Source organism: Theropithecus gelada, chromosome 9, assembly GCF_003255815.1.
Source record: "Theropithecus gelada isolate Dixy chromosome 9, Tgel_1.0, whole genome shotgun sequence".
In the NCBI taxonomy this organism is placed as follows: domain Eukaryota; kingdom Metazoa; phylum Chordata; class Mammalia; order Primates; family Cercopithecidae; genus Theropithecus; species Theropithecus gelada.
In genome coordinates, this window is record NC_037677.1 from 78,423,028 (window position 1) to 78,495,116 (window position 72,089).

The following is a 72,089-nucleotide window of genomic DNA, read 5'->3' on the forward strand; positions in this document are numbered from 1 at the left end:
AGCCTACAATGTTATTGATGTTATCGCTTCTCCAGCTGAGAACAAAGTTCTAGAATGGCCAATTCATTTTTCTGGTCTTTATTAACCTAGCCAGCCTACACCTGCAGTTATATTTAATCATAATAACGAGCCTCTTTTAAAAATAGTATCACAGAGGATGATCAGAGTGTTTGTTCATTAAATCTCTAATGAAACATTATATGTAGCACAACTATTACTTTGGATTGTATTACATCATATCAAAGTAGAGAATTTAACAGAATGTATCCCAAACTCCATATTAGTTTGGCCAGATACAGAAACAATTTCCTTCATCCCTACTAAGAGCAGACTGAGATGTGGAATTCCCAAATATAACTTTCATTGAAATGGATGAGACTTCTCAGATCAGTAGTAGCATTTACATGATGTTATTCTTCAGTTGTAAGCCATTAATTTGATTATTTATCTATTTGCATTTTTTGTTTGTTATACTGATTTAGCTGCAAAATGGAGAAAAAAATAAAGGAAAAACAAGCAAGTAGAGTTAGCTTTACAAATGTTTCATTTCCACTAATTTCTACTATTTTATAAAAGAAATTTAAATTGAAGCAGCATAACTTATACAAAAAGCATTGGATTCATATTTGGAGTCCTGGATTCTACTGACAACTCTGATAATAATTAGTTGTGTCTTCTTCTTCTTCTTCTTCTTCTTCTTCTTCTGCTTCTGCTTCTGCTTCTGCTTCTGCTTCTGCTTCTGCTTCTGCTTCTGCTTCTGCTTCTGCTTCTGCTTCTGCTTCTGCTTCTGCTTCTGCTTCTGCTTCTGCTTCTGCTTCTGCTTCTGCTTCTGCTTCTGCTTCTGCTTCTGCTTCTGCTTCTGCTTCTTCTTTAAACAGAGTCTCACTCTGCTGCCAGGCTGGAGTACGGTGGCATGATCTCCCCTCACTGCAGCCTCCTCCTCCTGGGTTCAAGCGATTCCCCTGCCTCAGCCTCCCGAGTAGCTTGGACAACAAGTGCGTGCCACCATGCCTGGCTAATTTATTTATTTTTTTTGTATTTAAGTAGAGATGGGGTTTCACCATGTTGGCCAGGATGGTCTCAATCTCCTGACCTCGTGATTTGCCCGTCTCAGCCTCCCAAAGAGCTAGGATTACAGGCATGAGCCACCGCGCCCTACTAATAATTAGCTTCTTAAGCTTGGGCAAGTAATGACCATTGTGTTTCACTTTAAAATTAATGATAAAATTAATCATTTTATCAGTGATAAAATTAATGTGCAAGAATGTATTATCTCTGCTTCAGAAAAATATGTGCTGTATGTTATTGTTTTCATTGGGAAATAATTGGCAAATTCCATAATTTATATGAAGTTCCTCAAATTTTATGTTCTTCATTGTGGGTTCATTCTGTACTTAACCTTGTATTATAAGACTTGCTATTGTGGATGCCAAGGCCCTTGTCCCACTGAGGTTTTACTAAAAATCTAGTTGTAAAAGGCAGATTAGGAGGAAAAAAGGCTTAGAAATACATTTAATGAATATACACGGCAGCCTTCCAAATGCAGACCCTAAGATACAGGGGAAATTAACAAAGTATGGACAGCTGTGTAGAAATACTGTTGGAAGAAAGGTACATGATCTGATAATGCTAACAGACTGGGTTGGGAAACCCAGCAAGGTCAGTCAGTCTAGATTTTTCTTGTCATTTCTAAGCATGTATTTTTTTCTTCTTCTGGGTATGGGGTATCACCATCTTTGGACTGGGGGTCTTAAGATGTTCAGTCAAACAAGGTAAGTCAGATAATTTCTTTATGGCCAGTTTTTACACAGATAAGGTGGAGGAAAAATTACAGTAACATATTTAGGTTTTACGGCTGGCTTTGAAGAAAAGGGGTTCTGTTTACTATGACCCGCCATTGTGGAAGAGCGAGTCTAGTTTCTATGGCTAGCCTTATTGGAGAACAGAACTGAGAGACAAGAGGACAGGAGAAGGTCGGAGAAAAACGTTTGTTTCTGAGTCTGCTGCTGAGGCTTTCATTTGGGGGTTTTGTTTTCTGATCCCCAGAACTATCCTACACTGTAATTGCCTATTTACTTGTCTGAGTTCCCTAGTTAGGCACTGTGCTCCTTGAAGGCAGTGAGTAGTTTTTAAATACTATTTTAGTCAATTGCAGTTGCTTAATATCTGGCACACAGCAGGCCCTCTACAAATATCTATGCATGAAGTAATATAATTTTCATCACTCAGTCCATTCTGAAACGCACACACACGTACACACACTGATGAAATAATCAATGGATAAACGGACAGGTAGGTAGATAACAGCTAATAAAAATAATGACTGCAGGTTGTGTAACACAATCAAAGTGTTTGTTGTTGTTTATTTTGTTTGAAATTAACTGGCATGCAGGATCTCATTGATACTAGCAAATAAACACCTGATATTATTACCCAAGACATGTTAACTAGTGGTTTCTATGACTGCTTCCCATCACTACTCCCCACCTCAGTGATCCTTAGTGATCTGTTTGCTCATCAAATCAAAGCTAATTTCCCCAAAGCAAGGCTATTATGAATTTGAAAAAGTTTATTATTTCCCAGCAGATAACTTTAAATGTCATGGAGCCTATTTAAAGACAGCTTTATATCACAAACCTTATGTTCAAGCCTTAATGTACAACCAAATGGACCAAATGAGGCAAACAGAATCAGGCTTCCAAATATAATCATAATTCTAGGTTAGCTCTCAAAATGAGATTGCAGTTGATATATTCTACAAAGTATGTTTTGACATTAAATGTTATATACTGACAATCATTTTTCTGATTTAGACTTGCTTTGGTTTCTACCTTTGAGTAGATGACTCTGACTATGAAAAAGTAGCTGTGCACCTGCCAGGCTACATCTCCCTCCCAGTGATGAATGCCCTATCCTCCACATTGCCTTTTCCTTCAGATTCTTATTTGCATATGAATGTTTTGCAATGATATTTTTCTCTTTCTTCTAAAACTAAGCAGAGATATTTCCTCTACCTAGTGTTATTCATTGTGAGGAGAGACTTTTTTTTTTCCTCGCCAGTGGGAGAGTATAGATAAGGGTAGTAAAGTTCCCATAGTTTTATTTTTTTTATTTTTTATTTTTTCTGGGCATGAACTAGTGGTGTTTATTTTCTTTTAAATCACAGAGTATGATTGCTGTAGCACTTCTTCTCAGTTCTATTTTCTTTTTTACAAAACAACTGCAAATTCAATTGTACAGGCAGTTTCAAGTAATCAAAACGTAATGTATTAATCTTGACATCTGTGGTTTGTGGATTCAAGTCCCTACATTCTCTAGCTTGTAATGTTTATGAGGTAGTGCATGTGAAGAGTTCATAAGTCAAATTCACACTTAATTTGTACTGGTTCCATCATTCATCATAAAATGTGCTACTAAACAACAGTGAGTACATTGTCTATATGTAAATACACAAATACACATGCACACAACATATAACAAAGCAGTTTTTATGATGTACCTCTTACATTACGATACTCTTACGTAGCTATACAACTCCTACAAGAGATAAAGTAAATATAAAAGCTATTTTCTTCAGTTGTAAGTAAGTAGATGTATCCTAGAGAAATGCTATTGTCCCTCAGAAATAGTATTTGTAAACTAATTTTTTTAAATTAGCAAACCCAAAGTACTATACTATGGAATAAGTTTGACTTATTTTGTTTTTATTCAGTGAATATAGATGACTAGTTTATTCACTGAGTCTTTCAGAAGAGTGTTAATATCAAAATTATCATGTGGTCTGATTTTTTGAAAAGCCCAGTTCCTACAAAACAATAAATGGTGAGGTTCTGACAATTATGCAGGAAATTTAGTACCAAATACATATACTATTTCTCCATTTGCACAAGAGAGCTAGTTTGTAGAAAACAGAAGACTAAAAGTTGGTAAATCAAATGAGTTTTATAATCACATCTGTGAGAGAAGAATCCTCTTATGGCTTCTGGGAATATCAAAATTTGAAATGACTAAATAACTGACAGACCAAGAAATTTGTATTCTTTTGTTCTTTTACACACTAGGGAAGAAAATGGTAAAAACTAGCATAATTGTGTGGCAAAATATCCCATTGAAATAATATTTTGGAAGTTAAAACATGGATTTAACATAAGACAAATGGATGTGTTTTTAGATGTGTATGCCTAAGAGATGAATTCCATAGATATCTACTGGCTTTCTTGATTAAGCCACAACTGGTGGAACTCACAAATGTCAAATATGTTATTCCAAAATGTCATTTGTTTAGACTCATTCCTCAGCTTGTTATTGATGAGTTTGATTGCACATTTGGAGGCATCCTGTTGGGGAAACTGAAGAACAGATGTTCAGTGTGAAGTGTCTCCCTCCATAGTTCACATCACATTGAGTTGTCGCATGTAAACAATATAGACACTAAGCCAGCTGGTCCTCTGCCTGCTGCTGACATGGCAGAAAACATCTAGGAGGTAGTCAGAGGGGCATATGTATACCTGTTAAGTGGCCTGGTTCTCCAACAGTCATGCAAATATTACTAAATTTGTTTCACTCCTGGGAATTCAACTTCTATTTCAGATTCCTAATCCACGGCAATTAATTATCTTCTTTGAATACCCAAAGCAATTTATGTAGCTTAACATATAATAAAGTTAAGTCCATTATTTTTCCTGTTTTATAATTGAGAATACTAGAGTCTGGATTATTTAAGCAACCGAAATCACACCGTCAGTCAGTGACAGAGCCCATGATTAAAATTCTGTCTGTCCTCAGATTTGTGCTCTTCAGATAATGACATTTCTGCACAGTTATTAATCTGAGTAAATAGAGTCCATAGTGAATTATTAGCTGATTTCAGGAGACTCCATGCAAATAAAAGTCTTTCTGTCATTTCATGTTTTGCCAGTCTACATTAATAAAAATCAAAGCAACAAGGCAGTTTATTTAAAAATATTAAAAGTAATAAAAGATTGAATGGAAGGATGAATGGATGGATTAAGAGATAGGTAATAGATAAATTGATGAGATAGAGAAAGATAAAATAAAATTAACCACAATAATAAAATTATAATTTGATATATAACAGAAAACGTTCTTTAGTTTGTTGGGTGTGTGTGTGTGTGTGTGTGTGTGTAGGTATTCTGTCATAAAAACACAATTCTAAAACATAAAGTCTCAATCTTTCTTAAGAAATATTTTAAATTTAGGCTGCTTACAACTGTGAATTATTATTATCATTTTTTTTTAATCAGAGCTGCACTCTATCGCCCAGGTTGCAGTGCAGTCATGCAATCTCGGCTCACTGAAACCACTGCCTCCCGCGTTCAAGAGATTCTCCTACTTCAGTCTCCCGAGTAGTAATTTTTTGTATTTTTAGCAGAGACAGGGTTTCGTCATGTTGGAAAGGCTGGTCTTGAGCTCCTGACCTCAGGTGATCCTCCCACCTCGGTCTCCCAAAGTTCTGGGATTACAGGTGTGAGCCACCATGCCCCACCAGGCTGCAAATTAAATTTATATCAAGAAAAAGGGGGAAATATTAACAAAGGCATTTCGTTTTTAAAAAATTATTATACTTAAGTTCTGGGATACATGTGTAGAATGTGCAGGTTTGTTACATAGGTATACATCAGCCATGGCGGTTTGCTGCACCCAACAACCTGTCCTCTACATTAGGTATTTCTCCTAAAGCTATCCCTCCCCTTACCCCCTACCCCCCGACAGGTCCCGGTGTGTTATGTTTCCTTCCCTGTGCCCATATGTTCTCATTGTTCAAGTCCCATTTATCAGTGAGAACATGCAGTGTTTGGTTTTCTCTTCCTGTCTTAGTTTGCTGAGAATGATGGATTCCAGCTTCATCCATGTCCCTGCAAAGGACCTGAAATCATTTGTTTTTATGGCTGCGTAGTATTCCGTGCAGTGTGTGTGTGTCACATTTTCTTTATAAGTCTATCTTTGATGGACATATTGGTTGGTTCAAAAGTCCTTGCTATTGTGAATAGTGCCACAATAAACATACGTGTGCATTTGTCTTTATAGTAGAATGATTTATAATACTTTGGGTATATACCCAGTAATGGGATTGCTGGGTCAAATGATATTTCTAGTTCTAGATCCTTGAGGAATCACCACATTTTCTTCCACAACGGTTGAACTAATTTACACTCCCACCAACAGTGTAAAAGCATTCCTATTTCTCCACATCCTCTCCAGCATCTGTTGTTTTCTGACTTTTTATTGATTGCCATTCAAATTGGCATGAGATGGCAACTCATTGTGATTTTGATTTGCATTTCTCTAATGAGCAGTGATGAGGAGCTTTTTTTCATGTTTTTTTTGGCCACATAAATGTTTTCTTTTGAAAAGTGCCTGTTCCTATCCTTTGCACAATTTTTGATGGGAATGTTTGTTTCTTGTAAATTTGTTTAAGTTCTTTATAGATTCTGGATATTAGCCCTTTGTCAGACAGATTACAAAAATTCTCTCCCATTCTGTAGACTCACTGTCACTCTGATTATAGTTTATTTTGCTGTGCAGAAGCTCTTTAGTTTAATTAGATCCCATTTATCAAGGCATTTCTAATCAGCAACAGGTCCAATATCGGAGCCTTTAAATCTTTGTCCACAAAGTGAGTATGTTCTGATGCACAGGGTAGCAGTGTTTAAGTATACATTCTCTTCACGGAGTAACATCCAACTCAAATTTTAATGATAACTCTTTAAATCTTTCCAACCTCTAAACAATTTCTTCTGCTTAATTGCTTTTTGGGGACTGTGATACATTTGGGCATTCTTACTCTAAATATTATTCTCTGCATTTATTTTCAACATTTCTTTTATGGCCATTTAAGTGACTTTTCTCTGGTTATTTATGCAATATAGGTGACAATCATATTTGGTTTTCTATTTGAATATTCTGTAAAAGCTGAGTAACAACTCCAAAACAACACAAACATGCATATACACATAACACTTAATGGCTTTTATTCAATTAGTAAATGTGTTCGCTTAAATTCACACACAACTATGCCTATAGGCATGCCCACACATATACACACACATACACTGTTTCTCATTCCTATTTCCTTTATCTATACTTGGTTTAGTTATGAATTTTATTTTATTTTTATTTTTATTTTTATTTTTTGCTTCTAACGCTTTTATTTTAAAAAGAAAATTAAAATAGGTTATTGGAATCAAAGATATAAACTTTTTGCTACTTCGAATGATTTTTATAATTCAGAATATGCACTTGTTATTTCATTTTTTTTTATAATTGTTGGAAGAGTTTGTCTAATTATCCTATAAATCCCTGGAGAAAGGTGAACACCATATACTTAATTTCTTGGATATATGTATAAAATTCTGTAGGCGATGTAAAAATGTTTCTGTGTGAATTTATGTGAGTTATAACTCTAATTCTATGTCAATATTAACCTCAGATTACCAAGTGAAAGCTTAGTCACCAAGTATGCCTCATACTGAAATACTCACTAATTGAATCAGTAGACAGGCAATTCCTATGTTACATTAAAATCATCAGCATCAGTAGAATATTTTCTTATTATCCAGATTCTCAATCCACTGCATCTACTTCACAAACTTCTCCCCCACGATAAACATACACACACACACGCACACACACATAGTTATCTCCCAGATAAATTCTTACAGTTATAACAAAGTAATCCCACTGCTTCCATTTATTAAATAATTGATAGAAAATATTTAAGTGAGAAAAATGGCTGTGTAAGTGTAATATTGTTAGCAATTGCTAAAACTGAATGTCTATATACCTTCAAAATTCATATGGTGAAAACCTAGTCCCCAAATGTGATAATATTCAGTGGTAGACCCTTGGGAGGTAATTAGTGGGTGAATGAGATGAGTACTCTTATAAGAAGAGACACCAAAGAGATCATTTATTTCTCTCAGTCTCTGCCATGTCGGTATATAATGAGAAAATGGCCATGTGCAAACAAAGAAACAGGCCCTCATCAGTCACTGGATGTGGAAGCACCTTTATCTTAAATTTCCCAGCCTCCAGAACTGTGAGAACAAGCGTTTTCTGATTAAGTCACCCTGTCTACAGTAATTCATTTTAACAGCCCAAAGTAACTAAAACAGCAGTTACTTCATGAATTTGGAAATGGTCTGTGTACACATTGTTAGTAAGTAATTTTTGAAAATTTACTTATTCTTTTGTAAATCTCAGCTCTCACTAAAGAATAGGGATGATAACAAGTCCATGAACACTAAATGGTAAAATGAATCTAAAAAGCCTGATGTGTAATGGGTATAAAGTAGTCAATACATGCTGATATACGTACTTCTTTTCCCCGTCACGAGTACATGCAATATGCTCTGATGAGGTCTTATTAAAATTGCTCACAATAATTGACATTTTACAAGTCACATCATGTAATACTTTTTGCCAAACCTGGTCCCTGACTTGATCAGTTTTATTTTACATTTGAAATTTGTATTTAGACTTACGGGACTACTTTGTTTCATGAAAGATCTAATATTCTACAACAAAACACTTCATTATTTGGAATTAAAAAGTGAAATTATTTGATTATATTTAAGTTAATTTAAGCATTTTAAGTATATAATGTTTAACTGTTAAGTAATTTACTTCAGTTATTAAAATGACTGAGTTAGAGTGACTGATTATACTTCCTAGGCACAGTAGGCCAGATGTCAAGAATCAAGAACTTTATTTTCAGAGCTGGCACTCATTAGCTCTTGGTTTGGAGAATTCATTTATTCTCTTCATTGTTTCTGAATAGTTTAGCATAGTTTTCTAGATGTGATTGAGTTTAAATACACTATTTGGAGTTTTATAGGTTCTATTCTTTTAGGGAAAATTAGTTTGAAAAAGAAAGATAATAAAAAACTAGGTCAAAAGGGATCTATGGCTGTCTCACAGCAAGAGTGAAACACTGAGATGCCTACATGGTATATAAAAATTAAAATAAAGAAGGTAAACTGACTGTGAAACAGCTAAATATGGCAATAAATGACAAATGTCAGTAGTATTTCTACTGGGGACATTATGGAATGGTGGGGACTGAGGACAATTAGAGAAGACAACCTGCCTAAATATGGCAGCATCTACTAAAACTTATGACTCCATTTATGAAGAATATGAGTAGATGTCCTGATATTTAAACACATACCAAAAATTAAGATGTTCACGTGAAATGTTCTTTTTTTTTTTGTATTTTGCTAAATTGATTATTTTCAAGTAATAATATTTTTTATTCAAACAAACATATTGTCAGCTTAAAGGCTATTAGTTTCTTACCTATTAAAATTTGCTTTTCCATTTCATGATTGAATTTTTTCTGTGACATTACAAGTAAGTTACTGGTTATACATGAACAAATGCATGAATGGAATTATTATTACTTTCTTTGACAAATGCTTTTAAGTATGTAAAATTTTCATCTAAGAAAGTTATTTTATGTGTTTTTACAGAACTACCATCTCTTCCATGATACATATTTGTTAGTTCTATTTACTTAAGTAACATTGAAGATATTTAATTATTTTTCTGTTTTCATTTATCACATTCTTATTCCACTAAAATACCTGTATTTTCTTCAGTTATATATGATTGGACTTTTTTAACCATCCCAATAGAAGTCCTGTGACATAATGGAATCTTTTTTATTCTTAGAATTAAAGAGCTACACCGTAGTACAGAAAGCTTATTAATTTACTATATCACAGCTACTATGGTATGGTATGTAAATTTTGTTTATGAAAATTTATAATTATTCAGATTAAGTCCTGCATATGTAATGTTAAGATATTTTTATTTTAGTTTTCTGTAAACCTGATTTACTAAAAAGTAAATAAATCACACTAGGATTATTATAAATGTATCATTATTATTTTAAAAGTTATGCCCCAGTCCTCTTCTCACTCTATGATAAGCTCGTTCTGAAACTACAGTTCCAGACTCTTCTCCTGAGTACAATAAACGTATTTTAAAGTAGTGATAAGTATGTATTTTGTCTGCAACTCCATCTCCAACAAGTAATTTGTTCAACAATTGTCAGTATGAACTGGATGTCCTTTACATTAGCTCCCCAGATTTTTTCAAGGCCATTGGTGCTTCACAACATTTTTTCAGAGGTTACATTCTAGTCACTTTCTTTATTGTCCTTTCAAAAACACTTGCTGAGACCTAGGGTGTCAGATTCTATTTTGCTTGTTATTTGGCATTCCATTCTCTTCCCAGGCCATTTAGCTACATATTTCCTATTGGACTATCTGCTTTGGCATTTAGTAAATAAATACCATAAGTCACCGAGGGTATGGGAAGAAATATTGAGTCATAGATATCATTTTCTCTTAGGGAATTTTCCTCTGGAAGCTTGCAAGTGTGGTACAGTTCAGTGTAGTGCTAACAGCTTCTGTTCAAAGGACACAGCTAATTGGGTTCATAATCCGAGTTAATTTAAACAGATTATTTTACCTTTTTATGTTAGTGTTTCTATTTTGTAAAGTGGTTATAATAAAACCATTTACCGTATAAGATTGAGTAAGATTTCCATAGATCTGAAGAAATATTTTACTAGAATGCTTAGTGAAATGTCTGACATGTAATAAATATTCCATACATTTTGGCCTTTCCTCTCACTCTAATTTTTACCAACAGCTCTCTATCTCACCCTTGAAACCTGGCTCAGCCCCTGTGGAACTGTAGGATATCACCCCTGTCCCAAAATGAAGACCTAGACTATTTACCCTTACATGGTTCCTATATCCAAGGTCCCAGAAAGGTATAAGGGAGAAATGTCACAATAATATTCAAAATATCTGAAAGCAAACTGCTATTATTTTAGTTTGAGAGAGCTTGATAGAATTTGACATTTTATTTCCCTAAAATATTAAACTTATATACTCTCAATAGTTATATTACAAATATTTGTTCAGTTATAGTCAACATTTTCATCCCATGTCCTATTGAAATAAAAAAACTGCTATTAATATGAATGTAATCTCATTGAATATTACTTCTTCAACTGAAAAAAAAAAGCTAAAAGAAAAAAACCAACAAGAAGAAAATGGATTACAAATGAACCTAAGGTGAGAAATTTTGAAGAAGAGAAATCACTTGTGTTCTTGGCGGGATGCTAAATGGTAGAGAACAGTTAGAACAAACACTAGTTCAACATTGAGTCATCCGTCTCCTTGCAGTTCTCTGCCTCTTTTTCTACCATGATTGTGCTTGCTCAAACATACAAATATGAGACCACATGATCTGTGGTCTTCTCTTTTATTTTTAGGGATAAATAAAAATTCTCTGGGTTTTGAGCTTTGGCATCAAATAAGCCTGCTGAAAACCATCTTTTCCCTCATCATTTTACATCAGGGAAACTTTCAGCCACATATGAGGCTTCAACAGGCTACCTTTGGGTCATCTGATGTACTGTGTTGTGGACTTACTATATTCACTTATAACAACTGTTGTTATCATGCTCCAAACAGCAAGTGTTGAATATAGAGACAGGCCTACAGTAGCCTTATGAGTCACACTCCTTGCTTGACAGTCTTTAGACAGAAATTTCCAAGGAGAAAACAGATATCTGTAGTGCAATATTCTATTTCACACCTTCAGTACCTTAAATCTTCCATGGTTGGTAGTATAAGTAATGTACAGAGCACAGGCTAATGGATTTTTAATTTCAAACTCTACATTCATGGTTTTTTTTTTTTTTTTTTTCTGCATTAAGCACTGAGCAGGTGGTATTTTCTAATTGTTCATGTCATTTTTCTTCCATCATGAGGGAAAGAGCTCAGAGACGTGTACAGTGGCGTTTGTAGTTAAATGATGATGGATGGATAAAGGAGTAATGTGTGTTCTTTGATCAGGAAAGCATTTAATTTGGGATCCATGGCAAAAGAACTGTGTGAGGTGGGGCTGAGCCCTGCCCTCAGTAGTTTAGGTGCCATTCAACATCATCTAGCAGTGCTTTATCTTGGCTCCTGATGATTGCTAAGAAATGGTGAATTGGAGCAAGCAATTAGTAAGAGAAGTGTTCATTATCTGCATTTAACAGAATTGATTTCATATGCAGCAGTCGATAAACCTCATTGGGGGGCATTATTGCAACTATGAGAAAGGTGCAAAGGACGACTGCAGCAACTGTGATACAAGTTACAGGGTCTCTGCTTGTGGCTGGGGATTTATGCACAATTACAGGTACCAGCTTTCTCATCTAATGATACCAGCTAAAGTAATCTTTTATAATTCTTCCCTTCCATTTTCATTATACATACATTAAGAAAACAAAATACATCATGCTCAATAACAAGGATTCTGAGTAGAAACTCACGGGTTCACCTTAGCTACATTTTCCTTTTTGGCTTTCTTTTACTTTCTTCTCTCTCTCTCCTTTCCCTTTAAAAATTTTGGATTGTAAACATATACATCATTTTAATTTGAGTCCTTATGTGTTGACAGTGTGCAGGGAAGAATGGGAAAGTCACTGTAAGTGGAACTCAGAAAAAGCTAACAAATTCACGAAAAAGTGAGAGATTATTTCTGGTCTTTCTAGTTTTTTTGTTTGTTTGTTTACTTTCTGTTTCTCACATTCTCCCATAATAAATTGAATTATTTGGGACTTTTTTTTTTTTGAGACTGAGTTTTGCTTTTGTTACCCAGGCTGGCCCGATCTCGGCTCACGGCAACCTCTGTCTCCTGATTTCAAGTGATTCTCCTACCTCAGCCTCTCAAGCAGCCGGGATTACAGGTATGCACCACTGTGCTCGGCTAATGTTTTGTATTTTTAGTGGGGATGGGGTTTCTCCATGGTAGTCAGGCTGATACTGAACTCCCAACCTCAAGAGATCCGCCCGCCTCGACCTCACAAAGTGCTGGGATTACAGGCGTGAGCCACCATGCCCGGCCTATTTAGAACGTTTTAGGTGGAGTTTGGCTGGAACAACCTATAAGTAGAATGGTACAGAAGTCTGTTCAAAGCAAGGAAGATATATTAAAGACAGCATAATTAATAGAAGGGTTCAATACATGGTGCTGAAAAGAGGAACTTATTCAAAGCGGAAACTTTAGCAATGACCTTATGGGATTACGGGATTAAGTTAGTCCAAAACTAGGAAGATGATAGGAGGCTAGACACAATGAAGAATAGGAACAGGTCACAACAAGTGATACATGATGAGGCCGGTAAAACATTTCTGAACTGTAGACATAAAGCACTAGGAAGACAGGGGTTTATTTATTTAATTATTTATTGAGGTGGAATTTTGCTCTTGTTGCTCAGGCTGGAGTGCAACGGCGTGATCTCGGCTCACGGCAACCTCGGTCTCCCGGGTTCAAGCGAGTCTCCTGCCTCAGCCTCCCGAGTAGCTGGGATTACAGGCATGCGCCATCACGCCAGGCTAATTTTGTGTTTTTAGTAGAGATGGGGGTTTCTCCATGTTGGTCAGGTTGGTCTTGATCTCCTGACCTCAGGTGATCCGCCCACCTCGGCCTCCCGAAGTGCTGGGATTACAGGCGTGAGCCACCCGTGCCTGGCCGACAGGGGTTTATCTTCATGAGTTACAGACTATATGATTTGAGAATGAGGCAACAGATTTACAGATGTAAGCATAATTTAAAGATATTGAAAATGATATAGGAATAAACTTTAGTCATTCATGGATTTATTCATTCTTCAGATGATTATGTGTGTGAATATTTAAGAATTCTAAAACCACATGGGGTTACTTATAACTATATAGGAGCCTAATACTATAATGGAATCAGAATATACTTTGCTGAATGGAGGAGGCTTTTAAATGAAAATCTTCTCTCTATGTCTTTATGTTTCTAATAAGAATCCACTGAAGACCTACATTTCCCCAAAGGTTAACAGCCCCCTTCTCAGTTTTCCTGGTAAAGTGTTTTTATATTGGTAGAATACCTTCTGTCTCACTCTATATTTTTCTTATCTCAAGTAGAAAAAAATTTGTCCTTTTGCTTGGGGACATTAACAGCCCTGGTAGTGGAAGAGTAAAAGGAAATGATTCTGTGAATTTTCTGTTATATAAATTTTAGCCAATTTAGGACTTTTGAATGAGGGACCATGCAGCCAAGGATTTAGGAACTTCAGCTCAGGAAAGAAAACTACATAGGTTTTTCATCTTCTCCTAGCCTTTTATTAGCTGGGTAACTTTGAGCAAGTTTTATACATATCCTTCCCACGAGGTTTTCATATATAATACTGACTTAGTACTACAGTATGTTTCATAGGCTTGCTGTAATAAATTGATGGGGTGAATCTAATAGTGTTTATTTCAGTGTAACTGGGCCACAGTTAGGAAGTACTCAGTTAAAATTAGCTGCCATTATTCCTATTATTACTATGGTGATGGGCAGCTAAAGAGCATTTAAATAGTTATTAATATTGATAAATATTAAATCATTTGAAGAGTCAGGAATTTTGTATTCTAAATGATATTTATTTATATTGGTAATACAATTCTGATCAAAGATTAATATATGTTTTATATATATTTACTCTTAAAATTTTTACATATCTAGCTATACTGATATAATATGTACATCAAAATATGCAAATATGGAATTTTTTTATACTTTAATTTCTGGGATACATTTGCAGAAAGTGCAAGTTTGTTACATATGTTTACATGAGCCATGGAGGTTTGCTGCACCCATCAACTCGTCATCTACATTAGATATTTCTCCTAATACCCTAGTCCCATAACCCCAAATAGGCTACAGTATGTGATGTTTCCCTCCCTGTGTCCGTGTGTTCTCATTGTTCAAGTCCCATTTATAAGTGAGAACATGTGGTATTTGGTGTTCTGTTCCTGCATTAGTTTGCTGAGAATGATGAATTCCAGCTTCATCCATGTCCCTGAAAAGGATATGAACTCATCCTTTTTTTATGACTGCATAATATTCCATGGTATATATGTTCCAAGTTTTCTTTATCCATTATGAGATAAAATGAGACATAGAAGTTATAATTCACCATAATAGATCATCTTGCAGGGAAATAGAGATCTACAAATTCCTCTTTGGAGGCCATAGGCAACAAGATATGAAATAAGATTCCCCAAAGGCCAAATAGTTATTCCTATATTCCTACTTCTTTTATAAGTGATTTTAGTTGAACATTGTATATTCAAATGAGAATAGAAGGATATAAAATTATAAAACATTATCGTTATGGGCAAGAGTTTGCAAATAAAATTATTATTAAAATCTTCTTATATTTTTCAAGATAATTTCCAAGATCCTACTAGCAAAGTGTCTAAGCAAAGACTAAGCAAGTGTCTAAGCAAAGTGTCTAAATCCGATTAGTTTTCATTATCTTTATATAATCTTGAAACCTTAAGAAATTTTGGCTACAGGAGGATACTGATAGCAAAAAATCTTAGAAATATATGTTGAGCAATTTTTAATACAAAGCCCTGAAATTCTTGACTTTTGTATAACCCAGAACCCCTAAGAGAGTAAGAAAGACATGTACATAGAAGTGTTTTGAGAACGTTTACATCAAAACTCTTATCAGGTATTAATTTTGAGAAGTATTCCCCGACCTCCTAGACTTGTAAACATTGTGGTAACATTTCCTCTCCTGTGTTACCATAACTAACTTTCTACTCATGCTTCTTTTAAGTGAGCTGCTAATTTCCATGAAGCCCATATAATTTCATCTTTCTTTCCCTGATACCTAGTGTAGTAGTCTGCACTTGACAGGTGTTAGGAGACAGTCTTCCAAGTGTCTTTTGCATTTCTGCACAATATTGTTCTGCACTAGGCTATCTTTTAAAGGATCTTTGCATAGAGAACAACTTTGAAAGACTAAGTATTTCCCCCTAAAGCAAGAATAGATTTTCTTACCTATTGGTAATAAAGATGTCTCCCTCCAAGGCAAATCCTGGGCATGTTTGCTTACAGCTCATGATAAAATGATTGGGCTCCTTCAGCCTAGAGTAACTCAGCTCTGATGTAAATCCAGGTTCCTCTACTTTGTCTTGTTAGACTTTTGGGTTAAAAGGAACAATAAGAATGAGGAACTCATGCCCATTGCTGTGCCTTGAGAAATAAAGGCCTTGTCTATGAACCAGGGGTCCTGTATCTTCTCCCAGCATTCATGCCACTGTGGCAGGCTAACACAGAAAGTAGTTAATGAATGTGTACACATGCATAGAATATATATAAAAACAAGTACACATGCATTCCCCATTCATATTGTATGGGAGAATTTTCAAAACTCACATATCCTTAGAATATAGTATTCCTGATCACCTCATGCCTTTACATAGAGCAGATCCATCAGTTTCCAGACAGTCTAACACAACTCTATTTTGCATATAAAAATTCAAAAGGTAGTGTGGGTGGATTTTTGTTGGTCCATTATTTGCAAGTAACATTAAACATTTTCCATCTAAACTGATAAATTAAAGAGGGATGATTTTTGCTTTGGAAGTATAGTCACTTTATCCACCAGTCCTCTTGGTAAATATTTTTGACGTAGAATTCACTATTTTACAGATAAGTGTGAAGCACTGTATATAAATCTGTTAATAATGAAAATGAGATATTAAGAAATGTATGAATAAATTGGCAAACTATAAATTTAAAAAAAATACTTCATATAACAGTATGTAAAATAAAACCATGTTTGCCAGCAGCTTGCAAAGACATTCAGCACAATAATAGGCCACTGAAGCCACATTTTATTCATTGTGATTGCTGGCAAAATGCCCAGTCATTTGCAAAGTGTGAAATAATGGGTAATAAAGAACAATAAGCTTAAGACCTAGGAAAGCAGAATTCCTCTTTTAATTCTGAGATCAATTATGATTACAATCACAGTTGAGAGATAGTCTATGGCTTCTCAACTCATCTCAGAAGTAGAATAAGCCTGTGAAACTCTCAAGGTTCAATCACATATTTTTCTCAGTTATTACTGGAAAGCACTTAGAGACATTAATGAATAACAAGACCTTTTAAAAGGCTATTGTAATATCACTAAAGAGAAAAATTTTGTTAATATCATCCACATATAAAGATACTAAGATATTTTTATTATAAATGTTTGTCTCCAGCATGTATTATGAATTTTCTATGTAGTTAACAGTTTAATAGACTTTTGAGTTTATAGGAAAATATGGAAGGAATAAATATCTTTTCTCAAGAACATTCTTATTTAGTTAAAAAAACAGAGAAAATAAATTAAAATATACCACTCATTATAAATAAATGTATATCAAATAATGGTAAGAGAGCATGAATTAAAACAGTTCTGAGTAAGATACTGATAAATTGCGAATACTTTCTTGATGAAAAAATGTTTTAAATAATCTAATAAGAATAACAGTACAGGTTAGAAGAGACAAAAAGAAAATTAAGTCAAGGGAATTTGAAAAGGTAGAAAGATAATAATAAGACAATATTGTTTGGATCTCTGAGGGTTACATAGGTTAGTAGGAGCCCTGCAAAGATTTGAACAAATACGGTTAATGAAATGAATACAATACAGCTGCTCACAATGGCTGTACAGAGAACTGTGAGTGAGCTACAGAAAAGACACTACAGGTTAATAGCAGGTGAGTGACACGAAGAAAGAACTTTTCTAATGTAATAATAATAATTATTAGCATTTATTGAAGGCATAGTATTCTGGTGACATATCTATTAGCAATTTAATTATCATGAGAAGCATACAAGTAAAACACTATTATTATTTTTATTTTATGAAAGATGAAACTCAGGTAGAGTACATTTTAATAGTTACTATATGGATCCATTGTGTGATTGTACGTATTCAAAGATAGGAGCTCTGAAATCGAAGCTATGCTTATAACCATCATACCATATTGCTTCTCTAGACAATCATTATAAATGTTGGTATAATTTTCAAAAATATTAGGTCAAGTGTCATTTCAGTGAATATAAGTGAAAGGTAAAATAAGTCATTTTCAATGGAGGACCAGATTTAGGTAAGAGAAAAAAAAAAAACCCTGCAAGATAAAGGAAAAAAGAAACAAAAAACAAACCCCAAACCTGATGTCCTTCTTTAGCCCACTGTGATAGTATCACCACCACAAAACTGCCACTGCTTATTGGCACTACAAATAATGGCTAGTATTAATCCATTCATTCACAGAGCTGAATACGGATCAAGTACAAATAAGAAAAAATGTGACAACTATGTGCCAGATAGACATTTTCTTTAAGTACCTTCCATTTCATTTTACAACCCTAGATGTATACAAGAAGATCAAGAGTTTCAAAAGAAAAAGCATTTTGGAAGGGGATTATTTTGGTTGTTCTTGTGCCCTAAGGGGTGGTCTGTTAAACATTTATTTTTTATGAAAGAGATCTCTTATGAAACTCCATTAGATAACAAAGCAACTTAAACAAAACAAAGATTGCCAGCAATACGACGCCCATTCAGTAATTGGATACATTGTTTAAAATGGGGTAAAACATCAGTTGTCCTAGTTTACTTAGTCATGATTTTTATCTCATGAATACAATTAGCTATGAGAGTTGAAGATAGTAGAACCACAGTTGCAGTTTCCTTTGCTCTGCCTTAACTCTGATTATCTAAATAATATAGTTCACTTTTATGATTAGTACATAAATATAGTCTGAGTATTTCTTGGCATTCATTGCTTTATCTTGAAAACAGAGAGTATTTACTTTTTGTATGGCAAAGGAGGCCTAATGGGGAACCTTGACCTTCATCTCAACTTGACGGTTTAAAGGTGTTCCTTCCTTCCCCTTTTGCTTGCCATGTGTCTGAAAAAAACTAGTATAAAAAAAAGTATAAACTTTCAAAACTTAAGAATGAACAAAGTCAAATTAGAAAGTGGGCAAAAGACATGAATATACTTTTCACTGAAAAGAATATATGTTTAGAAAATCAGAGCATGAAAGGATGTCAACATCATTAGCCATTAGGGAAATGAAAAATTAAAACTCCAACGAGATTTCAATATATACACAATGAAATAGTTAAAATAAAAATAATGACAACTCTGAGTGCTGGCAAGGCTGCAAAGAAACTACATAACTCCTGCATGGTTGATGGGAACGTAAAATAACAAAGCCATTCTCTATAACAATTTGATACTTTCTTTAAAAAACAAACAAACAATTTAACATGCAATGATGTTATGACTCAGTAATTTCACTCCTGAGCATTTACAGCAGAGTAATTTTTTAAAAACCATGTTAATTCAAAAACTTTACACAAATATTCAGAGCAGCTTTATTTTTAATAACCCCAAACTGGAAACAACCCAGACATTTTTGAAGGAGGGAATAAGTTTAAACAAAATGTATTACATTCATGCAATGAAGCACTACTTAGCAACTAAAATAAACGAGTTATTGATACAGGCAACAACATCCATAACTCTTCAGAGAATTATGCTGAGTAAATAAATCTAATCACAAAAGATCATGCGATGTGGAATTTCCCTTACATAACATTAGTGAAGTGACAAAATTCTGAGAATGGAGGAAAGATTAGTGGTTGTCAAGGGTTAAAGATGAGGTGAAAAATAGGAAAATGGATGTGGTTAGGAAAGAACAACATGAGGGTTTCCATGGCAATGGAAATATTCTGTATGTTGACTAAATCGATCTCCATATATTGGTTATGATATTGTACTATAGTTTTGCAAGATGTTACCATCGGGAGAACTGAGATAAGGTTACAAGACATCTCTCTATATTATTTCTTACAACTGCAAGTAAATCTACAATCACATCAAAATTTAAAGGTTATTTTAAAAAGAGAGTTCTTAAATTAATAATTCATTCTCCCAACTTTAGGAATTAGAAAAGGAAGACTAAAGTGAGCATAAAGCAAGAAAAATGAAGAAATAATACAGATTAGAGCAGAAATCAATCAAATAGAAAATGAAACAAAAAACAATGAAGAAGTTTAAGGATCCAAAGTTTGAATCTTTGAAAAGATAAGCAAAATTGAGAAATATTTACATGATAAATAATAAAAAAGGCTGGGCGTGGTGGCTCACGCCTAAAATCCCAGCATTTTGGGAGGCCGAGGTGAGTGGGTCACTCGAGGCCAGGAGTTCGTGACTAGCCTGAAAAACATGGTGAAACCCCTTCTCTACTAAAAATACAAAAATTAGCCAGGCATGGTGGTGGGCACCTGTAATCCCAGCTACTCAGAAGGCTGAGGCAGGAGAATCGCTTGGACTTGGGAGGTGGAGGTTACAGTGAACCCAGATCCTGCCATTTCATTGCAGCCTGGGTGACAACAGCAAAACTCCATCTCAAAAAAGAAAAAAAAAAAAAAAAAAAAAAAAGAGAGAGAGAGAGAAAGAAAGAAAAGAAAAAAGAGATAACATGTTGATTACCAAAATCAGGAACAAAGATTACTACTACCAACCCTCCCCCACCCCATCCAAATATAGGAATTATAAGGGAAATACTATAAAACACTTTGTGACCACAAAGTATACAACTTATATTTAAGGTACAAAGTCTTAAAATTATATAAATTACCACAGCAGAAACAAAAATGAATAGAAAATCTGAATAAATATGTTTAATTGGCAATTAAAAGTCTTCTATAAGGGAATATATAGGACCACATGACTTCACTGGTAAGTTATTTCACATATTCAATGAAAAAAATGATGCCCATACTAAGAAAATAGAAAAAGAGAGAAACTTCACAATTCATGTTATAAGGCCTATATTCAAAAGCAAAAATGAAAAAAGAAAGAAAGGAAAGAAAAAACTTTTAAAGAAAAATATAAAAATAAAATTACAGATCAATATACCTCACAAATGTACACACAAAAATCTCTGATAAAATATTACCAAACTAAATTCAACCATATATAAAAATGATTACACTCCATGACTAAGTGAAATTAATCTCAGAAATGCAAGATTGTTTTTGTATTTAAAAAGTAACTAATGTAATATGCTATCTTTTAAAATAAAGAACTAAAATGAAATGATTATCTCAATGATGCAGGAAAAGGATTTGACAGACTCTAACATGAATTAATTTAAAAAATAGAATAGAAATTCTTCAACCTGATAGAGGACAGCAACAACACAAACAACTAAAAACACTATATTTTACAGCACATCGGATGGTGAAAGACTGAATGTTATCCCCTCAAAATTGGTGACATGCCAAAGATGTCTATAATGTTCACTCTCACTAATTGTATCCAATATTGCACTGGTAGTTATAGTCAATACAATGAAGAAAACATTGATAAAGCCATCAGGAAATGGAAGTGGCCAGGCTTAATAGCTCAGGCCTGTAATCCCAGTGCCTTGGGAGGTCAAGTTAGGAGGATTACTCGAGGCTAGGAGTTCAGAACCAGCCTGGGAAACAAAGAGAGATCTTCTTCTTTACAAATTTATTTATTTTTGTAATTAGCCAGGCATGGTGGCATTCACCTCTCAGTCCTAGGTACTCAGAAGATTGAGGCAGGAGAATTGCTTGAGCCCAGGAGTTCAAGGTTGCAGTGAGCTGTGATTGCAAGACATGATTGCACTCCAGCCTGGTAGATAGAACAAGACACTTTCTGTCTTAAAAAAAATTAAGAAAATAATTATATTCACAATACTATAAAAATAAACCCTTGGAAATAAATTTAGCAAAATGTGTGTAAGATTTGTGTGCTGAAAACTAATAATCTAAGCAAATGGAAAATCATTCAATGCTCATGGATTGGGAGACCTACTATTTTTTTTTTTTAGTAATTCTCCCATCATAGATTTATAGATTTAATACTATTGTTATCATACATTAGCCATATTGTATGAACATAAATATGTCATTTGTAAGCCTCATATCTAATTATTTGCTAATTACATATAAAATAATTATTTCAATATGAGCTCTTTGAAAAGCACATTAAAAACAGTTCCCTGAGACCTTGACTTTCAAATTCAGATGGAACTATTCAATACGAACTAGAAAATTTAATAAACAAGATGTCATCTTCTGCCTCATTATCTTTTTATTTGGAAAACTATGTTAGACTCCAAGGTATTGAGTTGATACGGAGAGTTGAGGCAGAAATTTTCAGTCTCTCTTTACTTCAGTGTAAGAGAAGTAATCAGTTTAGTTGTTCAGAATGTGACATTTATTTAGTCATGTCTTCTTGGTGCTCAGGTTTATTGTCTTCAACGACTGGATACCAATCTGCTTCCTTTTTGACTTTCCTAGGCTCAGATTCATCAGATTCTCTACTTGTGTCATTTGGAATGGAAAGACTTTCCCACAGGGTAGAGGTTATTCTTTCTCTTTCTTCATTCTTTCTCTCTCTCTCTCTCTCTCTCTCTCTTTCTGGCTCCACCACAATTTTTGCCAAGTGCAAGTCAGGTTTTTGGTCAAGCTAGGTTTTTACTGCATGCTTTCCTTCAACTACATATGAAAGCAATCTATTAAATAATATTTAATTTGGTCTCAAATGTAAACCATACCCTCCAACCTAGTATTTCTACCAAATAACCATGAACTGAAATTTACCTCATAGTTCTGACTTCCATAAATTGTTTGTTTCCCAATTTATCTTCAATTTTCATATTTTTTTTAACTATTGATATCAACTCTGGAGAAAAGAATACATTTTACACCCTGCATAACAACAGGTACAATAAAAGAAGTATATTCCTTAATGTGAGAAGAATGTTAACCCATTTCAATCACAAGTATTTGATTTTCTCCATGAGTAACACTATGCTGTGCATTGCGGAGTTTACAGAAGAGTTGAGATATGATCCTGACTTTGTGGTACACAATTTCATCTGATAGAGCAAGGCATATGTGGTACAATAAAGATATAGATGTTACTGATGTACATGAGAGCCTTGTGGGCTGAGTTCCCTTATAGAAGTGGAGTTTGTGCAATCTTGAAATGGGTAGCATCTGGATAAGAAAAGAGTCAATCGAGTAAGAGAAATGCCCCCAAATTGTTTCTACAATGGTAGAACAGCTTCCTTCAGAGAAAGCTACATAGACTTTTAAATTTAAAATTATAGCATCTTATAAAATAATATATAAATACCATTTACTTTTATGTCTAATATGTTTAGGGAAAGTATCTAAGTCAACGTTAAAAATTCTATTTCAAATCCTCGCATGCAACTCCTTTCACTAAATAATAGTGAACTGTCTTTTGAAGTAATCAGATGCTTCAAAATTAGTTTTCTTTTCAAATAATGCAACGTAGTAAAATGTGGACTTGCAGAGTTCTTAGTTTACTGTGATTTTTCTATGAAAATAATGTAAAACTATTTTAAAATTTTGCTTAAATTTCTCACAAGTGTAAAGTAAGTATGACACCACAAGCAATATTTGTTGAATTATTACAATGTATTATATGTATTTTACTTAATTAGTTTGATATTGAGAACTTTTTTCAGATAATAATTCTCTGAGATGAAGATAAAGTGGATGAAAATTGAAGTAAAGATGTATTCACCCTACAAGACTTAATAGTGAGACTGAGCAGAACTCAACATTGTATTAGCCAAGGGATTAAAGAGGCAGAGCAGAAACTGCTTCCAATGTTGTTTCCAAATAAATAAATAAATAAATAAATAAATAAATAAATAAATAAATCTTTTCAGGTGTTTTCTTCCAAGGAGAGAGTAACACTAACCTCTATCTTCCTGTATACATTTTTCCAGGCTTCTGGAACTTGTCGGTGATTCCTAAACTTGGCTTTATATTAGACTCATCCAGCAACCCATTAAAATCCCAATGTCACCAGGCATGGTGGCTCACACCTGTAATTCAAGCTACGTGAGTGACTGAGGCAGAAGGATCCCTCAAGTCCAGGAGTTCGAGGCTGCAGTGAGCTATGATCATGCCACTGTACACTAGCCCAGGCGACAGAGTGAGACCCTGTCCCCTCCCCCTCCAAAAATCCTGATGTTCAGGTTATCAAATTAGAATTTTTAAAGTTATCATTGAGGCAGTGCTATTAAAAGCAAAGACAAAATGAAGCAAGCAAGCAAGCAAACCACTTGATTCTGATATGGAACAAAGGTTAAGAACCACCAGATAGAAAAAGAAAACAAATTCATTAATACTGATTGTCTATTACCTTTAAATAACCTAGATCTCAAGAGATCCTAATATACCAAACCTTTGGCTAGGACCTGAGAATCTATTATAATTAGCATTTTCATTAATCTGAATATCTCACTCATATCATTCACAAAATTTGATATAAGATGGATCACAGACCTAAATATGAATGCTAAAGTTTCTAGAAGAATACTTTGAGGAACATCATAATGATCTTGAGTGAGATAAACAATGATTTTTTTCTGGAGCACAGAATGTATTAAACATATAAATAAAAATTATATTAATGTTTTTACTATATTAAACTTACATTCATTTATTCAAAAAACCTCATTAAATATATAAGGAACTCCTTATACAACAACAGAAAAAGCAACTTAAAAAGGGGGGCAAAGTGACTGAATAAATTTTCTTCAAAGACATACAAATAGCCAAAAGATATATGAAAAGATGTTCAACATGGCTAATGATCAGAGAAATATGAATGAAAGCCACAATATGATATCACTTCTCACCCATTAGGAGAGCCATTATAAAACAAAACAAGACATAGCAAGTTTTGGCAGTGATATGGAGAAACTGGAACGGTTGTACACTCTTGTAAATTGGGATGTAAATTGGTTCAGCCACTGAATAACAGTATGGAGGTTCCTCAAGAAAACAAAAATTAGAACAACTATACGATCCAGCAATCTTACTCTTGGGCATATGTCCAAAAGAATGAAAATTAGGATGTGGTAGAGTTACCTGCACACTCCTGTTCTTTGCAGCATCACTCACAAAAAAACAAAATTTGAAAACTTAAATATCCATTAGTGCATGAATGGATAGAGAAAATGTGGTGTATAAATACAATGGAATATTTTCAGCTTAAGAAGGAAGGACATTCTGCCATTTGCAACAACATGGATGAACCTGGAGGATATCATGCTGTGTGATAAGTCAGTCACAGAAGGACAAATTCTGCATGATTTCACTTATATAAGCTTTCTAAAATAGTCAAACTCATAGAAATAGAGAGTAGAATGGTTAGGGGAAGGAGGAAGAAGGGTTGCTGTTCAATGGGTATAAAGTTTCAGTTGTGTAAGTTGCATAAATTCTAGAGATTTTCTGTACAACATCACGCCTATACTTAACAGTACTATATTGTACATTTAAAACCTTATTAAGAGGATAGATCACAAGTTATGTTTTTATCCCAATTAAAAATGAATAGAAATGTCACAGTGAGATAACATATTTGAAATACATAGACCTGACAAAAGATTTCTATGGAGAATAAATAAATCCTACAAATTGTTATGCAGAAGATAAATCACTCAATTAAAAGTGGGCAAAAGACTTGAACAGTCAATTCATAGAAGAAGACAGTCAATATGAATAGAATCAGTAAGGACATAGTTCAACTGAATATCACCAAAATCAGTGAGTCCCAGTCTCTCTTCTTGGAAGAGAACCAAAACAACTCTAGATAAAGTTGCAGATAGAACTGCAAGAACAGATAAATAAATCCACTATTATCATTGGAGATGTTAACATCTCTCTAACAATAATGAATAGAATCAGTAAGGACATACTTCAACTGAATAATTACATTTAATTCCACTTGTTAGCCTATTCTGATTATTTAACGGGTTGATTCATAATTTACAAACTTGGGTCAGAAATATTTTCTATTCTTAGCTTTTGCTGTCAGCAGAGATAATAATAATAATATAGAGCATGAACAACAAAGGACTGTGTATTGTTTCAATATTTTATTTTTTTAATTAAAAAGAGAACCTAGTTATTTGCTTTTCCAAATTTCCTGTAAGATAAGAAAGACATATTTTTTCTTAACTACACCCTTGCTAAGTCACACTAGCTGCCTGACCTTGGAAAAAATTCTTAACCTCTTTGTGTCTCATTTTCAATAACTGTGAAACAAAGATAATAATTGTAGTATATTTCTCAAGGGATTATTGTGTGAATTAAAAAAAATAATGCTCTAAAATGCTTAGTTAGAGATTCTGGAACATAATAAGCAGAAAAATTAATAACTATTATTATTTTTATTTACTATATTATATGGTATACTTTTTCTTCACGATCTTCAGGATAATTTCTATTCATCTTAAAACCATATATAGATATTTATCTGCAGAGAACTGCATCTTCATTATTTCAAGGTCTGTGGATTACATAATGGTCAACTCTGATTGATTTACTGATTGATTAAACAAATTTTTAAAACAAAAATAAAAATATTGCAGCTATGTTGGTTTTAACCATTCTAAACCGATGAAATTTGCTCTCTGGTTTGTGACTAGGAAACTGAACATTATTTATTAGGGCTAAAATTTCTGGTGTCTAAAACAATTCAAGAGGAAAAGTGTTAGATTCTATTACAAATGGGTATATTTGAACTGTTAAGATTTAATTGCGAGTATGTAGATAATGCAAATATACCTTAGGGTACAACTTTTGTTCTCATTAAGTTACCCATTTTACATTTTGAGAACACTAATAGGTGAAATTCTTGTCAAAGAGAAGATCTAAAATGGTTTAAATAAAATATTAAAAGCAATCAAACTTACTTGTCAAGCTCCATAGCACAACTTGCAAGTCATAAATCACACTCTGTATGACAGCTACAGGAGGGATCTGCGTAGTAAAAGAGAAATGATGGATTTTATCTTTCCTGTTTTTGTGTTATTAGGAACTAGTTGAACTATAGAATGACCTGAAAGACTCACATCAGGGATGGGAGGTTATTTGCAGAAACTCTTGTTTTATCACATTAATGTCAATATTTGACATTTCCACATGACTAATTGTTGAACTAATTTTTGATTTCTTATGCCAACTATTAACAATCCTTTTCATCTAGAAAGCACTTTTGGTCTATCTGTAAATCGATATTTGTTATGTTAATTTATTTTTACTTATTACAAGGATTACCTTTTATTTACAACAAAGCATTTGTAGATTTGTTTTCAATCAAATCTCACAAACATTAATTGAATTATTGAAAAGAATTTGTAAATTATTTTGTTTTATCTAAAACAGTAACATCAACATGTATATTACATTAATTTTGTTTACTGTTTTTTGCTTCACATTAACTATATTTAACTGATTGTAACAGTCTTAGATAATTCCAAAACATCAATTATTTTACTTGGATGTAATAATTCATTCAAAAAATATATAATGAAAGTCTATTATTTGCCCGGCACTGGGCTAGGCAAAGGTAAGAGTGAATGGCCAAATCATGTTCTCCCTGTTTTCCTGTGATGTATTATCTGGCTAAAGACTGTGAAGGAAGAGTCATGTGAAGGAAGAGTATTCGAAGGATGTAAGAAAAGGGATCACAGAATTAACTATATGTAGGCTGTTCCTAGGGAAGATTTCTTCTAGAGGTGGTACTTGACCTTCAGTAAGAAGTATGATTTGATAATTGATGTTAACTAGGTAATTGAGGGGATAAGGTGCTTTCTCAGGAAGAGGGACATAGTAGGCAAAGTCTTTAAGATAAAAGCATAGTGAAAGCTCAAAACTAAAAGGAGGCTTGTGTGTCTGGACTCCAGAGACAGGAAGAGAGTTTAGAGAGTCTAGCAGAGATAGCAGAGAAGACTAGCTTTTTTTTTTTTTTTTCCCAGTAGCAACCACCTTTCCTGCGAAAAATTCCTTCTCCTAGTACTTTAGTTCTGTGGATCCAAAAATTATAGCATTCTTTTACCACCATGGGGTAAGTATATAATAAAAAATGTCAGTTATTCGAGCATGTAAGAAGCTTGGACATCATCACTCCCATCCTTACAACAAGAAAAATGCTGTACAAACAGACTATCAACAACCCATTTTAGATCCGTTAGAGGACTGAGGTCACAGAAAAACTGCTGCCCCCACCCTAAATCTCCACTAAATTAGAGAGATGGGAAAATGCAAAGAATTGTAGCTCAGTGGAGCAAGATCCCAGGAGCCCCCATAGGAGTTAGTAATGGAGTAGAAAACTTTAATATGTAGTTGATTAATTTCTGGAAGCTCATTGTGGACAAGCTTGAGAGTTAACTTCGAAAAATATATAACATGATAATATTAATTAAAAGAAAGTTGGATTAATATATTAATTTCCAACAAAAAGCCTTCAAAGAAAGAAGAATTATACGGGGATACAAAGGGGTATTACAGAGTAACAAAGAGTTTAATTTTCCAAGAAAACGTAACAATCCTTAATGTGTTTGCATGTAACAGGCTGTCAAAAACACATGAGGTGAAAACAGATAGAACTGCAAGAACAGATAAATAAATCCACTATTATCATTGGAGATGTTAACATCTCTCTAACAATAATGAATAGAATCAGTAAGGATATAGTTCAACTGAATATCACCAAAATCAGTGAGTCCCAGTCTCTCTTCTTGGAAGAGAACCAAAACAACTCTAGATATCTCAGGCAGAATGAATTCAAAGAAAATGACTGAGCATATGACTTCTCAACATTAGATTCACAATGGAATCATCTGGGGCAATTTTTTAAAGAAACAAATGCCTACATACCATGTCCAGATTCTGATTTATTTGTTATTAGATATGGCCCAGACATTACTCTACTCCTGACGTCTGTGCTTGAAACATCCTATCGTGTGTTTGCACCATATCAATAGTGAAACTGACAGTGCTCTGATAGGGGTATACTCTTTTATCCCAGTCTACATCCCAATACCCAATAGCCCAATATTCTTAGAATCCAGGTGTATTCATACTCTACTGGATCATTTCTGTTCCTTTGTAATACAGTCCCTCTCTTCCCTTATAGGCTCATAACGACATTAATAGACACTTTTCAGAAAGGCAAGTAAATAATTTGTTAAAATCTTACTACTGTTGTTTAACAGAAACATATATATGCATGTATTTGTGTATACTGTATGAAAAAAAGTGGAATTAGAGTTTATCTAGAAAAGAAAAAATTACCTCATCTAAGTACGGAAATGAATAATCCTTAAACCAAACCATAAAATTGTCTCTATCATATTTCCACAAATAAGTCAAGAATTTAAAAAATCTTATTGTTCATGCATAAATGCAGAAAACAATACATCTAGTATATGCTTGTATTCTATTGTACTTTCACAGAAGCTGTTTGATACTTAACACTATGGTTATTAAGAAAATAATAAATCTTTGCAATGGTTTTGGAATTAAAATTTCATGTAAAAATGATTATGTAGATCAAGAAAAGTTGCAATTTTCTGGATTCCTGATATTTTAAATAAAAGTAGTTTCCAAAGGTGATTTATTTGTTTATTATTTTAATTTTTAATGTAAATTTTCGCAATATAATCATCCTATATAATTTTATTTTTCAACTATTATTTTTGTTGACTCATTATTTATTAAGAAACAATTACTTCTAAATATTATTTTATAATTCTTATGCTATAATTAAAAATCACAATTTGTTGAATAAAATATCTGATTTATTACTCCCTAAGTCAACATTAAATTATTGTATTGCTATATCATGTATTTTGATGGTCATAACTCTAGGCTTATATAATAATGTCACTCCACTTTCATTTACATACCTAGAAAATTTGCAGTTAACTCCAATTCGAATAATATCTTTGTAACTAAATTTATCACGAAGCTCAACATGACAATTTAGTATAGTTAATCTCCATTTCATTTTACTTTTGCACAACTTTTCCAATGAAGTGATCCTCTGAGATTAGGACTAGTTGAAATCTTAGAGCAAATATATAAATTGCTTCAAAGGAAGCCTTAGATGCTTTAACTCATGCATTGAATTTGAATATAGAAATGAGAGGAAAGCTTGGATAATTTTATAATGAAATGCTAAGCATGTTTTCCCCTCAAGGAAACATTTAAAGTCAACTTTCAAACTGGATATTACTCAAACATCAATCATTTAACTGTACAGCATGGGACATTTTGGGCATGGCAAATTCTAACGGAAGAGACTGCTAAAAATTCTCAGCCACATGGAAATCTGACTGCTTAATTATGAAAGCTGCAGAGCTGTTAGTAAATTTTTTTATTTTGTTTTTACATGTAGCTCAGAAACTACTTTGTAAAACTATCTTAATAGTTTTCATGGCTGGGTGCGGTGGCTCACGCCTGTAATCCAAGCACTTTGGGAGGCCGAGGTGGGTGGATCACCTGAGATCTGGAGTTCGAGACCAGCCTGGCCAACAAGCTGAAACCCTACATCTATTAAAAATACAAAAAGTAGCTGGGTGTGGTGACACACGCCTGTAATCCCAGCTACTCGGGAGGCTGAGGCAGGAGAATCGCCTGAACCAGGGGGACGGAGGTTGTAGTGAGCCAAGATCGTGCCATTGCACTCCAGCCTGGGCAACAAGAGAAACTCCATCTCAAAAAATAAAAAAAAATAAATAAATAAAAATAAAAATAAATAAAAAAGAAAAGAAAAACTAGTTTTTACTTTATTTCTCCCAAAATATGTCAAAAATGGCATAACGACACACTTGCTTTTTCTGTAGTCAAAACCATTTGTAAATAAACTTGAAATGTACAGTGTAGAATCCAAGGGCAGAAAATAAAGACTGAACATAGAACTAAGAGCCTGTCCAACATCAAGGCAGTGGCTTTTTATCAATTTTTCTCACTCCAGGGCAACACTTGTTCCCTTACTCTTGTACTCTTTGTATCTCCATTGCTTGCCTGTGGCTCAACAATATTATTCTTTATAACATTATGGAGGCTATATGGCTTTTCTCATCCAGTATGCATCCCTATTATATTCTTCATCTCAATTGGAATTCTCAAGTGAAAGAGGCTTATTGATTTCCAACCAATAAATGGATAACTTCCACCTAAATCATGTGTTCATACATTGTCCAATCCACTGGACCAGGTGGACTTAAATCATACGTGGAAGGAAACTTCCTAACATGCTGAATGGATTAGTTCTCACAGAAGATGTTCTTGAGTGGGCAGGTTTCCTTACAAAATATAATATACTAAGATTGTGGTATTCAGACAGCTCTTCAATCTTTAAGGGAATTGTGGAAGTAAACCAGGGGTGACATGGATTATCAAATATTGTGGACCAGGTGAGCTCTAGGCTTCTCAATGTCAGTTAAGGTAATTACCCTGTACTTTCATCTGTTTTATAATATTGCCTTTATTTTTTTCCATGAAAGAGTTAGGTTTGGAAAAATAAGAAAAACAAGCTTAAAATTCTTTCTCTAGTGAATTGGTTGTGTTTATGTCTTTAGCTTAGCTTGAGTCCCCGTTTGTGAAACGTATAAATCCTTTTGATACATTAACAAACACTTGGAAAATGACTTAACTTATTAAGTTGAATTCTCTAATACAAGGGTTGTAAGTGAAGGCTTAATTAGTCAGCATTACTGAATTCAATATACCTGCCTTTTCAGTTTGCCTAGGGTGACAAATACATTTCCCATTAAAGCTTGCCAATGTAACACAGCCTTATTTCATTTTTATTGTAAATAAAAGCACATTCTAATATGTTTTAGCTCAATACAGCAATGTATATATTCAACTACTTCCCAATAGAAAAAATAAAAAAAAGGCTATTTCTTTAGCCCAGAGCTTTATTTGCCTTTTACATAAAAGAAAAATACTTGGTGTGAAATAAAACCTTCTTACAGGTAATGAGACCCCATAGAATTTTAATGAAAGACAATTCAAGACCCATTTTTAAATAAGCCGTTGGGAAGAATTAATATAATTAATAACAGAAAGAACTAGATAAAGATATAAAAACAATTAACCTAGGAACATTTCTATATTTCTTCCTCATTTTCTTGAGTTTTAAAAGATGTTGAAACATTTTGACAGCTATAGAAAATGACCTAGGAACAAATGTACTCTCTATTTCTGACATAAAATGATATGCTTATTGTATTTCTCATAAAACTCAGCATAAAACTATACACCTATAGTTATCTAAAAAGAGTTCCTAAAAATAAATATATACATTATTAGTATGTGACATGGGTGAGTTACTTTTGTAAAACTACAAAATTATTCAATATATTTTAACATATGATTTAGTGAGTATCAATATGGTATCCATTTCTTGATTCTGTTTTTTCATAGTGCTCTTAAATATATACGCTAATACTTTTGAATAAGTGATTTATGCTATGAAATGTTTTAATGAGAAAAATGAATCTATATAAAGCAACTTCATTTATATTTTGTTCCTGTCATGTTACATTGCTGAAATTTTGTATTATACTAGACATGACTCATTTTAAAATATGTAATTGTATATGAAGTTCTCAATGTCAATGTCTGGAGGATGCAGAATTAAAATAGAAGAAAAGTTAAAAAAATTAAATGCAAACTATATTTTGCATATGAATAAGAATATTACAAATACCATACTTATATAATATGTTTATAAATCTTTACACTATGCCAAAAGGTATATATGGCAGATATAGAATATCTCTGCATAGATATAAAATCAAGATACATAATATTTTTAAATGTTTTTCACTGAAGTGTAATTGACATAAACTGAACGTATCCAGTGTATATTATTTTTAAAGTTTTGGCATATTGGTACACGAGAAAACACCATGGCAGTCAAGATAATGAACGTATTCATTTCCCCAATGTTACTTTGTGTTTTTAGTAATCGCTTCTTCCCCTCTTCCCTACTCAATCTCCATGCAACTACTAATCTATTTCTGATACTACAGAATGGTTTACACTTGGTAGAATTTTATGTAAATGGAGTCACTCAAAATCTACTCTTTTTTGTCTGTCTTTTGCACTCAACATAACTACTCTGACTTTCGCCTGTGTTGATACTGGTAACAATAGTTCATTCTTTTTTAAATTATTAGATTTTATTTTTAGAACAATTTAAGTTTACAGAAAAAACTAACAAAGCACAGAGAATTTCCATACACTTTTTTCTACCCTCCATATTCTTTATGATTAATATCTTGCATTAGTGTGGTACATTTGTTATAATTAATACATCAATATTGATGTATTATTACAAATGAAAGTCCATATATTAGGCTTATATTAGGGTTCACTCTTGGCATTATACATTTCATGGGTTTGGACAAGTGCATATGTCATGTATCCACTACTATGGTATTACAAGAATAGTTTTACTTTCTTAAAAGTTTTTGTGCTTGATTTATTCATCCCTTCCCTTGGAGACTACTGGAAACTCTGATCATTTGACAGTTTTCCTCTTTTTAAGAATGTTATATCATTGGAATTATACAGTATACAGCCTCTTCTGATTAGCTTCTTTCACTAAGTTATATGCATTGTAGGTTCTTGCATGTTTTCTATGACTTGATAGATTATTCTTTTATCACTAACTATCCCATTTTATAGATATACCTGTTTATTGAACCATCATTCACCTGTTGGGGACAGCTTGGTAGCTACCAAGTTTTGTTATGAGAAAAGCTGCTTTAAGAAGTCATGTGACATTTTTGTGTAGAAATATTTTTGACTCATTTGGATAGGCGTGAAGTTACTGGTCCATGTGGTAAGACTACATTTAACTTTGTAAGAAATGCAAAGCTATCTTCTAACGTGACTGTGCCATTTTGCATTCCCACAAGCAATAAATGAGTTTCCCTTGCTCTTTATCCTCAACACAATTTAGTGTTGTCAGTGTTTTGGATTTTAGCCATTTTAGTAGACATGCGGTGGTATCTCATTCTAATGAGCAAGTCTCTAATAATATATGATGTTGAGCATATTTCATTTGCTTATTTGCCATCAATATGTTTTCCTTGGTGAAATGTCTGTTCAGATCTCCTGCCCGCTTTTTAGCTGGATTATTTATCTTTTTTTTCCTTTTTGAGTTTTTAGAGTTCTGTGTATTGCTCATACCAGTTCTTTATTGGATACATGTTTTGTAAATACTGTCTCCCAGTCTTGGCTTGTTTTTTAAATATTAATTATGTCTTTCTTAGAGCAGAAGTATTAACTTTTATAAAATTCAATTTATAACATTCTTCTATAGTCTCGCATTTTTATCTTTAAATCTATTATCCATTCTTGTATATTGTGTAAACACAGTGTCTAGATTCTTTTTTTGGATGTGGATGTCCAATTGTTCTAGCACCATTTGTTAAAAATACGATTTTCTGTGTGTGTGTGAAGTTACTTCTCACGTTATGAGCATACCGTGTTGGATTTATTCATTCACCCATTGACAAACTTTGGGTTGTTTAGAGTTTAGTGTTATTATAAATAAGTGTTCCATGGACACTTGTAAACACATTCTTGTATGTATATATGCTATAATGTTTTCTGCTTAAAGAGCAACAGTAGAATAAATAGGTAAAATGGTGGGTGTCTATTTAACTTTGTAAGAAGCAGCCCACTTTTTTCCCCAGAGTGGCTGTATCATTTACCTTGCTACCATCAGTATTTGAGAGTTACAGTTTTTCTAAATCATCACCAACACACAAGATGATTAGTATTTTTAATTGTATTTATTCTAGCAGGTGTGGAATGGCATCTCATTTAATTTGTATTTCTACAATGGCTAAAGATATTGAACATCTTTCGATGTGATTATTTGCTGTCTCTGAATTTCCTCTGGCAAAATGTGTGTTCAAATATGTTCTTTTCCTTATTGTTTATTATTGGTCTGTAATTTGCCTTATAATTGAGCTTACATATTTTGGATACACATCCTTTATCAGACATAATTTGGAAATGTCTATTCCTAGTTTGAGTCATATCGATTCAAAAATCTAGAAATATAGAATTTTTTGTTTTTATGAAGTCATATTTATTGTTGTAATCGGTTTTTTTTGCGTGTTCTCTAGGTTGTTCTTTGGGTCACATCTAAGAAACCTTTGTCTAGCCAAAAGCCACAAATAATTTCTCGTTTTTGGCTTCTGGAAGATGTACAGTTAAATCTTATATTTAGAATTGTTATCTAATTTGATTAAATTGCTCTCTATGATATGATATTTGAATTGATGAAAAATTAGTGAATATTAATATTTTTTAAAGTGGTCAAATCTTGCAATTTATATCTAATAGAGAAGACTAGAAAATCTCCCATATATATTTCCTCTTACTTCATACTACTAAGATTTGTATTTAGGCATTTGGTTTCTCAGATAAACATTACATTCCCCAGTATATGGTTCTATGTGGCTTTGTGACAACATGATGAACATTAAGATGTGAGTAGAAGTAATACATACACATTATTTTCAATGTCTTTAATTGAATGGGATATTGGCCCGTTTTTTCTTCCAGTTTATTACACTGAATGTTGACATGTTGTTTTTCAATATCGAGATAACCAGACAATGACAAGACTTTAAGAGTAACAATGTAAAAATTATACAAGTTGTCTAGTTTATCAACAATCCACTGGATTAGAGCCCCCTACCAGTCCTAGGTCATCTAATATATAGACATTGTGTTCAGTAGAAATAAATATATATTTTTTATTGAACTTTAAGTTCTAGGGTACGTGTGCACAATGTGCAGGTTTGTTACATATGTATACATGTGCCATGTTGGTGTGCTGCACCCATCAACTCATAATCATTTACATTAGGTATTTCTCCTAATGCTATCCCTCCCCCAGCTCCCCACCTCCTGACATGCCCTGGGGTGTGATGTTCACCGCCCTGTGTCCAAGTGTTCTCAATGTTCAATTCCCACCTATGGGAATAAATTTGTAAATCATTTTAAAAAGGTTTTATTACTTTCTGATTGAACATTCTCAGAAAGAATAAATAATTTAATACAAGAAGTGGGACACTTCATGTGACAAAACAAACAAATCACCACTACAAACAGCAACAAAAACTACTAATGAATGTGACTTTAGCTTTGCAACAGTATGACAGACTAGCAAGTTAATGACATTTGTTATGCCATAGAAAATATTTGTTGAATTGACACTCTAATGACTTTATATCAACCAATTCATTATCAACAATAAAAAAGATGATTAAAAAATACTTCAGTATGTTCACTTGTTGGCTTGTTAACATTTTCAACAGTCTATAAGAGAAAAATGCATCCAATGTTGACAAAAATGTTTTTCAAGTATGTTGTATCTACCTATGACTAATGACTTTGTGAACAAAAGTCACTATATAAGTATACAATTTCTGACACTTAAAAAAGCTTTTTGTGCAAAAGAATATATATGTTCTAATAGTAAATCCACATATAAAATAATTGACTTCTTTAAATAATTTAAGATGCTCTTTTATATATTTATATTAAAAACATTACAGAGAATAAAAAAGGCATTATATAGCCTACTTATGGTTTTTGATGTTTGGATCTACAATACATGTATTAAAGATTGTGGAAATAAATCAAACAATATATTCAATTGGACTTAATTTCATTATTACATGCCAAGTGTTGTATACTATCTGTTTGCACATAATACCTTTTAATTATATAAAATTATTATCATAAAGTTATATGAATTTATTTTATTTCATGTTATTATTTACGTATTGTTAGGAACATTTGCTTAAAAATCATATTTGGACATAGTAAGTATCAGATACTTTACATCTTTTGAAGCAGTTATTTTATAACAGTGTATACTAAACATCATTACTCCTTTTCAAACTTAAATAACGAAATACAAATTGGACAAAACATTCAGGGAAGATCTGGGATCAAAAAGGAGGTATTGAAACATCACATGTACTCCATAATTATATAAAATTTTGTACCCATAATATTGAAAATACAAAAAATTAAATAGTACAGTTTCCTCAAAGTGCGTGCTTCTTTTGCTGTGCAAAACTGCAGGATATGGAAAGAAGTGTTTTAAGCCACTGAGTCATTTTATGTGGAGGATAAAAGGGATGGTACCAAACGTACCACTTCATGTATTGCATTGATACATCCAATATGAACAATGTATTAACTTCAAGATAACATGAGAAAGTTAAATTATCTAACTTATTTCAAACTAGGAGATAGCATGTTCTTATCATTATTAGCCAGAATTCTGCTTATCCATTTCTATTATTAGAAAAAAACATAATTTTTATTCTTGTCTTAAAAATAGACACCTTGATATAATTCTCGGTAAATGCAGAATGATAATCTGTTTATAGAGTTTATATCATTCCAAGACTGCATTTCTAAAGTGAGAAAATATTAAAGGATATAAACTCACCCCTCTCTACAAAATTCCATATTTTTTATGCAATGGCTTGAAAATGTATGGAAGGGGAGTGTGGAAACACTCCATACCTGGAAAACATTCTATCCATGCCTTTGAAATAATGGTTATCTAGTACTAGATTCTCATCAGTGCCTAGTTATGTAATGTGTATAACTTAAGATTTTTAAGAAAGAAGGATAAAGCCCTCAATATACATTATTTCAAGCACTTTTATTAGAATATTGAGTCATACATTTGCTTTCTGTAAGTCCTTTCATTTGTAAAGTATTAGTTGAGAAAGACAAATAGAATATATGGAGGAATTAAAAATTCAATTGTAGGGTGGTAAATGAAAACCAAATTTTTCATTCACCACATGAAATGTAAATGGATATATACTCTATTTAAGCAGCAAAGTTGCTGCTGCTTCTTCTTTTTTCTTTTTTATTTTTTGAGACAGAGTCTCACACTGTCGCCTGAGCTGGAGTGCAATGGCGCGATCTTGCCTCACTGCAACCCCCGCCTCCCAGATTCAAGAGATTCTCCTGCCTCAGCCTCCTGTGTAGCATCTTAAGATGTAAAGATTTTTAAATTAAGATAATTCTTGGAATGAACCATCTTGTGTTGGTTGAACATTTTTATTTACGTATTTTTTATAGTTTTTTTTAACTTATTTTAAGGTCAATGGCACATGTGTAGGTTTGTTATATAAGTAAACTAGTGTCACAGGGGTTTGTTGTGCAGATTATTTCACCACCCAGCTATTAAGCCTAGTTCCCATTAGTTGTTTTTCCTGATTTTCTGCTTCCTCCCACCCTCCACCCTCCCAGAGGCCCCAGTGACTGTTGTTTCCCTCTATGTGTTCTTGTGTTCTTATAATTTAGCTCCCACTTGTAAATGAGAACATGCAGTATTTGGTTTTCTGTTCCTGCATTAGTTTGCTAAGGATGAAGACCTCCATCCAGCTCCATCCATGTTCCTGCAAAGGACTTGATCTCATTCTTTTTTATGGCTGCTTAGTATTCCATGGTGTATAAGAATCACAAAATAAAGATGGTTCTTAACTTTTAAATTAAGATTTTTAAATTAAGATGAATCTTGATTTTTTAAATTAGGATGGTTTTAAGATAGTTCTATAGATAGATTAGGTAGATAGATAATCTATCTAGAGATAGATAGGTAGAGATATCTATTGATAGATATCTCTAGCTAGATATAGATGGTTCTCTATATAGAACTATCTCTCTCTGTATATATATATATATGTCTACACATAACTCTATACACATATAGATACATGTTTATATCTATATTTCTATGTGTATATAGATATGCATATATCTACATGTATACATATAGATATATATGCATAGATATCTATGTATATATGTATATACATGCATATCTACATGTATATAGATATCATATACACACATAGATATAGATAGGCATGCAGATATATATGTAGATACACATATATACATATCTACATGTATACATTTATATATAGATATAAATAGACACATAGATACAAATGTTACTATATCTATATATGTGTATATACACATATACATATCTGTATCTGTAGAAGATATCTACTATCATCTATCTATATATCTTCTATCTTCTATCTATAGAGCCATCTTAATTTTAAAAATCTTTCATATATGTATATAAAAGGTAATCAAACACAAGCCAAATGAAAATTTGTTTAGCTATGTTAATATCAGACAATAGAGATTTTAAGGCAGAAATTATTACCTGAGAGGAAGATGTATACATCATCCACATAAAAGAATCAATTATTGAGGAAATTGTCAAACTTGTGTATTTATATTCACTCACACACAGTTAACACACATGTAAAATTTATAGAACTTAAAGGAGCAATAGGCACATCTTCAATCGTAAAGACTTTAATATATCTTTTTCAATAACTGATAGCAAAAAGGATATAAAATATCAATAATAATACAGAAATTTAAAGCAGTAGGATTAAATACTTTGACATAAGAACTGCACCCAAAAATAGCAAAACACAATTTTTTATAGTGTATTTAGAACATGTTTCAAAATTTACCATAGATATCTATAGATATCTCTGTCTATCTAGGTAGATACATGATGATTGATTGATAGATAGATAGATAGATAGATAGATAGATAGATAGATAGATGATAGATAGATAGAGGCTGAGGTTAGGCCCAAAACAAGAATCAATAAATACCAAAAATTTGAAATACTTGACAGTGTTTTTTGTACAACAATGTTATTAAGCTGGAAATCTGTAGCAAGACTTTGAAAGTGAACAAATGTTTGGAAATTAAGCATCACATTTTTAAGTTATTCATGGATCAAAAAGGCAACTACGGTGAATATTAAAATGTATTTTGAATTTAATAAAAATGAAAGTAAAAATACTACTTGTTAAAAGTTGGGAGACTTAGGCAAACCTCAGCTTGGAGATAAATGTATATGGTTACATAAATATGTTTAAAAAATTAAAGCTTGAAAATTAAAAATCTAATTGTCAATCACAAAAATGTAAAACGTAATGTCAAATTAAATCCAAATAATTAGAAAAGAGAAGATACATAAGAAGCAGGAGAAACGGAAACAATCATAAAATAAATGAAATCAGCAAAAGTCAAAGTTACTATGAAAAGACTGATAAAAATATATCATGATTATGCATGAAATTAAAGAAAAGAGTATCCACAAATTCTAAATATCATGAATAATAACAAGGAAATCATTATAGATTCTATAGTCATGAGAGAGAAAAAGAGAATGCAATAAGTAACTTAAAAAATTTTGAAATAGTTTGATGAAATACATAACATTTCTAGAAAATTATTAATAGTGACACAAGAATAAATAGCAAATCTGAGTAGCTCCATATCTAATAAAAATAAAATTATAATTAAAGCTTTCCAAATGTAGTGAGTTTAAATCAAATAAAATATTAAAAATCTGAAATGTTTCCAGGAAGAAACGGTGAATTCTTAATATAAAATATAACATATTATATGCAATCCCTTTACGGAAAATTGTGAAATTTTATTGAGAGAAACTAAAGACATTCAACAGAAATAAAGATGTACCATGTTCCTATTTCATTTCTAGTAGTAGAAGAAAGATTCAGTATTTTAAATAAATCTATATTTGTAATACACTGGAAATCATAATACTGTGATTAGTAATAGCGTAATTTGTCTGCATTATATTTGGTGGCAACTGAAAAACTGACTGTAAAATGCAAATAAAAACACAGTATATAAATAACTTTGAAGAAAAAACATAATGTGAAGACTTACACTATTAAAGTTTTTATAAATGTATATTAATTATGACATAGAAAAGGTACAAGTATAGACATTTCAATGAAACAGAATGGAGAGTTCATAAAGAGAACCGCACAACAATATAGTTAGCTGATTTGTGAAAAAAATAGTGCTTCAGTACAGCGAGGAAAAGATTTATTTTCAATAAATTGTGCTGTCTTTCATACATCCATACAGAGAAAAATGAATATTAACGTCCAACCTCACAACATACACAAAAATTATTTCATATAGAAGGCAGTGTGTAACATAAACAGTACAGTTTTTAAAAAGTAATACAGAGGACACCTCTATGACCTTAAGATTTTTAAAAAAGACTCAAAAACTAACCATTGAAGGCTAATAAATAAGATAAATAGGTTAATAAATAGTAAAATCACAAAAAATAAAGATTTGTAATCATAACTCACTGAGAGTGAAAAGGCAAGCAACCGAATGAGAAATGAAATTTGCAAACTTGAATACAATAAGAACTCTTAAAAGATAATCTTTAAACTCTACAAATGAATTTTTTGATAAAATAAAAATATAGCCAGGTTCGGTGACTCACACCATTAATCCCAGCACTTTGGGAGGCCAAAGCGGGAGGACCACTTGAGCCCAAGAATTTGAGACCTGTCTGGGCAACATAGTGAGAGACCTCTGCCTCTACAAAAAGTTTAAAAATTAGTCAGGCATGGTGGCTCTGGCCTGTAGCCCCAGCTACTCCTGAGTAGCTAGGCTCTTTTGAGTCTGGGAGGTCAAGGGTGCAGTGAGCTCTGATCAACCACTGCCCTCCAGCCTGGGCGACAGACTTAGGACCATCTCCAAAAAAAATTTTTTTAATAAGTAGTAAATGAAAGTACAACCAATGAAACATCAACAAAGGTGTCTTGCAATTTTAAAAGCACTTTACCACACAGAATTAAAAAAAAAAATTAAAGAAAGAAAAAGATAAACAAAAGGAAATCAAGCTAGTCATAATTTATTAAATACAAATTAAAAGTAAAATAAATTATACTCTATAATTAGTAAAAAGCTAAATTTTAAAAAATAAAGTGTATTTAGGGTTTCTATAGAAGTTGCACAAATGAAATGAAATTTGCACACATTTATGAAGGGAATGTAAATCACTATGACTCTGAAAAATATTCGACTTAATCTTGTAAAGAACATTTCCTTTCTAGCTCATTGTCCAAATTCATCCTGACTATATATGCACATACGTGTTTGCATGCTTGTGTGTATGTATACATATATACTGTGTGTGTATATATATAGTGTGTGTATATAGAAATACATACATAAATGTGTACATATACTTCCTCCTAAAGATATGTATAACAATCTTTCTAGAAGCATAATTTATATTAGCCCCAAACTGGAAAAATATGTATCAAATATAGAATAAATAAGTACAATGTGTTATGTTTACACACAAACTGTACGTTGAGTGAAAGAAGTAGCTCTAAAGTATCAACAGATGTGAGGACAATGGTGAGAGGGAGAGTAGTTACTGTGTAGGGGAAAGAAGGAATTTCCTAGGATTCGGCTCAGATTTTATTACTCGACAGGAGTCATCTTTATAATGCTGTGTTCACTTTTGGATAATTTTTCAGGCTGAACATTTGATGTTGGTACATATGTCAGTGGTATACTACAATACGTATTTTAAAAATCAACATTCCAAAAGTGTTATGAAGTGGATAAATTCCTTTAATTTGAAATCATGTTTCTTATATTTTAATCAGAGCTGCCTTTCTAACTGCCTGAAACTAGGCAAGTTAGTAACTTGTCTGTTGAGTTTACTCACCTGAAAAGAAGGAATTAATAAGAGTAGTACCTTCACAGGTTTATAATGAGACTTAAATCAGTTTAATACTTATAAAAAGCTTATAATTGTACAGACCTATATTAAGTTCCATATAAGTGTATAATGAACAAATAATTATCAATTATTAAATTAATACTACTTGTCCATCCCTGTAACAGGTGTCAGGACAATAAATGTTATCCATTCCTTCCCTTAAGGAAAACAAAAGTGAAAAATGATAATAGCTATGGAACAGTGTTCTCAGAGTAAGATACTCAAACTATCTGTATATGAATCTTCTCAGTGTATTTTTGAATTTATTCTAAAAATTATTGTGAGTAAATTTGGCATTGGGGCTAGAAAAGTTCATTTTAAAAAATGCCAATTTTCGGCCGGGCGCGGTGGCTAAAGCCTGTAATCCCAGAACTTTGGGAGGCCGAGACGGGCGGATCATGAGGTCAGGAAATCGAGACCATCCTGGCTAACACGGTGAAACCCCGTCTCTACTAAAAAAAATACAAAAAGCTAGCCGGGCGAGGTGGCGGGTGCCTGTAGTCCCAGCTACTCGGGAGGCTGAGGCAGGAGAATGACGTAAACCCGGGAGGCGGAGCTTGCAGTGAGTTGAGATCCAGCCACTGCACTCCAGCCTGGGCCCACAGATCGAGACTCCGTCTCAAAAAAAAAAAAAAAAAAAAAAAAAAAGGCAATTTTTTTAATGCTGAAGGTGAAGAGCCAAGGCTGTATATTATGAAAAAAAAAAAAGACACAATAAGTAACAATACAGGTTTGCTTATGAAGGTCAAGAGAAGCTTTCAAAAATACTGAGATCCAGGAAAGGGATCTTAGAAAAGAAGTTTTCCAAATGGTCAAGTAAGGTAAAACTATTCCAGGAAAATTAAACCATATGAGCCAAGGCCAAGAAAACTAAAATTATATGTAATATTTCAAACATTTAAAGTTTGATACAGCAGGAATCTAGGTGCTAGTGAGAAGCATTTAGAAATAAAGTAAAAGGCAAATCTCTGTCATAAGATGTTTAGACACAATCAAATAAGCAGTGCGAAAACGAGTGAAAAGATTTAATTCCAGGAGAAAGGCACATATATATATTTAATCCTAGAAACACAAACACACACACACACAAGCACACACACCATCATTGGAAATAAGGGTTAGAATAAATTACCAGTGAAAATGAATGTTGATTTTTTATATTTTTATGAAACAGCTTTATCCCTTTCATATCCTTTGCATATCCACATATTCAACCTTCAATAATGTAATTTTTATAATGATCATGGTATTGTACTCCTCAATATTCTGACATTTCACTCTCAGTCTTCCTTTTATATAAACTCCAAGAAACTTGTTCAGTTCTCTCCAGACTTTATTATCTTCTGAATTGCTGCCTTGATCAGCCAAGATCTTTTTGAACTTCGGGTAAGATGGATTTTATCAGCCAGCATCCAGTCGGATCAATTTGTTCGTGCCAAAATTGAAATCTCTTTTTATGTCCGTTTGATTTACGTGGAGTCACAACTATCAGGGCATTCATTCCTCAGGGGACTTACCCACCAAACATTCACAAAAACTCTTTTCTTTTTTTTTTTTTTCCTTTTCAAGCATTTTATTGCTTATTCTTTTCCAGTTTCTCAGTTGATATTCACTTCGTTCACTCTTGCACTGCTACAATAAGGATTGCTCAAAGAGTTTGTGACAATAATAACTTTTACCTTGGAATGTGGTAACTAATTTTTAAAGCCCAACTACTCTAAATCACTAGACATCAGCATTGCTGTCACAAAATTAGTTTTACAAACACTTTCAAATAAGATGAAGGCAGAAACTAAGACAGTGACAGAAGATGGTTAAGTAAAAGCGTTGTTAAGTAGAATTGACACATTTCGTTACCAAATGAGAAGAAAAAGGTGATATTTTAAGTAACTCTACCATGTGTCTTGCATACATTAATCTAAGGAGGTAATATAGAAAGGAAAATTAAAGAAGAAAAATAATTAAATATTAGGTATTGGAAGTACCTGTTAAAAGTTCAGAAGTTCTCAGTAGACAGATGTCTTTGTAGAAGTTTTAAAGAAATAAGTAGTAACAAAAGTGATGTATGATAACCAAAGAGGACCAATTTCAGAACACTGGTAAAAATAATATTTGATGAGTGAATCAAACAACAGAAATGTATAATATGTTCTCCAAAGACTTATACAAGAATGTTCATAACAGTTTCCATTACAATAGAGGAATATTTGGGAAACAACTCAAATGTTCATCAAAAGTAGAATGGATACATAATTTGTGTTTACTCATACAAAAGAGGTAAGAAAATGAATGGACTATAATGATATATAATATTGGAGCAATCTTCCAAACATTAGATTTATCATGCGAGCAAAAGAAACCATACATAAAAGAGTACATAGTGTGTGATACATTTGTATTAAGCTCAAAATCAGACAAAACTAATTCATAGTGTCAGAAGTCAAGGTAATGACAAACCTAGATGGACACTAACTGGGAGAGGTCAAAATGATGATATCTGAGGTGTGGGGGCTGCTCTATTTGTTGATCAGTGTAGTGATTATATGAGGTTGTTCTATTTGGGAAACTCATTGACCTACGCGCTCATAATTTAGGACCATTTCTGTGTCTATATTATGCTTCAATAATACAAAGTAGCTTAAAATATAAAAGTAGAATCAGGAGAGGCTATTCCATGAATTCAAATGGAAAAGCAGATCGGGCATGGTGGCTCACATCTGTAATCCCATCCCTTTGAGAGGCTGAGGCAGGCAGATCACTTGAGCCCTCTAATTAAGACCAGCCTGGGCAACATGGCAAAACCTTGTCTCTACAAAACTATAAAAATTAGCTGGGCACGGTGGCACACACCTGTGGTTCCAGCTACTCAGGAGGCTGAGGTGGGAGAATCATTTGAACCTGGGAGGCAGAGGTTGCAGTGAGTGGAGATAGTGCCACTGTCCTCCATCCAGGCTGGGGGACAGAATGAGGCCCTGTCTCAAAACAACAAACAACAGCAACAACAACAACAAATGAGAAATCATTCTGGAAAAAAGGATGTGACCAGTAGTGCCAGACTATGAAATCCATGAAGACGAGTATGTGTCTAGGTAAACTCCTCAGGTGCCAGGAAAAGCTATTCACAGTGAATTGCTTCACAGAGAGGATACACTATAAAAAAGGCCACAGGTCTTTTTGGGGAAGGCATGGGGAAAGATTTACTGTGAGTGGTGCGGCAATAGTGCCGAGTCCTCCAGGCATCCTATTTAAGCAAAGGGCTCTGAGTCAGAAAATTAACATGGAAACTAGGTAGTAGGCTATATCTACACAATGGTGACTGGAGTCAAGTTTTTGACTCCAGACCTGAAGAATTTCTTGTTATATGAATTAAGCAGTATTCTAAAAGGGTCTCTATTTTGTTCCAAGGATGTCAAAATCATTTAGCCACTGCCAACGTTTTCTTGCTCCAAGGCACTCTGATGACCTGTACAACTCTACTAGCCTTGATTGTAGATATGCCCACATTTTGTTTGTTGGTTAAGTGCTATAATGTTGCATCTGATTTTCTGGAATCACATCATTCCTATTGAAATCTGTGAGCACTTCTCAATTGTGGCCTCCTTTATGGTCATATCTGGCCCACAGAAGTGAGCAAACAGAGAACTTTCAGTGATGGAAAATCTGCCCTCACCCACATGTTTCTTAATGCCTTAGTGAAGGGAGTCTCTTCTGGATCTTCTCTTGGAACGTAATTGGGGAGCGAGTGTGCAGAAAACACATGAGAATCCTTTCCATTGTTAGACGGTTCAACCTGTGGGAATGTTTATGATTAATTGGCTCTGCGACAAGGACACTACTAGATAATGTAATACTGTTAGTTGATTAAACAAATTCTGTAAAACAAATTCTGTAAAATTAACACAAAACAGTAGCTACAGAAATTACGTGTATTTTCATCTGACATGGCTTGGTAATATTAGAGAAACTATACACTGAATGTGTATACAGGTTGAAGTAGCCATTTTCTCTAGTTATCAGGTAAGTAGTAGGACAGAAAAGCTGTTTCCTCTCTAAGCTATTCATATTTTCAAGCATTTATTCTGAGTGTGTTAATGATTTGTAAAACACATATGACGTGACTTTGATTTCTCCACTATGAATGGTGTTTCAGTACCTTGGCATCACGTAGTTTCCTTTATAAGTCTCTAAATTTCATTATAGTCACACATTGTCATTACTTCAAAATGTTCACTTGTATACTTCTTGCCTCTGAACTGAAATATTTTACTCTTATTGTAAATACGCTCTGCTTTTGAGGCAAAAAGAAAGATTATAATGCTGGCACATGACTTCTACAACATTTTGTGCATAACTAACTTGTTGAGATTGGACAGCTTGCTGGAGATCACCGGAAGCAGAGCTGTTTATGGAGGCAGACAAAACAATAGAAGAATCAACTGTTGGATTTCCAGGACATATCCCAGCAATAGGCAGAAGGTAAGCACTGAATAAATATTTGTTTAATAACTGAATAGTTGGATAAATGTCAAGTGCCTGGTAGAGACAAGAACAATTAGGACTATGAGTAGGAGAGCTTTAAATGAAGCAATGTATTATGACTTAAAATAATATTAAATGAGGAAAACTGGGAGTAAAAATTACTTTCACGAAGCTTGGTTGTAAAGAGAGCAAATCAAAGTTGCTACAAGTAAAATTCATGAGTGTTTATTTGTTTTAAGACTCACTTGTACATGAGTATAACATAGTGTTACACTTAAGGCTACCCTCTTAGCAAATTTCAAGTAAACAATACAGACTCATTAGCTATAGTTCTGACTTCTTTAAAACTTAAAATCTTTCTCTTATGGCAGATTTTTGATATGATTAGATTTTCATTGTAAAAAAATAAAAAAAAAAATCTCCCAATCTTTAACAACAGAGAACTAAAGTACTAAAGTTCTAAAGTGGTATTGTCTCGAATCATGCTTGTGACAAAGATGTGTTAATGTGTTGTATAGAAGTGTCAGAATCTGTTTTACTTATAGTTATATTTCTTGTCAAATTAATCTTTGGACTGTACTTCATACCATAATCTTCAATTAATACATTCAAGACTGATTCCCTCTCTCTGACCAACAATTGATCAAACGGAATTTAGGTTTATAATAGGATAAACAGCATTATGAAAAGATAGAACTGATTATGACAGCTAAGTCATCAAATACTATAATGAGCATATACTGTCTGTTTCTATCAAAGAGAGAACAAGAGATAATTTTATGCTCCTATGTATTATTTCATCCTCTTCTATCTTCTGCAATTCATGAAGTTATATGATAACAGTTTGCAACTTATAGTCTAATAAATATTGTATAATTTAATTGAAATAATTGGGTCATCACATTTAAACTCTCATTACATTGACATTTTGTACTCAGGAAATAATTTGAGATTATTTCAGTTTTCCAAAAGATCATGAGACATAGTTTGAATTCATAATAACAGTGTAAAAACAGTGTCTTTGAAATACTTTTTTTATAGATAATAAATATGCTAAAGCTGAAAACTTTCAGCATTTTTCTTTTTATTTTCCAGTTCTACCATGACCTTAATACATTGACCTTGAGCCAAAGAAACAATTGTATCTGTGAACTCGCCGCTAAATATATCAAATGAGAAAGCAGGAGTCATCTTCCTATATTCAAATAGCAAAATAAGTATTTTAAAAATCTTAACGTAGAGAAAGATTTGTCATTCGTTATCTGCATGTCTGTGCTCTAGCAGTATCATGTTTCCTACCTACCACACCTTTTTTCCATATAAATTAGTGGACAGAATTTTGAGAAGTGGCTTTGTTCTGTTTTCTTCACAAGTGATTCATGAGGGTCCATATAATTATGTAGAAGTAGAATTGTGTTCCTGTTTTGATTCTTTTTCCTGAAATGCAGTGCCAAATTCTTCTCTTCAGGGACTGACCATCAATTTTACAGAATGAACAATTTCACCCTCCTCATTAGTTATATGCACCAGATTCACTTCTTGAGGGGTCATATTTGGGTCACTGCAATTAGTTAATATGGAGATTCTCTATCGCAGTATAATCATTTTGATATTGTATTTTTCTCACATAAAACTGCAAAGGAAACTCTTTTCAGAGTGAAGGCAAACCTGCAATCTATGGTTATAATGGAATAGATCCTGCTAACACCTTGAAGTGCCTTTTTAATGACTCCTGCATATTGAAATGAGTTCCTAGAGGTCACTGTATTATATGTGTGCCATATTGAAAAATGAAATATTTCAGTGAACTGAACTCAAACATACAATCCTGTGATTCAAGTAAATGTCCCCTTTCACTTTATATCTTTCAATTTCTGCTAATGTTTTTGCTCCCTGATATTACTATTAATTGTATGTCACTTAAACTTTATCATAGTACATACCTTTCAAATATTTCTTCCTGAATTTTTTCTAGAACCCTTCTCTTTACCCTTTGTTTTCTCATTTTTAATTGCTAGCATAATTTTTACCAATATTCTTCTTTTTAACACTGTATATAGTCTGGTTGCTATTCTAGAAGGTGTTATTGCCCAGGTTGTACCTTGGTAAGTTTTTAGCAAGTACCTAATTATGTTACCAGTTCAGCCTTATGAGTATTCTGCCTAACATTCTTTATTTCAACAATTCTCAGCTCTTTTGGTGACTTCATCTTCCTCTTGTAACAATTTTTTATTCTAGTTTAAATGCACCCTGAGGGGGAATAACGCCATATTTTCTTAAGCGATTTATTCGTATTTACTCAAACCAAAAGTAAGCTCTTATTATAGATGTTCAAAGTGAATTTAATTCACTTGGCCAGATTTGTAACATTTTAAATAGAAAATATTATCTTGGACAGCCTAAAGCTTCGCTACATCAATTTCTATGTTTCCTCCTTTCAAGTGATTTTCATCTTCTGTTATTTATGTAATTATGGCCTATATAGAGCTAGAATTCTGTAAGAAGTGTAACATTCTAAACTAGCCTTACAGAGAAGCCAGATATCTTGGAAACAATGAGTAAGAGGAAATAGAAAGCAAAAATTCTCTCACCACTTGATGATACTAAAATTTCTATTATATGCTTTATGAGGTTAGGGTAACATTTATAACATAATCCATAACAAAGAAAGCAGAAACATAATACCATAGGTCAATTTTATCTTGGACTAAAAGTGAGGCAGAGGAAAATATTAATGCTACTAAATGAATCAGTGGTTAGCCCAAACCCAGGGTATATTAATAAAATTAATTATCAGTTTATTTCAGTTAATAATTATCAGTTTATTTCAGGACTGTAAAGATGGCTATGCATTATAAAATCTATTTTTTCAATGCACCAAAGTAGTTACCTAAAGTGGAAAAATATATGGCTAATGTAATAGATAAGCAAAAGTTCAATACTTGGTTTTAATAAAAACTCTTTGAAAACTAAGAATTAAAGTAACATCCTATCCTGTAAACAGTAACAAAATCTATAATAAAAGCTATCTTTAAAGGCAAGGAACAAGATAAAGATTCTCAATATCAATATGAAAAATATGATTACAGGCAACAAGTTGGTAAGGGCAACATAAATTAGTTTGGAAACTTCGAGATGCAAAATATCCACTTTGGGCAAGAAAATAGCCATTGTTATCCTTAAATATTTCTTGTGATTGGCTTCTTGAATATAATAGTATTCAAAATGGAGAAATCCCTCATTCAAGAATAAAAGTTGAAATACCCCCATCAACAATGGAGACAAGAAATTCTGCGTTAACTAGCTCATAGTTGTTTAGTATGTACACAGTTTTATTTTTTATTTATTTCATCAAATTTTCCATATTAATCTTATAAAGAAAAAACAGTTGGGACTGTTAGCATTGTTTGAAACCATTAAAACTATGCCTCTTGGACTAAAAGTGAGGCAGTCATGGGATAATGTCAAAAACATAGAATTAAATAGCTGCTTTGCAGTCTGAAGGCCTTGGCCAGAAAATGGGGAAATGAAGTGCTATGGCTGGTCCCCTCCAAAACTCATGTTGGAAACTTATTCCCTAACGTGGCAGTATTGAGACCTGAGGTCTTTAAGAGGGCTCTAACCTCATGAAAGGATTAGCCCATTCATAGTTTTGTGTATTTAAACAGTTAATTAATTAATTGGTTATCATGGGAATGAAACTGGTGTTTTTATCAGAAGAGGGAGAGAGACTTGAGCACGGCATGTTACCATATGCGGCATTCTTACCATGTGATGCCCTGTGCTGGCTCAGAAGTCTGTACAGCGTTCCCATCAGCAAGAAGGCCCTCACAAGATGCAGCCCTTAACCTTGGAATGCTCAGCCCCCATAACTTTTAGAAATAAATGTATTTTCAATATAAGTTACTCAGTCCAAAATAGTCCGTCAGAAAACAGACTAAAACAAGTAGGATTGTGAGGACAACGGAGAGTTGGCCTAACTCTGAGATCTGCACTAGACGTCAGCACAAAACTGAGGTGCAAGTCATGCTTCTGCAAATGTATTCAAACTGTCAGTGATTATTTTTAATCACATGAATATATTGTCACACATTTATTTGAGAGAGTTTGGAAATTAAATAATAATGTGTATCATTAATGGAGAAGGAAACCAGGTTAGGAACACATGCCAATGTCCAAGGTCAGAGAAGGATGCAAACCTGTTGGGCAATATTCAGATGAAATGCTCACTTGTCAATACATGAGTAGAACAGATAACACTGTGAGGAAAGAAGGTTACTAAAAGCAAGCATGTTCTACTAAATAATACTTGTTTAGGCTGGTGTTATTAAATATTTATCAGAAAAATGTATTCTCCAAGAAGTATGTAAATACTTTTGAGATTCTCCCAGTTCCCATAGCAATAGTAAAAGTGAGAAGATGCTAGCCATAGAGCTCTCAAATCTCCTTTTTCATCCTCACTTGCTTTTGCTGACCTTGCTTCTTACTATACTGTGAAAAGAAGAAAGTGTCTACAGACTCTAATTACCATATCTACCCTCCTTCTAGAACCTCTACCCATATGCTCTGTTTTTCACCACCTCCTATGCATGAACTATATATTTCCCTCTCTCTACAGACAATTGCTTCATTAGTGCCTTAGATCTTATTCTCTCTCATCTACTACAGAGTGCTGTGGTCTTAATTTTTCCTTATTTCTCCTTCATTACCAATTTTCCCACCCTACTTCCTTGAAGCAGCTTCCCTGTCAACTACAGAATAACCTATTTTTCTGCCTCTCCTTCCAACAAAATTTCTTGACAGAATGGTCCATTGTCACTATCTATAGTTATTTCTCTCTCTTTTTTTTTTTAACTTTTAAGTTCAAGGACACATGTGGAGTTTGTTATATAGGTAAACTTGTGTCATGGGGGTTTATTGTACAGATTATTTAGTGACCGTGACAAATGTCATTTTGAAGTCGTGAAAATGGAAGTTTTGTCACTGTGGGTTTAAAAGAAAATGAAAATAATAATGCGTACAATTTTTTTTTCATTTTCTTTTAATCTCAACAGTAACTAAACTTTCATTTTCATGACTTCAAACCAACATTTGTCAAGGTCATCACATACTTAATGTTGCTAAATCTGTTAATCATTTTTCAATACTCATAAGCCTTAACAGATCAGAAACATTTGATATACTTCCTCCACCTTGATACATTTTCTCTGCTGCCTACAGCTAACCACTGAAGGACATTTACCTTGGGGGCATTATAATCTTAATACAGTTTTTAGAAACATATTCCAGCAGATGGCAGTACTGTGCCATGAGGAAAGGACGCATTTTTGATTTGCACAAAATTGCCATTTGTGCTTCCTAGAGCTGGGTATCACATGCTTTTGATTTTTTCTTCTGTTTTATTTGCAACTCCATCTCAGTCTCCTTCGGTAGTTTCTCTGCTTCTCCCCAAGCGGTTTACATTGGAGTATTCCAGGTTATCAGGCCTTAGACATCTCTTGTGTATTCATGCTCCTGCTTTTGATGACCTCACTCGTTACCATGCTCTAAACACTCTTGAAAAGCCAGTAACTCACATATGTATATCTCCATCTCATAACACTTTCCTGACTTTCCAACTACTATTTGCATTCCACTTGAATATTCATGAATTCATGAATTTAGTTCACCTCACAACCGTCAGATTTTCAGGTATAAATTCCATAAAATATGTTTTTTAAAAACAATGTAAATTCCTCCTTTTCTTTTTCTTTTTTTTTTTTTCTTGAGACAGAGTCTCGTTCTGTCACCCAGGCTGAAGTGCAGTGGCCCTATCACTGCACGTTCCGCCTCCCAGGTTCCCGCCATTCTCCTGCCTCAGCCTCCGGAATAGCTGGGACTACAGGTGCCCACCACCATGCCCGGCTAATTTTTTGTATTTTTAGTAGAGACGGGATTTCACCGTGTTAGCCAGGATGGTCTCGATCTCCTGACCTCGTGATCTACCTGCCTCGGCCTCCCAAAGTGCTGGGATTACAAATTCCTCCTTTTCCTAAAGTTTAAATTCCAAGAACATTTTTATCAAAAAATATTAGAAATGCAATTCTGCATATTAACTTGGGTTCACTCAGAATAGCATGTTGTCCAATAGAAGAGAAACAAAATAACAGATTTAAAAAAGAACAGTTTACATATCTACTGTCATCTGATTATTTTAAGTTGAGCTTTTTATTGTTTTAATTAATTAATGACAAACACAAATGTATGTATTTCATGGTTTATTTAAGTGTTTCAAACTTCTGTTGCATTGCCACATATAATAGCTATTAGAAAAATTTATTTTGTGTCAGATATTAAGTTTTTTTAATCAACATTAATGCCTTCAATCATAAAAGTAAGCCCTAGATGGAATGTAGTATTATTGCAGCAGGACGAAAGGCAGACAAAACTCCTCAGACACCGAGTTAAAGAAGGAAGGGGTTTATTCGGCCGGGGGCATCAGCAAGACTCCTGTCTCAAGAGCCGAGCTCCTCAAGTGAGCAATTCCTGTCCCTTTTAAGGGTTCACAACTCTAAGGGGGTGCATGTGAGAGGGTCGTGATTGATTGAGCAAGCAGAGGGTACATGACTGGGGGCTGCAAGCACCAGTAATTAGATCAGAACAAAGCAAGAGAGGGATTTTCACAGTGCATTTCTATACAACGTCTGTAATCTATAGATAACAGAACAAATTAGGTCAGGGGTGGATCTTTAACTACCAGGCCCAAGGTGCGGCACTGGGCTGTCTGCCTGTGGATTTCATTTCTGCCTTTTAGTTTTTACTTCTTCTTTCTTTGGAGGCAGAAATTGGGGGCATAAGACAATATGAGGGGTGGTGTCCTCCCTTATTATGGCCCCCATTTCATGAATTACTGAAACTCAGAGGTGGTTGGGGCCAGGATCCTCACATACGCAGTTTGAATGAAAATTTATGTTTCTAAATAATACATCACAGTTCTAGACTTTTCACAACCCACAAATATATCTATTTTGCTATATGAAACGGAAGAAAACATGAAAATAGGTAAACTATTGTTTATTCTTCTCAGCCAAGTAAGATAGGCACTCCACCGACATAGGTAACAATGGTTAAAGGGGATAATAAATATTTAGAAGACACCTTCAAATTGCAATCCTTTAAACACATACGCAGAATACGAAAAAGCTTTAGATCCTCATGTCAAAAACTGAACTACATTGCAGATCATCTTTAAGGATCATGTCTGTTTAACCAAACAAAAGACAGGAGGTTTTCTTGTTTGCTTTAGGCAACCAATGCAAAAGGAAAATTATTTTGTCCTCACATAGAATTGATTACAAGTTATTATTCAGTGTGAACCCAAAAGTGTGAAAACTGAGCTAAATTAGTGAGAAAGGTTGAATTTTAACACATCTTTGGCATAAGCTTGGTGCTATAGTTTGGATCTTTGTCCCCCTAAACCTCATGCTGATATTTGAACTTCAATGTTGGAGGTGAGGCCTAATGGGAGGTGTTAGGGTCATGGGGGTGGATCCCTCAGGAATGGCTTGCTGTTGTCCTCACAGTAATGAGAGATTTCTCACTCTATTAGTTCCCTGAAGAGCTTACTTAAAAGATCCTGACACCTCCCCTCTGCTCTTGTTTTCTCTCATGTCATTTCTGCATATGATGGATCCCCATCCCCTTCTGCCATGAGTAGAAGCAGCCTGAGGCTCTTACCAGAAGCAAAAGTTCATACCGTGCTTCTTCTACAGCCTGCAGAATTATGAACCAAATAATCTTCTTTTCTTTGTAAATTATCCAGACTCAGCTATTCCTTTACTGTCAACACAAATGGACTAAGACACTTGAGTACCTTATTTAATATGATCTATAGGTACTGACTGTGAAGCATTATTATTGCTATTTTTAAAAGAGTATTATCTGCCCCAAGGTTAAACAAAGTCAAATATACAATATTAAAGTTATTCTTAATGATTCGATTTATTTCTTCTGACTACTATATCCCACAGAGCATTGTTAAAGTGAGAAGCAATAAATACCTAGTTTAGATAAACTTTTCCCTAATACTCAGGCAAAATAATTCAATTGAGTACACTAAACCACGACATCAGTCATGTCATTTTACAGAAAAGTGTCCTTAGAATTTGCAATGTAATTATGTATTAATAGATTGCCCCACAGTGGAGAAACCTAAAAGTTATGATCAATATTTAAGTTTAATAAACAAGGAAACTATAACTAAATAATGGCACTTTATCACAAATGATGTATTGACGGTATTTCTTTCTCCACACCTCTTTTATACTCAGTAAAGTTCACTGAATTAAGGGGCCATTTTTATTAAACACCAGAGTATAGAAACCAAAGCAACATGATGTCTGTGAGTTCCTGCCAGAAGCTAATAGGGTTTTCACTCCCTGAAATGGAATTTCTCTTTTCTAGCTTACTACTTTTGTGATCAAGATATTTGCAGGAGCTGTACATTTGATGATCTTTGATATAATTCCCAGGTCTTGAATAAGATATATGCTATGATGAAATTTTGGTCTCCTGAGTATGAAGAGCTCAGTAGGTAATTTTCCTAAAGGTAAAGATAACATATTTTGCTTTTCCCTGATAGATAATGAGATGTCTCCTTTCAGTTATGTCTTGTGCTATAATTGCCATCAATAGATAAGTGATTTAAGTCAACACGAGCTGTGCTTTTAATGGACACAAATATGTGGTTCTATTGATTTTCATTTAAATCTGTATGCGTCTGGGGACATGTACCTATTTACAGAACATAGCATAAGCAAGAACACAGTTTTGTTGCTGAAAACAGGTATCTTGGTAAAAAAAAAAAAAGATGTGGAATTTAGAAACAAAGCAAATGTTCTAATTTAGTGCATTAGACTCAATGTAAAGAAGTTTGACAGCTACTCCATGGACAGGGGTACAGGATGTAATCTATAGATTACAGATATTCAGACAAGAGAAAATCTCTTTTTTTTTAAATGTAAGGTAAACTGGATTACATATTAACAAGTCAATTTGGCCTACTGATGGTATTTTTCTATTGTTTCACTGGTCAGTAGTCTGGTTGCTTTACTCATGGTATCCATAAGAAGGTGGCTTAGTTATTGGTCAATGGGGTTATTAACAGTGAGATTTTGATGGCTGTAAATGCCTACTTGCAATTTATAACCACTTCTTTACACTAACTCAGCTGTCAGTGCCTGTACTAAGAAATCCAAAGGGATATAAGTATTGATTTATTTTTCAGCTTTAGGAAAAAACATTTATGAGCTTGGTCATTGGACATTGATGTGTAAAAGTAATATTTTTCAACTGAGAATTGTCAAAAATATAGAGTTCTAGTTATGACCCAACTTTCAATTTCATAAAGTATTTAATTCTGAGGACACTGATGTAGGAGGTGAAAAATGATAAAAATAGAACAAAAGACAGGGCAAAGTTGTCATTTAATAAATTAAACATACATAATTTATCTCACCCATGGCCTAGTAATTGCAGGCTTGAATAATTAACAAAACTTTTCAGTCTGAAAACAAAATCCACACCAACTCTCTTTGGCAAAGTTGACGGTGGAAACAGGGTCATTGAGGAAAGAAAAGGAAGGAGGATACGCAGAGGAAGAAGTTGCTGCGGAAGTAGAGAGAGAAGGCAACATCTCATAGTGGGCTTCTACCTCTTGGTGGCAGATTACAGCAAAGTTTTCCTCAGGTTCCTCTTGCCTTGGTGTTGAGATACATGATTGCTATTTTAGCTTAGTTTTCTTTATTGCTGGAATCTTAATTTTATTCTCTGGCTCCTCTAGCTTAGGCTGTTTCTTTATAGATTAAGTATTCTGGAAATTGGATTTTCAAGTAGTTATTTTCATCTGACTAGGCAATCCATTCAGAATCAAAAATTGTCCCTGATGCTCTATTGGCCTAAACGTTGTTATTAATGATATCAATTACCCACTTCACAGTCACTGTATTTTCTATTCTTACCAGATAAAAAGGTAAAGTAGAAATAAGGTAATTAATGCTTCTGATTCTTTGTTCAGTTTGGCCTGCTTAGAATGTTAAAGAAATTTTTTTCTTTTCCTTCCTTCCTTCCTTGCTTTCTTTTTCTTTCTCTTTCTTTCTTTCTTTCTCTCTCTCTGTCTCTGTCTCTCTCTCTCTCTCTTCTTTTTTAATGTTTAAATTTTCACGTAGGCTTTTTGGGAAATGTTTAGTTCCCTCTTATACATAGTTGATCGCTAGTTACTATAATTTGGGTCTAAGAATAAATTGACTTCCTCATATGTATCTTTTCTGCTTCTTCCAAGATATTTCTTACTAATTGTGAAATAAAGTCTTCTCTTCTAGTATTTGGTCTGACCCCAGTTCCTGACACAGAGCTTCTAAAGTCTTTGTAATTTCCTGACTCATTTGAGCCTCTTTTCTTCTAATAAGGTGGCTCTTGGTGAGCTCCTGGCTGGGGGCTGTTCACCAGAAAGACCAAGCAATAATTAGAATCTTGGAGCTTTCTACCTCACATCCCACTCTGGAAAGAGGGGAGAATAGCTGAAAATTGAGTTAATAATCAATCATGCCTACATGATGAAGATTCCATGAAAATTCCTGAACTCTGGGGTTCAGAGAGCCGCCGGATTGGGCAACACATCCATGTACTGGGTGAGTGACACACTGCAACTCCACAGATAGTGTCAGAATTGAATTGAATTATAGAAGACCCAGCTGGTGTCCACTGAATAATTTCTTGGTTTGTAAGCAAAAACCCCCATATATCTGAAAGTTTGTCAGAATGTTGTATTGAGTAGTGTGTGAAGAGAGAAAAAAACAGAAATATGTAGAGACAAAAAAGTTTGCTTTTTCTTTAGAGTAATATATTATTGTATATTCTTCTGTAGAGTTTATACAGTAATAATAAGCTTGAATGTTTCTTTATAGCATATACTATGATGATAATAAATTACATGTTTATGTATTAATCAGAATTCTTTAGTTTGTAAATGCCAGAAACACCTAAGTCGAGGCAGTTAAATTAGAAAGGGTACTTTACTGATTCATGTCAGTATCAAGTCCATGAACAACACTAATATGGATAGTTATATACAGAATGCTCAAATAAACACACTCACCACACACACACATGCATACACAGCACCATTTTCCCAACTCTTCATTCCTCCATCTCTTACTTCCCTAAATATTTAAGCAAATTCTCTCCTCCTCAAGATTGACTTTCTTCAAAAAATTAGGGTCTTCCTCACTCTTTTTAACAGAATCTCAACTGCAGAAATGAAGAAACTAACTCTAAGTTTCTGAAATCTGACAATTAAACTTCAAATGACTTTTATTCCTATATGACTTGGTTTAAGATCAAAGCTGCCCAGATACATAATCTGGCTTGGTCTTATGCTGGTGTATAACGCATGGGCTGTGCAAGAGCCAATTTCACAAAAAGGGGGAGGGGTTAGATAAGTCAGGAAAACAAGGGTGGAGAGAAAGAGATTGTGTTGATGAGGAGAAAAACCCAAGGTTCACTGCTAAGTAATTTAAGCACCAAAAGGATATGGTCGCTTCTGTATCTGTTTTAGTGTTAATCTTCATTTATAGACATAGCCCTAGAACGTAACTTAGTGCGGGACAAATTATAGAAGCTCATTAATATATACAAATGGCTATTTTTGCATCCTACATGTGTCTCAGCCATACCCTATTTAAATGCAAATTCCTTTCCTCTTACTTTTTTTTTTTTGTTGTTGTTTTGTTTTGTTTTTTTGAGATGGAGTTTCACTCTGTCACCCAGGCTGGAGTGCAGTGGTGCGATCTCCTCTCGCTGCAGGCTCTGCCTCCCGAGTTCAAGCGATTCTCCTGCCTCAATCTCTCAGGTAGCTGGGACTACAAGCTTGTGCCACCAAGCCCAGCTAATTTTTGACCTTTTAGTAGAGATGGGGTTTCACCATGTTGGTCAAGCTGGTCTCGAACTCCTGACTTTGTGAGTCACCCGCCTCGGCCTCCCAAAGTGCTGGGACTAGAGGCATGAGCCACTGCACCAGGCCTCCTCTTACTTTTTTTGTAACTTTCACTAGCTTTGACTACAGTGAAATACTCTATTTGTATTTCATAACCAAAAGCATATGGGAATAGTTATGTCATCATAACAAAGTATCAGTGTAAATTTGCATTCTATTTTACTACAATTTTATTTGCCAAGTTATGAACAATTACAAAAATGCAAAATGAAATATAAGTATCTCATGTATTAAGAAAATAGTTTTGTTATTTTTCTCATGTGTTCACATTAAGGATCCACATCATTACAGACACTAAAACATTCTACAACTGTTCTATATTTTATTAAAATTTATAATATGAAGCTGGGTGTGGTGGCTCATGCCTGTAATCCTAGCACTTTGGGAGGCCGAGGTGGGCAGATCACCCGAGGTCAGGAGTTCAAGACCAGCCTGACTAACATGGTGAAACCCCATCTCTACTAAAAATACAAAAATTACCCGGGCGTGGTGGTAGGCACCTGTAATCCCAGCTACTCAGGAGGCTAAGGTGGGAGAATTGCTTGAACCTGGGAGGTGGAGGTTGCAGTGAGCCCAGATCGTGCCACTATGCTCCAGTCTGGGTGACAGAGTGAGACTGTCTCAAAAAATAAAAATATTATATATGCATATATAATCTCAATTTGAAAGATGATAGGGCACAAAGCACGTGAACACTTTGGCTTTGTACCAAATACCACCATATGAGTTTAATCAAAGGAGATAAATTTTTTAACAATATTTCAACAAACAGTACAAAATACCACTACTTTTAAAATTTAATATTCCCTATTATAGGTGCAAAATTTTTGAAAATTTATTTAACATCTCTAATATGTGATCTTTACTTCTTTTATAAATAATATTGGTATGATCTTACTTCATAGGATTATAATAAGAATAGATAAAATATTCCACAAAAATGTGATTCACACATACTAAGCACTCAGAAAGTGGTAGCTATTATTATTTTAGGTAACTTGGAATACTGAATATTCTTCCAAATTCCTTGTTTCTAACAGAGAGGATTTGCTTCACAATCGAATTCATTTCACTGATAATCAGAATAGAAAATGGTATTAGCTGAGTCTTAAAGGGTATTGGATTGACAGAAACATTTCAGGAATATCACAGGGAAAAGTAATAATTGTAACTATTTGCCTGATAGTTTTCATCACTAAGAAAAAACTAAAATCACCTTCCAGCATAAATTCACCTATTTGACAATTTAGTTAATTGAAAAAATCTGATAATATTTCTCCAAGGAATAATATTAATAGATACATTTTAATTAATATTTTAGTATTTGTATTTAATAATTATTTGTACAAAAGTCACTTGTTTATATTATTTGATTTTGTATTAATTACCATATAAATGATAACTCATTTTCAGTAACAGCGAAAGAGATTTCCTAATATTAAGAATGTATGTTCCCTGGAAAAACTTATATTCCAACACATGTACAGAATTTTATAACAGAATGATAAACAGGTTGATAAATACAATGTTTTCAAACAACTTAATCAATTATATAATGATCAATTCTATCAAAGAAGTCAAAAGAGTATGTGAAAACAAAATGAAAATAAAACAGCATGCGATTTATGAATAGTGAAAAAGAGAACATTAATATATGATAAATTTTTGGTGACAGGTATTAAATCACTATAGCTTTTAGATTCCATTCATTTATATAAAAATAAATATTTTTATCTTAAAAATTTTTTTTTATCATTTTTGAAATTATATACTTGGCAAATATCTAAAATATACATTTTTAAAATGTAATTTTAAATGTCAATTTAAAATCAGCCAAGGAATTACACAATACATTTAGGGGGTTTAGCGCAAAAGAAAAATTTGAGAACATATTTTACAACAGCCAATGCAATAAAATAGTGATGTAGGAGGCCTACAAGTTGTTAATGTAGTGACCAAGTAAGAGACAATTTGTGAACTGATAGAGACAAACTTCATTAATAATTAGAGTCTCCATTTTAACAGGTGAAGAAGTGAATGTACGCAAGCTGAGGACATAGAGGCTCCAAGTTTAGATTACTCATTTTCCATATGAAACATTAGAAAATGTAGAAAGTGATATTATTTCTTGAAAGAAAAATGACCTAATTGGAACAAACTTAATTAATTCATTTAATACCTCAACATCAAGAAAGATGTTTTCATAGTTTTACTTACATCTTTTAAGAACGTAGTCGAGGAAGTTCTGCACACTAATAGACTTCCACGAAGTTGATGGTTTGATATTTTTGTTCAAAACTTTAGTGATACAAGCGGACTTAGCATGATATAAATGAATTAGGTTTATATTCTACTTGGAAAGCATTCTACACAGTAAAAAGGCAGAAAACAAAATTCTTCACTAGTAGGAAGCTGTTTTGTGACTGTGTCGGTTGAAAAGCAACACCAAACTTGCTACATTTCTCTCATTCTTGGAACCCAAAAAAGAATAGGTATGAATCTACTAAACCAAACTGAAAAATAATATTTTAAAAAAGCTGTGCACATTTTCAACAAATAAATGTATTAAGTATGTTGAATGTTGAATTTTAAAACTTAGATGTAGACACTTCTTGTAGACCATCATCATATGAGCTTCTGTCTAATGAAACAGTTGATTCCACTATTTATAGGGCTAACTTATTTATTCAATATCTAAATATGTATTCTGTGCTAGGAATTGGCACACTTTGTCCACTGGGGATATAGAAATAAAAGTATTTCAGAACTCACAGAGATTTTATGTCACATAAACATTGTGGTGTGTCGGCTTGTCTCTCTCTCCTCCACCACTCTTCTCAGAGTCTTGTTCACATCCTTCCCATTTCCAAGAACTGCCACACAATCAAGTTAACTTTTAAAGAGAGGGGTGTTGTAGTATAACTGAAGACAGTAGACATTCTGAGAAGAGGTTGTATTGCCAGTATCAATAGTCTGATTTTCTTAGAGATACTTGCTAACCCTAGATATCTAAAGATGTTACTGAACCCCAGTAGCCAAATTCCAGCTCTGTGGAACTCATCCTGGGTTAAACTACTAGGAGGGAATGAATTTTGACTGAACAATTACAGTAATTAACAAGAAATGTAATTGTTTTATTATTTAATTATCACAAAGAAAGAGAATATTCTAATTTTTTGGATTATGTGTTATACAAAGGCATAACAGATTTTCCAGCAGCAACACTGCATGAAAGTTAACAATAAAATATACCTTTGTTTCTTCCCAAAGTTGACTATTTCAGCACCTCACCAACATAATCAAAGACTCAGTTTCTATGTAACATTGTGCTCACCATCCTTGGCATGCTGGCATTCTCTTTTAGGCTAATTACTCTCATGACACCAAAATGGTTGCTGCAATTTCATGCTTTACCTGCATTTGGAAAAATTAAAAGCCAAAAGGCCTGAAATCACATTTTTAACATATTGTATATGAAGCACCGAGAACATAGACTCTTGTATCTAGGTAAATTGTCATTCAATTATGAAATCTTAACAAAAATACTCAGATTAACAAGCTATCCAAAAGCCTGCTATACAAATCCTCTTCTCCGCACATTGGAAACTGTTATTGAAGAGGAGAGACAAATCTATGAGAATCCAAAGAGGGGCAGTGAGTAGTACTGATCAAACATTACATTATAAGTAGTTGGAAATGGTTATAAGTCATAAAATGCTGAAAAGCCTAGGAATTAAGAGAAAGTCTTCAGATAAAAGTACATTCAGATATTCTGTAATATATGAATTATTTGTGAGTGGACAATATTATGTAAAATGGTTTATGTACAAATGTGTACTGTATATGCATGAAAAACTAATCAACAAATAGTTTAACATGGATGGAACCACTCCTTTTCCTTGCCATTGCATGATCCAGGGATTGCATATTATAGATCTCACAGTGCTTATCTTGCTCAGACTGATTACCTCTCACAATTGAGGGGAAAAAATTAAATTGTCACTCACTTACTTATCTTTATAAACTTTTTTGTGCGCAGCGAAACCCGTGGACAAAAATAAGTGCCTAGTATTAGTTCAACTAGATTATGACAGTGACTCAAAATAAATAATGAGTCCCCTGCCCCTTTACTTTCCTTTCTGTACTTACCTTCTTACTAATTGAATTATTTCTCTTCTTGGGATACTGTGTGGTTCCTACATGTACAAACAATAAAAATATAATACATAATAAATAACATATATCTCAAAAGAATCTGAGGAGAGTGGATAAATAGTTCACGTAAGGGATTCTTGGGTATTGAAACTGGTAACTATCTTGACTGTGATGTTAGAACCTACACAGATCATAACACTGCACATAGCATTTGCATGCACACACAAACACACACAAATGAATAAAAGTAAAACTGGATAAATCTGAGGGGATATATTGCATAAATGTTAATATTCCAATTGTGATATTATACTGTAGTTTTACAAAATGCTAATGTCAGGAAAAATGGGTAAATTTTACCAAGGAGCTGTCTATATTATTTATTTATTTATTTATATTTTATTGACATATAATATTAACAGATGTATGCAGTTTCAGGGTATATGTGATAAATTTAAAACAGTCCAATAATTTGTAAAGATCACATCAGTGTACTTCAGATATCCGTCATCTTAAATAATATCTTAAATATTTGTTTTTTCTTTATGCTAGAACCATTTGAATTCTTCTCTTTTAGCTATTTTAAAATATACAACGGATTACTGCAAACTATAGTTACCCTACAGATCTGTGTAACACTAGGTCTTACTTCATTTATTTAAGAGTATATGTGTACTCATTAATCACCTTGTCTTTAACCCTCCCCTTCTCACACCCCTTTTGCAACTGCATGTGAATCTACAATTATCTAGTTTTGTTTTTTTTTTTAAAGAATCTGGTAAGTCATATCTTAGTATGGATATGTCAAAAATTACATTATATTTGCAGTTTGCATTTTCTTCTCTATATTGTTTATGAACTGTGTTTTCCTTGTAATAGATTGACAATTATCATCAAGCAGATGTTTAACCTTTTAGGTAAATAAGGTGTTTGGCATCATGGGATGTAGGAAGCCTCTGACTCCACCTATAAACGATATCATCGTTGTATGTGTATTAATTTATTCAGTACTTTAATTTATTCATATGAATAGATACAAATGGTTTGTGCATAACCTAAAGATTGGTGCATAAAGTAGGCAATACACGTGCTATCCTAATTGTAGAGATATGTATACATTTTCATTTAATGCCTATCTTTCAATAGAATGTAAGGTTCATGAAACTCCAAGTGGTTTAATGTTTTTTCCCCTTTCCTAGTAGCCTGCCTGGCATTCAATTAGTATTGAATGAATATTGGAGAATGAATGAATAGGTACACAATTCTGTGAAGTACAGAGAGAAAGATATTTCTGACTGGAGATAGTCAAATGATTTTGAAAAACGAGATGTTTATAAGAGGACTTGGAACTGGATTAAAAATTATGAGCTAGGAAAGGAAAAAAAGAACATTCTAAGGGACTGCTTAACATCTGCAAAGGTGGGGAAGCAGAAAAAATTAAGAGCAAGACATATTTGGGGAATGGTAAGCAGGTTATAAAGGCTTAGAAAAAATATTTGAATTAATTTCTGAAACGTTCATATATCATGCTAGATAATTTTTATTTATTCAATAACCTTGACGTTTTCAGGCAGAGAAGAGAAGCAGTGAATTTTTTATTCTAAAAAAAATCTAATCTGGTCTTGCTTTGTAACTTTGTTTGTGGGGATGAGGTAGAAACTGGCACAGGCGTCTGGAAGGAAGGAGGAATGAGAATATGCCCTAGTTTTCTTGGGCTACCATAACGAAAGACAACATATTAGGTGGTTTACACAACGAAAAATTATTTCTCACAATTTTGAAGCCCAGAAGTCCATGATCAAGGTGTCTGCTGATGCGGTTTCTCCTGAGGACTCTTTTTTGCCTTGAAGATGGTTGTCTTCTTTCCTGTGTTCACATATGGTTTCCCCCAGTTTGTGTGTTGTCTTGTGTCTTAATCTCCCCCTAAAAGGACACCAGTCATATTGGATTAGAGCCCTTGCATCGGACCACAACTTAACTTAATTATCTCTTGAAAGACCCTATTTCAATACAGTCACATTCTGAGGTACTACGGAGTAAGGACTTCCCTATATGAAAGTTGTGGTGACACAATTCAGCCCATAATGGAACACAATTATTAATTCTGATTACAAAAGAATTTTCATAATGTGTATCTAGGCATAAATGCTATGTCTATAGACAGTCAACAAGAAATATTAAAGGTTTTTTTTTTTTTAGACTAAAGCTTTATTTTCTGTACATGGAATCAAGTTTTCTGTAGCCCAGCCAGTTCATCAGATAAGAGTATTTGGCTAAACATCTCCAAAACCTTCTCTTTACAGTTCTATTTTCCTTAACCTCCCTTCCAAGACTGATTTTCATAGAAATAGGTGAGAGAGTTTCATGAAGTGATAAATAGGCATTCACACACTAAGCTGTTACCTTTCCTCACCAACAGAGATGTACTATCATTGTACTTCCTGGTTGTCACACGTGGCATCTCTGTGGCATACCTACTGGCCTTTTTCCCAAGACATTTTCAATGGTTGACTATAACCTCATTATCCTTTTAATTCCATATGTTACATCATAACAAAATAAATTTCTAATCATTCACCAGCATCAAAACTACAATCACTTCTCATGTAATTTCTTCTATTGAATGCACGTAGAATTATTTACTATCGGATGGAAAGTTAAAGACATTTCCACTACAGAATAAAATTCTAGCTAATTAAGTTGGTAATGGAACTTAGATCTCTCAAGTATGTTTCCATTTCACAATAACTTGAATTAACTAGCTCTAGTAATGCTAATGTGATTTTGACATTATTTTCAGTGACCTTAAAGTCTTAGCCTATTTGAATCAATTAAATCTGCAGTTACATTAGAAAGCGTATAAACCATTTATTGAAATTATTATAATGAAGCAAAAAACTATGAAAGCAATAAAAATATTTATTTCTGTAACTGAATGCATTGTGGCATCTATTTACATAGTGCTCTCATATTCTTTTGCATATTTCCATAAAAAGACATCCATACACTATCATAATTTTGTTTATAATATAGTATAATACAGTGATATTGTATCCTATATATAATATAGTATTTTATTATTATATAGACTATATAGTGTAATATATACTATATATAGTATATTAATATATTAATATAATGTATTATTTTATGATAAAATATAATCTAATGTAGTATAATATAGTATACTATACTGTTATATATATATGAGAATAGAATATAATCTATATAGTATACCCTGATATACTGTGGTATAATATAATATAGTGTAATATAATATACCACAGTATATTATATTTGATTATATTCTATTCTAATATATTCTATTCTATTATAGTATGGTATAATATATTATAGTATACCATACTATAGTGTACAGTAATACATAACATATTATGGTTTATTTTTCTAATTCTTATTTTATTCTATGGGCTATGTGAATGTATTTTTGCATCTTATTCTAAATAGGTAATAATTAAAATGACTTTAAATGAATGCCTAGGAAAAATAAATGAAGTGTCAAGCATAAACATTAACAAACTGACAAGCACTGACACTTTCACTGTCTTACTCACTGCTTTGAACCTCATAAACGACTAATTTTTATTTGTACTGTAAATTAATGACTAACAGAAAAAAAGCTAAAGTAGGATTAAAAATATCCTGAGCCAACATGTATCTGATGTGACCCTAATTATTTGATGAGCCAAAGTTTTTCTCCCAGATGCAAAAGGAAGTCTTTACAATGCTAAAAATTGGAAAATAAGGAGAAATAAAAAGCCAATTTCTGGATTCTTTGCAAAAACACTTTTTAGAGATTTTTCTAGTTGGTGAAATATTATGAAAACAGATTGACGAAACTAAATTTGATCTGTTAACATAACTATTTTCCAGTTAGTTATAGTAAAATTTCATCTTTATCAAGTGTTTGTGATGATTAAGACACTATTTAATCATTTGATTTTGATTTCATTTTTAATTTACAGATTAAAGTGTAGGTTACAAAACTAAACATTTTTGCATATCCCCTGATGACATGTGAGTGAAATAATATAATATGTAGTGTTTTGAGTCTGTCTTCTTTCACTTAGCATGATGTACTTACAATTCAGTCATTGTTTCATTTGTCAATAGTTCATTCCTTTTTACTGCTAAGATTATACTACGTTTATCCATTCTCCAGTTGAGGGACATTTCAGCTCTTTCCAGTTTTTTGCGATTATGAATAAAGCCACTATAAACATTTGCTTACAGTTTTTGTATGAACAACAGCTTTTGTTTTATTTAAGTAAATACCTAGAGAAGGAACTGCAGGATCAAATGGTTAAGTTTATACAGTATTTAATGTTATTGGAGAGTTGTAAACCATGTTTGTTTTTGTTTGTTTGTTTTGCATGCTGAATTTAGTTATCACTTGCCGTGGATCCATTTCTAAGCACTCACATTGATGTTGCAACGTGGTCTCTATTCTGCCACATGGAAATCTTCATAGGGCTGTTTTAGTGTCCTCATGACATGTTAAGGGAATCTCCAAGACCAAATGATCTAAGAGACAGACTGATGAGAAAGCAGCAATGCCTAGTATAATGTAGTAACAGATGACACAGACCTTCGTTTCCACAGTGTTTGACTTGATGAAAGTGAATTATTAAGTGCAGACAGCACTCAAGGATAGATGAATTAGCCTCCCATTTGAAGGAGGGAGGAGGGAGTATACAAGGATTACTACATATATATTTGATAACCACTGCACCTAGGGATATCTAATATCTCCAGCATAAATTATCAAAAAGATATCCCTTTTCTATTTGTCTTTGGCTTTCGAAAAGAAATCGAATAACCACACGTATGTATTTTAGGGCATTCTATTCTTTAGCATTGTTTCCTATGCCTCTTTTTTATTCAATAAAATATTGTCTTGATTAGTACAGATTTGAAGTCAACTATCAACAGTCGTCTAGCTCTGTTCTTACTTTTCAAAACTATTTTGACTTTACTGACTTCTTTGACTTTTCATGCAAATATAGTCAATTCCTTCAAATGTTCTTTTGGAATTTTTATTGGGATTGCTTAAATATATAGTGTAGGTCCAGATGAACACAACTAAAATCTACATATGTTACATGTATTTTAGGAGATTTATACTTAAGCATTTCATGATTAATAATGCTACAGTAAATGGTACTTTTTTTCTAGAATCAGTTTCTGATTGTTCATTAGTAGGATAAAAATGTTAACATTTCATATTAACCTTGAATTCTGAAAACTTGTTTAACTCATTAGTTTTGTTAGCATTTTGTTGGTTATTCACTAATTTCTACCCAATTTTGATATTTACAAATAGATATAATTATATGTTTTTCCTTTCCAGCCAGTATGTATTTTATTTCTTTACTTGCTTTATTGCATTTGTTAGGACCTCCTGTATGATACTATGTAGGAATTGTGATAGTTGATATCCTTGTTTTTTTCCAAACTTAGAGAGAGAAAACCCAGTTTTTCAGCAATATGTGGAAACATTATGTAGAACTGTGTGTGAGCTACAGTTTTTAATTTGTTTGTTTAAGATATCCTTTCTCAGATTGAAAACATGTTCCTCTATTTTTGGTTTTCTGAAAGTTCTATATTATAATTGGATGTTAGATTTTGTCAAATGCTTTTACTACATCTATTAAGATTATCTTTTTTTCCTTTAGTGTGCTGATATGGTGAGTTACATTGGATGATTTTCCAACTTTGAATCAATGTTTAATAACCAGATAAACCAAAACTGGTCAAGATATATTATCAATTTCATATGTTCCTGGATTTGATTTACTAATAATTTGTTAAAGTTGGTTGTATCTATGTTCATGATAATTATCTATAGTTTTCTTTTATCGTAATATCCATATTGGGTTTTAGGTTGTATTAACTATACCCTAATTAAAGTGAGTGATTTTGAAGGTAGTCCCTTCATTCTTTATTGGAGAACTGATTGTGTCAGATTGATATAACTTCTTCACTATTTAGTAGAATTATGCAAGAAGCTCCATGAATATTGAGATTTCTTTGGTTGTATTTTTTAACAACAAATTCAATTTTTTTTAGCAGATGCAAAGTTCCTCTCTCTATTTCTTCTTGGAAAATTTTCTGTAGTTTATTTACTTTAAAAAAAGTTTCTAATTAATCTAATTGGTCAAATTTAAGGACATAGAATTTTGTTAAAATATTTGTTTAATAGCCTTTTAATATTCCTTTTATAGCCTTTTCTTTCTTAAAATATTGTTTGCATTTTTGTCTTCTTTTTTTTTCTTTTTTTTGTCAGTCTAGCTAGAAGTCTATAAATTTTATTGATATTTTCAAATAACTATCTTCATTACAGATTGTATTTTACAGAATCTCTTTTGACTCTCTCTTTGATCCACTGGTTATTTAGATGTATGTTCTTAATTTCTAAATAGTTGGTTTTTTTTTTTTCCAAATATCTTTCTGTTACCGAATGCTATTTAATTATGCCCCAATAATACAGTTTCATGAGCTTTCAGTATTTTGAGCTTGTTTTTCTGTGTCACCAAGGATATGATCCACCTGGATGAATAACACATGGGCCCTGGAAAATAATACATAATCTCTGTTTCTATAGAGCATTTCAGGATGTTGGGTAAATCACGTTGTTTGACAGTGCTGTTTACTTCTTTATACTTACTAATATGCCCTGTACTTTATCTGCCAAGTCTATGAAAAACTGATATATAAATTTTGTAAACTTGTCTATTTCTCTTTGCAGTTTATTGGTTTTGCTTCATATATTTTAGATCTCTACTTTTAGGGGTATTGACATTTCACATTGTTATGCTTTTTTGAGTATTGCCACATTTATCATTATTTACTTCCATTCTCTCCTACAGCAACATCATTGGCTCCTCTTTTTCCACAGGGTAAGACTTTTACTTTTTTCCATAAGTAATATAGAAGAATACAATCTGCATGGACTTTTGTGTCTTTCCTCAGAAACTGATGTTCTGCTTCCCCAGGCATGCACCATGGGAATGGCTTTCTCGGGTCCCGTCTGTCATTCTGCCTTCAATCTTTCTTATGAGGACAGAGTAACATCTGTAACGTATGTGGAAGCCAGAAATCTAATTAACTTACTTTAATTTGAAATTTTATCCACCGAGTGTTCATTTCACAACCCTTTTATTGTCTGATCTTATACATGGAAAACTTGAAGCTTAAAGAGCTTTTAATTTGCCCAAGATCAGAGAGCTAGGAAGTGAGAGAGCTTTGTTGCTTCTTTATTTTTTACTTCACTTCTGGGGAAAAAAATTATATTCAGAAATCAGATATATTTTAAACTGTTGAAATATTTGTTAATATCAGTAGATCAATGGAAAGACATTTATATGCAGTTTTTTTCTTTTGCGTATGTTTATAATAATGTGAAAGGCTGGAAAAAATATAAAAATGTTTTCTCGAAAATAGGCATATGGCTAGGGATATGACAATAAAATGCTCTTTGATTCTACTCCATTTTCTTGCATAGTATAATTTGACTCTATAATTCTAATAATTATTATTATTTTGAGACGGAGTCTTGCTCTGTAGCCCAGGCTGGAGAGCAGCAGTGCGATCTCGGCTCACTGCCACCTCCACCTCCCACATCCCGGTTCAAGTAATTCTCCTGCTTCAGCCTCCCGAGTAGCTGGATTTACAGTCATGCGCCACCATGTCCAGCTAATTTTTGTGGTTTTAGTAGAGATGGGATTTCACCATGTTGACCAGGCTGGTCTTGAATTCCTGATCTCATGATCCGCCCTTCTGGGCCTTCCGAAGTGCTGGGATTACAGGTGTGAGCCACTACACCTGGCCAACTGTATTATTTTCAAGACTCTAATATAGTAGCATAATTGCCATATTTGAAAAAAAATTCTAAAATAGACTATAATGTCGTTACAATATCCAAATATCCATAAGCAACATAAAAGCCTATGTTTAGGAAATTGAAAACAATAAAAATGCTAAACATAGTAGTAAGATTTAGGAGCCGTGTGAGTTGAGGCTGGATATGGCAGCAGAGACTCAATTATATAAGGGAAGAACATACTTCTAAGACATGATAGTAAGTTTCAACTTTACCACCAGACCAGTGACAGCCACTGAAATACTTTTACAAAGGAAGAGATATGATTAGCTTTTATGGATGACACAATATCAAATTTTTGTGATGTATCTTAATTTCAAACAGTTGAATAAAATATCTGATAAATTCCACTATTGCCTAAAATGTATTTTAAATCAAAGCTTTTAACTGAATTCTCAGACCATCAAAGGTATAAACATTTATTTTAAAGTATTAGCTTTAAATGTTATCAATAGTTTTTATACAAAATATAATGGAGAAATAAGGTGAATATAATAGTAAGGTAGCTAAAAAATCCTCTGAAGTGAGTATTTAAAAATATGACTTCATGATTAGACATGTCTATAGCTAAACCTCTTTGACTGTATATTACATGGTCTTAGTTACCATTTAATTAACTAAAGACTATAAAAACACATTGGTGTGATAAGTTGTACTGGTTATCTTGATATATTGGTAAGTAAGTGTCAATCATATTGTGGATTTCTAAGTCCTTACTCTTTTTATAGAGCAGAAAATGTAACCAGGAAGTTTTGCTAGGAGATGTCATTAAAATAGGGACAAAAAGGAATTTAGGAATTATTGTCTCTTCTAATTCAAAATGTCAGTTATAAGAATATACATCTTTCCATATATATAATTTTGAAAGTGGAATAATATGGGGTAAGGGAAGTTTTGTGTTTACATTGTTCATCAGCAAAATATAAAACTCAGTAAAATGTAGAATTAGTGAAATTGCCACATTTAAACTTTTTGTGAGTAGTAATAATAGTAGAACTCTAAAAAGGTTTCATATGTGTTTAGGTACTCCCTAGTCCATACACAGAATAGTTGAAGATT

The 72,089-nt window shown here is 33.2% G+C and overlaps 1 long non-coding RNA gene across 1 annotated transcript; it reads left to right on the forward strand.

The window, feature by feature from the left end:
* The first annotated feature begins 27,751 nt into the window (after positions 1-27,751).
* On the forward strand, positions 27,752-29,389 carry LOC112632043. Its single transcript, XR_003121244.1, has 2 exons — positions 27,752-27,842; positions 28,914-29,389. It is a non-coding gene; the product is annotated as an uncharacterized LOC112632043 (long non-coding RNA).
* The last annotated feature ends 42,700 nt before the right edge of the window (positions 29,390-72,089 follow it).